Below are 66528 nucleotides of genomic sequence, written 5' to 3' on the forward strand. Positions count from 1 at the left end.
ATACAAAATTGAAGAACCAGGGCACAAGAGCTTTCCGATTGTCTGAAGCATTTATTCTCTCAGGGAAATTCTGGAGAACTCACACATCAAGTATGACAGCAATGGCAAGATTTGTGGTGTTTGGGAACTTTTCACAGGGAAAGTTTTAAAGTTCAGGCACTTGCAGTGAGGCAGCTGTAACAGAAGTATTGTTAAATATTAAAGTGGTAAAAGAAAAAAAAAACCAACAAAAAAAAATGGGAATCTCAGGCTAAAGCAAAGGAGCACTATTGTTATATAAAACAATTTTCAACCTGCTCATCTGTGGTGGGTTGGCATTGTCTGGCTGCCAGACAAACACCCAGCACTCCCTCACTCTCCCTCCCTCCCCTAATGGAAGGGGAAAAAATCAGATGAGAAATCTTGTGGGTGAAGCTAAAGGTGGGGATATCACTCAGAAGTTACTGTCATGGGCAAAGTGACTTTGGGGAAATTTAATGCATTGACAATTGCACAAAACTAAGATGTGACACCTCCTCTACAGCTATGCACAGTCAAATCTGCTGGCATTCCCTTGGAGCTGCTCTGACCACTTAAAAGATTTTCCTCCTTCTGCCATGAAGAAGATCAGGAAAAAAAAAAATTTCTCCTCCTGATCTTACAGATCAGCCATTGCCTAAATGCATGTTCAATAGGCATGGATTTAATTTTGGATGTGCTGGGCTGTGCTCACATAAAATGCATTTATTTCTGCTTCTGATTCTACACGAGGGCTCCCTCCTCTAAAACGTCTACATAGAAATCAGCCATGAAGGGCTGTGAGAATCCCTTTCAGTGGATATAAATTGAACAGCAAGGAGTGAACCTCGTGCTCATTTCCCACAAGCAGTGGGGAAGGCTGAAGGAGTTACACGCCGTGTTAAAGACACTGTGAGACCTGCATTTATTCATGCTCGGCAGAGAATGCCTCCCCAAAGACTACAGCAGTGAGGAAGATGAATCCCTGCCTTGTAAAATCATGTTGCTACAGAGGGCAGCCCATTCTATCCTGGCCAGAACAAAGGTGCCAGTGCATTTTTTATTCATCACCACGGTGCGGGGACAGAAAGAGTGAGATACAGGACAGCTTCTGCTTTACTTCACCTGTTGTCCATAAATTATGGAAATGGGGACAGAACTCAGAACTGTGAAAAACTACAGCAGACACTGCACTTGGCAAGTGAAACCTGCCAGTGATCAGCGGCTGGGCTTGCTGCTTGGACTCAGCCACCAGTTCAGCTGCCTTTGAGGAGCTGATTTTTAGGCAGCAGTGTTCTTTTTCCGGAGCACTGAACTCCAAAACAACCCCTACTGAAATGGAACACGGCACAAGAGGCAAAGAAAAATGAATTGTTACAGTAACTAACTCAGAAGTCTTCTCCTCACAGAGTTGAAAGAGAGAACTGTATTTAAGAGTTGTGGTTGAGCAGAAATCGTTCCCACATAATTACCTATTAATTTTATTATTTCATTATATTACATTACTGTGCTTAGATAAAGCAAAATAAATTGCTGAGAATATCTAAGTAAAGATGTCAACAGCTGCAGGAATTCAGTCTCAACTAGGTCTTCTCTTGCACCACTAACAGTCTACAACTACAAGTAAGAATTTAAAAGGCTGGGATTAGCCAAACACTGATACCTTCAGTTCTTTGTAGTATTAACTAGGAGAAGACCGAAGTTACATTTATTCTTAAAAATTAAAACTTTGAGATTCTAAAATGCATTCACCAATTGGTATACCAAGATCAGGAAAACATGTAGGAGTCTTTAAAAATCAACACCTGGAGGAAGAGTCTTTTATTTTAAATGGAAAAAATGTAAGCATATCCTATAAGCATATTTTACTCATCTTTTCCCAACTAAAAAAAATTAACTTAATCTTTGGGTAACATTATTTATATCAGGGGTGGAACAAGATTTGAGATTTGCTTTCTCTTTCCTCCTCTTCCCCCATTAAAAAAAAAAAAAAAAACATACAAAAATTATTATATTGATTTTTTTGGATTTCTGCTATCTTTTCATTTCTGGATCTAACTCAAAATATTTTATCTTATCTAGTATTACATATTCCATGGAAAAGTGGAACAGTTCAAGCCTCTGAGTATAACAGATAATCTAAACAGAAAAAAATAATCTTAACAGAAAAAAATTAATTTAGTATATGGCAGGAAAGCAACATTTTTTTAAGGTCATATGATGCCCACAGAATGCTTACACTGAGACAATGCAAAGTTCTACTGAGTAACAACGCAGAGCTGAGCTTTTCCCTAGGGACTTTTCAGATGGATTTTGCCTTAGGGAGAGGGGCACATACCAGTAAACAATAATGAGAAAATGCAGGAGAAATGGTACTAAGCTTTTGTACCAATAGAAAGACAAGGGAGACAAAGTTGGCTACTCAGGTGAGGAATCAAGACCATGCTTATAATAAATTTTTCTAATGATTATACATCCAGTAAAGAAGTAAAAGTAGAGTTGTACTTAAAAAACTCTTTTTAATGCATCACCACCATGCTGGCTCTGTGGTTTTTGGTAAAAGGGGAGAGACACCACAGGGATGAACTCCAAGCATCAGCCAGTCTTTGGAGAAATCCTTCCCCATTGACTGGAAAAACTACTCACACAAACACCTTTAAACTGCTCATATCACTCAAAATAAGACAGAAGTTGCAAAAAAGTTACCATTTTTGAAAAAGATCCATATTTAGCAGTATGCCTGTCCTTATTAAGGATATATTGTAATTAAATAGTAAGCTGCTCCTGAGGTAAAGAAATATTATTCTTGTTTTGTCAAAATTCTAGTTGTGGTCTAAGAAAAAACATCTTTGAAAGCCTGGACTAATGACTATATAAAACAATTTTTTTTTCTTAGTAAAAGATTGGGGTTTTTTTAGAAAAACAGAAGCTATAAGCTAGAAATAAACAGCATCTTGATGATGATAGAGTGGATTGGATAAACTCAGTAGGAAGAGGAAGGCAGAAACACCTGCCTTGGATGACATCCAGACACCCCCATCTGCACCTCACCTGCCTCACACACTCTCTCTGCTTCTTACTCCTGCTCCAGAAGTCTGAGCCTGAAAAGAGAGACCTCATGTCTTTAAGCCAGCCTGCAGCTCTACTTTTATGAGTGGATTATTCTCAGTAATCAATTGGCTTTGTTCTATCCCGGGAGATATCACTCTGGAAAAGTTTTTCTCCTTGGAGGCTAAGCTGGAAAATCTATTTCCCTGAGTTCTGAGCAGGACAGTAGGAGCTGGAAGAGAAAGGAGATCCAGGATAATCCTTCCATCCTGGGGTGACTGCTGCAGCCTGGCTTTTATGTGATTTGTGGCACAGAGCCTGGCCAACAGGGATTTTATTCAATTCAGTTCCTGAGTGCTGAAGCTGAGACCCACCACAAGAACCTAAAACTCAGCAGAGCTTGCTCTCCACTCCTCCTGGTGCTCATTGCTCCTACCAGTGTCTGTGGACAACTCAAACTTTAAGAAAGGGGGGAAGGTGGGAATCAGATTCCCTGGTCCCAGCAGGATCAGCTTTCCCTGCAGCCTGTTCCAAGGGAATCAGCAAAACACACATTCTGGCTGTTTAGAGGTATTTCCAGAAAGAGAATCACCAGGAAGAGAATTTAGCAGGAGGCTCTGGGATAGGAAATAAGGCCTGAGAGGAAAAATGAAGCCAAATAAGTACACAGGAAAAAGAGGAGCGTTGGAAGGCAGCACAGTGACAGATTTACAGATTAACATTCCCCAAACTCACTGATCTTTTACATGAAAGAAGCCCCTGAACTCAAGGTTTCAAGGGCAATGGTTACAGACAACTCTAAAGTATGAAAGTACATCAGAAAACTGAGACTTTACTCTGAAACAAGCAGAAACTCACGGCTCTATTTATTACAAGTAAATTTAGCTCAGGATTACTCTCCTGGATAGCTCAATTTTTCTTTCTTTCTAAAAGTAGCAGCATTTAACAAACAGGGAGTGCTCACACACACAAACATACAAATGGAGACAGGCAGCTTTATTTGGAGTCTTTTCAGGCTGGTTTGTACGAGTTCTGCCTGTTAACTTTGGCTGTTTTGATTTTACTCACACAGCAGGGATGTGGTCATTCATATTAACATCAGCACCAGGCAGGCTGGGGTTCAGGTCCCACTCGGAAAGAGTGACAAGGGGACACTGTCACTCCCTCAAAAATGGCACTAAAATCTAAGCATGAGATGAAAAATGCTATGTAAGCCAAACCACCAGCACAGAATCCAGTCTAGACAACAACAAAATACATGGGAAAAAAGTCCACAGCATGCTCCCTCTCTTCCCAGGCTCCACCCCCAAGGAAACAGCAGTTTTCAGGAGCCAGAACACCATTAACACTTCTGCTGCTGCCCTTAAAACTGCCTTGCCACCAGCTGCACCTGTGCCATTAGCACTGGGCACAAATCCCTGGTAATTGGCTTCCCTGTGCCTGTGAAGGGGAAGGAGAAAATCACTTTCTTGCAATTGTACACAACCAAAGCTTAAAATGCCTCCTCACAGCATTGCAGCCATGGCACCACCATTCACTGACTCCTGCTGGAGTGGTCCTGCCATGTCCTTGTGGGAAGAGCTACATGGAATTAATTTTATTTTCTTTGCACAGGCCACTTTTGAGCACTAGAACACTGGGAAGGGTTTAAGTAACTGATCAGGCACTTTGTTTGTGCTTGGTGAAAGAAAAAAGCTGAGATTCCTTCCCACCATCAATTTTCCTGACAGCCTGTCTTCTTTCTGTGTTATCTCTTTCAGCCTTTTATGAGGAAAGCTTCAGTGAAAGATGTTTCAGTTAAAGGTCTGCTGTCACTGCAAGACTATCTAAAAGAAAAGCATCACCTGGGACCCGTTTGGAGCCTAAAAATATTACTGGAGGCTCTTGATTTGCTTCCTTTGTGAGTGGATATGGGGGGAAAATACGTCTATCAAGACCTTTTTCCCCCCTTTAATAATTCTGCCTAGCCTGAAAAATGTTTTTTCACCCTGCATTGATATCAAATGAACATGATTCTGTGATTGCAGCAAGCAGGCTTGGCTTGCAGCAACAAGGATGGCTTTAATAGACTCCTGATGGAATTCCTATTCATTTCTTCTCCCTTATTTGTGATAAAACATTTAGCTCTCAGTCTCCATTAATCTGAAACCTGGTGCTCTGAGCCAGCTTTTACAGCATGCCCACGTTTCTGGCTCTGCAAAGCAGCGTGACCCAGCACAACAGAGAATTTGGGGCCTCTCCTAAATGCTAAAGGAATTGCTTGGATTTAAGTTGACATTTGGGCACAAAACAGACTACACTGATGTTATCAAGAACAGTTAATTGACCCAAAAAATCCTTGCTGCATGATAAGATGTTGTGATGAATGGCAAGATTTGGGGGATATTTTTTTCATACTTGCTAGTGGGAAAATTGAAGAAATAAAGGAGGGTTCTGTCTTGTTTATTCTGATAGATATGGAAAGCAACAGGGTTGGGAATTGTTTAAAATTTTTAATAGCATATATTCCTGAAGATGCTAATTTGTTCACTCCTTCTTCCGTAATACAAATTACTAAAATATTCAGATTTTTGCCCCGAGTAATGTGGGGAACCTTTGTTAAACACTTCTGCCACTCATTTCAGTAAATTACCAGCCAAAACTAAACAGAAATTACTTGAAATTATGCCTAAAAATTCTTTTTGACTCCTTGGATTCCAGTGAGACATTTTCACTGATAATTTCATTGCATTATTTCTTTTGTCACCTTCCAAACAAGACTGAGCAGGCACCACCTGTACTACCAACATCCAGTACCTTATGTTCTAAACCTTCAGTTTCTGTGTCCTTCTGTGTTTCAGCAAGGAACAAAAAGTGCAAGTCAAAATTAATATATTTAGAAAAAAAAAGAGAGAGAGAGGAAGTCACTTCTGCCCTTTTGTAGATCACTTTTGTCACGTATTATATTTAAGATAATAATGAATTGCACACAGACATTCCCCCATATTCAAGAGGGGACCCCAGAACTTCTCAATGGACCCTTCACCCTTTAAGATGCATTTCTCCATCTGAAAGAATGTTCTGCAATCTCCCTTTCCTTCACTCACAACAGACAGCTTCAATTATAAAACCTGCTGAGATAAGGTCTCTGCTTCATGAGGCTAATGAACCCTTGAAATGATGCACTGAACTAATGGGTGTTGAATACAGAATACCTATTTGTTGTGTGAATTTCATCACCTCTTATTCCTTGGATGTTATTTTCAAAATGCAGTAGCTTGTAATGGAAAACTATTGGTATAATAAAAAAATCTAACTCTCTAGAAACCAGCCTGAAGAATTCATTGAAATTAATAAAGTATTAAAGTATAAAAGTATAAATTTAAATTCATTTAAAATTTTTGATTTATGGTATTATATTTGAAGAAGTTACTTTGAAATGTGGATCTTCAATTCTGATTGTATTCATGTAAAAATCATTTGGACAAAATTTTTTTTTTCTTTTTTAGAAATTTATCATCAAAAGAAAACTCTGCAGTAGAGGGATGGTACCTCAAATTTTTTAAAAAGTGTAAAAAAACTGCACAGGAAGGAGATTCAGTTGATCAGCTGGAAAGGGGCTAAGCCAGGGATGCCAACACATCAAAACTGACCCCTTTGTGCTATTTTTTAAAGCTTTTTTTTTTAAAGTTCAGTTGGTCAGCTGGAAATGGGCTGAGCCAGGAATGCTAACACATCAAAACTGACCCCTTTGTGCTATTTTTTAAAGCTTTTTTTTTTAAGTTTTGCCCTCTCCAACAACAAATAGTCACGGAATATGAAAACAAAACCCTCAGAAACCATGAAATAAGTTTTGAAAAGATTTCATACTTTCTAAAAATAAAACCCTCTAATTTCCAACCCGTTTTCTGAAATGGCAAAGCTGGAATTCTATCTTTAAAAATCAAAATCAGCTGGAAGTTTGTTTCAATTCGGTTCAACCCTTTACAGCTGGCCAGCAACAGAGCCACCCTCAGCACCTGATGTTGTCTCTTCTGCCACTACAAATACACAAAGCAAGAGGTCTGGTAGACTCACTTGCAATTAAAATTAATGAATTTATAAATTTTAAATTTTCTTTAAAATGGATCTAAACGTCCTGCTTAATTCTCTCTGAAAGATGGAGGAAAATGCTGGGGGTGATTTTTTCTAAGTTATCTTGGGAGCTGGCAGAATTCAAGTCACCTGAGAGGAACCCTAGTTTTCATGTTTGTTTTCAGTGGTTTTTAAGTCACTGAAAATTGTAATGAATTTGAAACAAAGAACTGTTGCCAAGTACAAACTCTTGGTACAGACGGTGCAAAATTGCTTTCTGTTTGCAGAACTCTGCTACAGAGCCTGGCACAGCTGCCTGGCAAGTCTTTGCACTGGAAATGGTCCTCAAAGTGTTCCACAGGAGACACTTGAGCCCTGTGCATCCTTCCGACCAGGTGCAGGGGTGCTCAGGCATCACAAAGTCATTCAGAATCTCAAAAAAAAATCACCTCAGCAGCACAAGATGACACTGAAATGTCTTCTACAAGTAGAAGACAAATGCTGGTAGGGCTGGAAATGGCACCTGCACCCCTAAGGTTTAAAACACATTTAAAAATGGATCTGCCCATGAATTAAATAAAAAAGCAAAAGTATTTCATCATCTGCAGTTTTGGGTATTCTTTTTCCTTGCATAGACAGAAATTCTTTGATTACAGCAACATGTGATGTAAGAAATCACAGAAAGAGGGTGGAGAGAGGCTATTAAAACCTCAAGAGGAGCAGGGGATTGAGCTAACTGTGATGATCATTAGAGCTTATTTTACTCATGCCACGGCAAAAAAAAAAATCATCTGGATGCTTCCTTAGTTACCTTCTGTAGCACCCAGTTGGATTATGAGGAAATGCCTGGAATCAGGAATGCACCTGAAAGAGGTTCCAAAACCAGACTGGCTGTGAAGAAAAAGATCCTTCTTTTCTCAAGCACAGAGAAAATGTTCTTGAGTCTTCTCCAAGCACAACTAATAGTGATCTTTAATTGATGTCTCCACTGTAAGAACTTCCCAAGAGGTAAATCCACCCTCCTCCCCTGAACTGATCTGCCTGCAGAGCAGGTGGGGCACAGAGTGGCTCAAACCTGTTCCGGTGGAGCAGTTCAGAGGTGGAATCAGCCATCACTCCACCGTGATTCCTCCCAGGGCAGATCCCAGAGGGGATCCCCCACAGTTTATTGGCTGCTCGTGCACTTCAAACAGTGCCATGAGGGAGAAATGGAGTCTGACTGAATGATTTGGGGAAAAACTGACCAAAACAAAGGTGGTTCTGAGGTGTTTGTCACTGACAGGGTTGTATAACTAGAACAGGGATGGCTCACAGGTGCTCCTTAAAGCACTCTATTGCTGCACTGAATCTCACGTTGTGTCTGGGAGAGAAACATTGATCTCCTCACTACAGCATCATGTTTGTACATCAATTTAATCTGGCGTGACTGCAAACCTGGGAAACTCAGACGAATCCAGGTGATGCCCTAGGACTGCCATGCCACTTCTTATTGATGGTTTTGGGCAGGAAAGGAGACTTAAACATCTCTCTCATTGGTATCCCCAACTGCTAAGTCAGAGCCTTTTAACACATTTATTTCAATGTTTTCTGAACTCTCTTTTCAATAGTCATAATTTCTCAGTTGATATTCTTCATGGCTGTTTGAAATTTAAGTAAATCTAGCAAGCTGAGCAAATATCTGCCTGCCCTTTGTCTGGAGAAAGGATTTCTCATTCTGTGTATCACTCACAAATCATGGGGAGCTCACACAAAGTCAAAACCCAGGCTTATCACAGTGAAGGTGAAGCAGATTTGGTTTTGATTAGAAGTTAGATATAGACCCACCTTCAGTGCCCTGGGTTAACAACAGCAAAGTCACACATTCAGAAGTCAGGAGATTATGGAGCACCTTCAGCTTCTACTTGAATCCATAGTTATTCAAAGGTATAAAGCAAATTACTGTATTGGATCACAGAGGGAAAATTAGAAAAGAAGTGCACAGTACCAGGAAACATTCCCTGATTGAAATTATCTAATATCTGTGCAGGGTGCTACATGCTCAGGAATCCAAATGCCTTAGATATCAAACACAAGGAAAAAAAAGTAAACATTTCACAGCAGGAATTCCTATGATTGTACTGAATTTCTGCTAGTGGATGATTCTTCCTGGGTACACCCATACGAGCAGTGCTTTACTCAGTACTCCCAAGCTTCACCAGTACCTGCTCTCCAAGATTATTATTACAAGAGAAGAGAAAATAATTTTTCAAAAGAGTTTTGTTAAGTTTAAAGTGATTTTCATGGTGTTTCATCTATAAAACTATTCTAAATTTTCCAATCATTTTCACAGACATATCAATTTTAAATTTTGCTCTTTTGATAGTACAGATCACTAAATCTAGTTACTCAGCTTATACAACTCAGCATGATTCCACTGAGAAAAAGCTTAGAAGGACCAGAAATATATTTCTTTAAAAACCAGAAATTTTTTCTTGCAAGACAACCTAGTTTATAAGCTAAGGAAAAGCTGGTTGAGGAAATGTAAGAAAATAGTAATTTTTTTTAAAAATCAGAGCAAAACACCACAATTTCTAAAAAGTATTTCCATAGCAGCAGCTCAGTATATTGAAAAATGTGTGTTTTGGTCTGTGGCAAAGTGCCAGAAATTATGGTCATAGGGTATTCCTGATTCATAACTATAATAACAGAATGTCTTCCACCAAAATCAGAGGAATAACACAGCCACAGGCTACTGAGAAAGCAAGGGCACAAGAAATACAAAATAGCATATGAGAAATTAGATAAATTAAAAAATCTTCCAAACCGTTCTTAATTGTGTTTACATGGACACCTCCACAATCCTAATAAATTATTTCAGAGAAAAATACACCTTACTGCCCTGTATCTTAGTTACAAGCATTAGAAGTTATGAGCAGGCTGTCCTGCACATAAGGAGTGTGGTTTTCACTCACCAATAAAGGCAAAATCCAAAACTGAACTGCACTACTGCACTGCTGTATCCATCTTCTTAAGTGGAGTCTGTGAAGCCTGCATTTTCAAATCAAAGAATTAAACTGGAGTGTTTGAATTTACTTGTAATCATACCTTTACTTAATTTAGAAAAGAAAAATTTGTAAAAAAGCATAAATAAACAAAGTGGAAATAAGTATTTAATTACTGAGCTGCAAAAAAAATATATTTTCTTAAAACAGTTGAAGAAAAACTTTATTTCTTTAAATGAGCAACTCAGTAGGGTAGAGCCATATCACGGTTTGACCCTGGCACAATGCCAGGGCCCCCATGAAAGGTATATTTCCAAAATGGTTGGTCACATACTGTGAGATGTGACCCGGAAACAGAACAAAGCAGGCTCCAACTTGGAAATGGAGGGGAAAAACACAACACTTTATTAATCTACAACATAGAGACAAAAGGGAAAAAAAAGGAAAAAAACACACACAACAATCCACAATGCCACAACGGAACACCTCCAAAACACTCCTCCTCCCCCCACCCTCTAACACTCAATTCTCAGTCCAATACCATCCTTCACACAACCTCCCCCCAGTTTATCAGGAGAGAGGAGTCTCCCTCTTGCACCATGGGCCTCCCCAGGAAACACAGTGGAACCTCCTGTGCTTCCATGTCACACGTGGCAGCTGCCCGAAGAGAATCTGCCATGGTGACCATCTTCCTTCCATGTCCAGTGCTCTCACCACTGTCCATGGATCCAAACTGCTCCTTAGGTCCTTTTAAGAATGCCTTGCCCAGTTCCAAGAAGTGACCGTCCCTCGCCATTTGGGACCCCTGTCCCCCCCATATTCACCCCCTGGGGCCTGGGGGCCTCATGAACAGTTCTCAGCTGGGGAGGATCAGTGTTTCTTACAGCTTCCATTGTCTCAGCACAAAGCAGTTAAAACCTCAGCCGCGGTCTGCTGGCGCCTCAGCACCTTGCCCCCCTCGTTCTTCTCCTGGCCGTGGTGCTGGCACAAGATATCAAATTTCCAGCCAGCACAGTCTCTCTATCTCTCTCTTCCGGGGGGGCTCCCCAAACATCCCAGATCTCCTCCATCTTGCAGGGCTCCGTCCTCCCTCCCCTCAGGCCACATGGCCTTCCCTGCCCCACCCAGACACAGCTGGGCAGGGGAGAGGGCAGCTCGACTCACCACTGGAGTCAAAAGAGAGAGTCCCTCTGGGAATGCTCTGCTTTTAACCCCTGTGTGTTCTCAGAGGCGTATCCAGGTCCCCAGTGGCCACAACAGGTGCCAATTTTCAAATCTGGCCACTGATTGGTTTGACCACAACTTTCCCAGAAACTCACTTCCTGGTCAAACCACAACAAGCCATTAACACGTTGCATTTGTTTTGTGAATGCTACACGGATAAGATTCATAATTTTAAAAAAACAAACAAACAACCCCTCAATATCCAACAGGAGAGGTGGAAACTCTTGATTCATTTTGTCCCCACAATTTTATCTGTGTGACCAAGACACGGCAAGAGCCATCGCGGCCTTTCTCGAGCTCATTCCCACTCCACACTCAGAGCTTTTCCCGCCCATCCTTCCTTCTGCCACATTAAACATTTAGGTTGCAATTATGAGAAACTGCTCCCTGAGACAGGGACGGGGTGGAATTATGGATTGCAGCTCGAAGGGACAGCCTGAAGTGGGATGGCAGCAGGCATTCCCTCCCAGCTGCACCATAAAACTTTCATACGCCAGGAGGGTGGAACAGCACAAATATCCAGCCCTAGATCAGCACTAAAGAGAATAAATCTCCGCTGGATTGTGGTTTTAGATATATTGGGGCATTTAAAGACATCATGTATATTTAAAGGCCACAGAACAGGAGTTGTAGAGTCCTTAAAGGAAGGCAGTTTGGCTTGGGTGTTAATTTACCACAGGAACTCTGCCATCCTTTAAAATGGTTCGCTGTGTCTCCCCATCTGTTTTATGGACAGGTTTAATTCTGGCAGCACAAGAAGGATGGATGTCATCATGCCCACACTTCCCTTGAGATACTCCTGCAAAGGAAAAATTAGTGGATTATAAATATACTTGACAAAACATTTTTATTTGCATCACTTAGCACCTACTCTGAAATAACTGGCTTTAAGGACATTTTAATAGAACTATACTAAAAAGTTGCACATTTTGGTCCTAGAAACACTGAAAAGCTGCATAATTTTTATCCTACATGATTTAATATTATTTTACTCCTTCAAAAAAATTCAGATGGATCTCATAAAAAATTGACAGGGAACAGTTTTCAAGTATTTTCAAGTATTGCCCTTATCTTTTATTCTCTGTTCACTGTGTCCTTTGTTTAATACAAATACTTCAATTTCTTCAAGGTCCAAGGTAGTAGTAGAAATACTACTAAAAAGGAGCATTTCAAATTATTTGGCCCTGCTTTCCTATTCCATAACAATTAAATATAATATCTGTTAAAGTTCATTCACTGTTTTTCACCTTAATTGATTTCCTTTTTCATTTTTCACTCTAATTTTTCAAAACTTCCTCAACAGAGGAGTCTAAAAGCATCAATATTCCACATTTTAATCACTAACATTCCTGAACTCCTGATATCCAGAATAGATAAAATGAAAAAGAAGAAAAAATGGGAACCCCCAGATATTCAGCTCATTGTCTTTGTAAGAGAAAAAAAGTACAGATGAAAAAAGGAGAAAATGAAACATGAGTTGCTCTGAGGGAAGAAATCAAAACACGTGGATAATATAATTTTTGTTTTATGAATCACTTTAATCTAAAATTTAGCTCAAAAAATGCTTTTCCATTGATGGCATATTTTTTTATCTTATTTATTGTGAATTTTCTGTGAGATCCAAAAGAAATTTCCAGTGTTCTGGTGAGGAAATAAACACAGGGAGCTGCTGACTTGAACAGCAGGGATATTTTTATGGAGGGGAGAGCAGGGACTTTCTAGCAGATTAGAAAGAAGCAAGAAACCATTAAGTATTTTCAGTAATTTTTGCAATAATTTTGCTGTATCCCCATCTCTGAAAACCATGCATGTGTCTGGCCTCCATAAAAGTGCTAAGGGGGCAGTAATAATTTAAATTTACCAATAGAGGAATCAATATGCAGAGGCCATTGTCAGCAGGACAGATTTCATTTGGGCCTCCAACAGAGACTGAAATGTACTTGCACTTCATCATCACCTGTCCACTGCATTCTGTAAGGCAGGAATTAAGAAGGCTTCCAAAAAGCATTTTCATGTTTTGGGATATGACTAAGGCTCTGGTGATGGCACAATCCAGAGCTGAAGTGAGGAATCATTAGCACTGTCTTAGAAGTCCAAGTGAAAACACAAGTTCAGAATGTTAAGAGGCCTAATCATTAATTTCTTAAACTAAAAATAATATTTGACCCTAAAAGTATTCCTAGGGGATGAAATTAGAGTAGATTAGTTTCTAACAAATTGCTAGTGGACGAGGCATTTCAAGCCATTTGTATACATAAGTCTCCTCAAGTGAATAATCAAATTTACAAATATGCAAGCAAATCTTCATAAATATGCAAAACCAAGTCTTTGTACACCATCAAAGTCCCACTTTGATATTTATTAAATTATTACCCAAAAAGATGTTAGAAGAATACTAAAGTGGCAAATGTCAATCCTGTAAAAGCTATCAAGCCCCAGCATAAAACCTGTCTTTAGGTACTGTTATATTGTTGTGGTCGTGTTTACCCATTGCTAATTCCATTCACAGATGAATTGATCTCATTAAGCAAGAAGCCATTAAGTATTTTCAGTGTTTTTTTCTAGTAGCAAACAGCTCTGTAATCTACTTACTAAACACTGATGATAAAATTATTCATTTGCTCACGGGATTTTCTAAAATACTTTTCACAAGTCCTTATTCCACAGCTACTAGGAGGAAAGGGGATGGTGTAGCTATTTTGCAAATTGGGAGCTGACACCTGCAGAAGTTATGACCAAAAGTGCCTTTTAATTTGTGGATCCAAGTTAAAGGCCTTCCATCAGGTTTTTCAGAGAACTTTCACCATAGAAAACTACACTGAACATTTCCAGTGCTTCTGTCACTCCTAGGAATGTTTAGAAATCAGATTTAAGCTGCTAACCTAACACACCTTTACTGCATGTGTGCAAAGTGCAGTTTTTTGAAGCCTTTAAGGTTGGTCAGATTGGGGGTATTTTCAGGAAATGTCACATTCCTGATTCCCCACCAGATTGCAAATCCTCACCCAAATTATCAACATGCCAAATTTCACTTCAACTTAATGCCACTGATTTTTTTTACTAGTTCAAAAATACAGTGATTTTACCCAGAAATTCTGGGTAAATGTAATGTTCTCAAAATGTGTAATGTCAGTAATGTTCTCAAAAATCTCAAAGTGATTTTGCCCAGAAAGTCCTAAGTTATTCTAAGGAAACACCCTGGGAAAGGGGAAAAAAGTATCTGCCCAAGAAATTGCTGTCTCACAAGGCTATGAGCAGGCCACTAACTCGCCCACATGCATCACCAAGCAAGCAAATCCATAATATAAAGATGAAATATGTGGGAGAAGACTCAAATAGGGTCTTGAGCAAGAAATCCAAATGAGCCAAGGCAGCGCTGTAAGGATTGCAGTGTTATTATTACAGAGTCACTGTGGGTTGTTCATCTGTTTCCACTTTGTTCTGATGAAGCTAATTTTATAGGTTTTTGGTCCAATTTCCTCTTTTTCAGGAAGAAAATTAATTGCCCTCTAATTAGGTACGAAAGAGCTCCAGTTTTATGGCAGGGCTTGAGGAGGTTTGTTAGTTTTTACACGCCAGCAGTAAATCTGCTCTCACCGTTCTGAGGGGGAACAGAAACTCTGAGCCTGGCTCCAAACTCACTCCCCTTTACAGGAGAGGAGGCTTCAAAGAACCTCACCAAACAAATACAACCAGAGACATGTCTCAGATGTGTCTGGGGTGTGTGTTCTGTCCCCCTCTGTCAGAGCTGAGCAGTTCTCTCTGTCCATGGGGCAGTTTTCTCTTTATCTCTCCCACAGCCAATCCTCCCTCCAGGAGATCTCTGCTGTCCATGGCCAGGGAGTGTCCCTGCAGGGCTGATCAAATTCCAGCATCCCATGGGGAGATGCTGCGCCCAGGGCAGCAGCCAAGCATTCCTACCTGGATACAATCTGAGCCTGGAGCAGCACAGCAGCCTTTGCCCTCTGCATTCCCAGAGGAGCAGCTTTCTTCTGCCCTGCATTCCCAGAGGAAGAGCAGGCCCATCTCCAGCAGCCCTGGAGCTGCAGAGGAAAACTGCAGCCTTGTGCAGGATCCCTGCTCCAGCAGAAGCACAGCTGGCACTGCAGGAGGGCTGAGCCCCCATGGGATGGGACTGTGCCACCACCCTGACCCACAGGGGACAGGGACTGCTCTCACTCTGCCAGTGTTGGTTTGTATTACTGCATTTTTTAAATTTATTTTTCCCTAATAAAGAACTGTTATTCTTGCTCCCATATTTTTTTTGCATGAGAGCCCCTTAATTTCAAAATTATAATTCAGAGGGAGGGGGTTTGCAATCTCTGTTTCAAGGGAGGCTCCTGCCTTCCTGTCTTTTCATACCAAGACAGACAAAATATTAGTTGATCTGCAAGTATCAATCTCAAATAATTTATTATTGAAGTTTTAGCTCTATATTTTTTCAGTTCAGGATTTAATGCACCTCTGGAGCCAAGTGATGGAGCTGAGCCCTAAATGTCAGAGCATGCAGAACACAATGACCCCAAGACAGAGGAGAAGGTGGCAGAGCACCTTTTGGGTTTTTTTTTCCCAATATATTCACATCTACCATGGTGGATAAAAGCATTGCCTTAATCCTAATTTTATGTTCTTTAGCATAAAGCACCTCAAAAATAAAATAAAATATTTTCAAAAAATTCCTCAAAAAATTATTTCAAAAAATGACTGGCATATAAATCTAAAACTCTCTTTTTCTTAGCAGCTCATAACTGGCAAACGCTATCTCCTGATGCTGATTATGCATGCTACATTGAAGTTGAACATTTGTTTTTGTCTTTATTATCACCACTCTCACATCATATTTGATTTTAGAAGTAAACAATATGAGTGTATCATTTCACGGATCAAAAATTAAGTCAATAGGCATTTTTATTTTGAAAATTACATCAATTAAAACAGTTAACTACAGCTCAACTAAATAATAAAATTAATGGGAATTATGAAAGAGATTTCTATTTAAACATAATTTTATATTTTGTAAACAAGACCCTCTTATATAAATTTCTTTCTTCCCATCTCTTGAAAAATTAGGACACAGGGTTATTTTAGGAAACTCCAGAACATGCGACTGCTAGGTCTGCTTGCAGCACCAGTGCTCTTGCAGATCAATATAAATACAGGGTGCAGCATCCTACACAGCCAATAATCTAAAAATCATGTTTTCAAACACCATAAATATTGACTTTGAAATTTATCTTACAGTTACCTAATAACAGATCCGAATTGTTCTACACTGCCACAAGATTGCACTTTTTGAAGGCTCTCATTTCCCCACTGGGAGCTTCTGAGGGGTGTGGTGGCATTTGTAGATCACCACCTGTCACTGTCACATGGTGATGTGATGCTAATAGTAAGAATTATGCCTTCTGCACTCTTTGTTGGACTTGGTTATGTCCTATGACCTCCTGTTCTGGAACATTAAATGTAGACTTTTTAATTAAAAAAATACTAATGTTTTAGTTGGAAGATTGTTATTATATTAATTGCAATCTGATGTTCCTTCTCCTCAGCAGAGGTATTTCATTCTATTCAGGGGAAATATAGGCCCTTCACAATAAAAAGAATGGTGGAAATCACCTGTACCAAGCGAGGATAGAAGTGGAGGAAACAAAATTCTGTCTCCTCTTGCGCTCTTCTCAACTCTGGTTCAGTGTTTCTATGTAGCAATTTAAATATGGAACAGAACTGTGCCGAGCCACATGGAGCTGTAAGAGACAATCTCCCTGGGCAAAGAGAAGTATCTAGGGTAGTTGAGTTAAATACAGAATTGATCACAAGGGCTGTAAACATAACAATCCAATACGTTTAAGAATCTATACTTGCTTTAAAAAAAAAAAACAAAATTGTGTATGCAAACAATTCAGCATTAAGTTGAAGTTTAGCAGAGATGTGCAAAAGATAAAATAGCATAAGATGTCAACTCTTTCCTGCTGTCAATTCACAAGTTGATAAAAATAAAACTCTACTCTTTAAATGGTTGAAATATTCTAAATCACACTTCAGGGGGTACTTCACACTTCCCACAGGTTCCAGTTCCTTTTTACTAATAAATCTATTAAAAATAAAATAAACATAGACCTTGAAATGTTGCATTCAAGGGCAATTATATTTCTAAATTTTCTAAATTGCTTTTTTAACAGTTTAAAGACCATTCTTTCTTTTCTGGTAATTTTGAATGCAATAAGAAACTTTCACTTTTTCTTTAGCAGATGACTTTCATTCACTTAACACTTAACTGAATTCTCTGAGGATTCTCCATCAGTTCCCACTCATAATGTGGTGTTAAGAGCCTCCAGAAACTCCTCTGGCTTAGATCTGCCTGAGGTTTTCAGCCTCAGCTTACTCTGTGATGGCTTTAGAAGGGAGAGACCCAAATTCAATAGAGCTCAGAGGTCTGAATCTAAAAATTAACATGCATAACAAGGCATACAACATAGCCCCAAAAGCAGGATACCAGGTTTGGTTAGAATGAAACCCCAGAAGTAATTTGAAATCCCTGGAGAAGTAATTTTGGAGGAAGAGTTTAAAGGATGCCTGGAGGTTCAGAGCTAAACTGCAGGGAGAAAGAAGCAGCAGGGACTGACTCAGGTGTGGCAATTTTTAAGACAACACCATAATTCCTTGTCTGTCTTAGCCAATAAAATATCTCACAGCAATTTGTGCAGTGAAGGAGCTTTCCACTGCCACACCCAATCCACGCTGCTGGACTGCACAGCTCTGTGAAACCTCCACGCTCTTTTGGAAAACTGATAAATAGGAAAAAATTATTACTTCCCTTCATTTGGGGAACATTGTCATCATACTATCATATCATACATATTATCATCATATACCCATTCAAAAGACTGTGTTTCACTTTTGACCCAGTCCAAGGAAACCTTTTTCAATCCAATTTACAGCTCTGCAATTTTGACACCTGTAGTGAACAAATAGATTGGAAAGGAGAATTAACCAGGATATGGCAGTCCCAAACACAAAATAAATAATATGATATGGGAAGAAATCATATGTATGATGGAAAAGAGTGGCTGGGAAATCTTGTTTCTAGACTCGATGACAAACACATAGCTGTTCCAGGTAGCTGATCCATGATCCCACCATAAATCTAAAACAAAATGCTTAACCTGTTGCTGCAGAGGTACTGAAAAGTTCTGCCAGAGCAAGGAACACAGAGGAGAAAATTTGGGAAGATGTTAAATGCATCCTATTTCATGCCCAGAGGCAAGCATGCAAAGGTCACCATAAAAGAGATTCCTATAATCAAAAAAGACAGAAGTCTGGAACGCTTAAATTACAGCAGAGCATCCTTTGGGAAATGCAAGATATCTACAGAACTGCTGTCTTTTCAAAGGATATCTAAAATTCTATATTTATACAGATATTTCTGTATCTGTAGGAGTCTTCAGAACACTTTATATACCAATTAATATTTCATTCACAAGCATAATTAAGAATTAGTAGACCTAAGTCCTAATGACACCTGTCATTCTGAGCAAGTGCTTTGAAAGTGTCAAATGACACACATGCTAAATTTTAACTGTGGGAAATTATTTTTTTTAGAAAGAGGAGAGGAAAAAGGAAAGGAGTAGCAGAACGAAAGAAAAAGTGAGAGAGAGAAGAAGGAAGGAAGGAAAAAAGATTTCCATGTATTTGCTCAGAAGAAATGTCTTCCATCTTTAACACACATTGCTGATGAAACCCTCTGGGTTTGGAAACACTCCACATCTGCATTCCACTGTCATCCTTTGTGCTCCAGCATTTTTACAAACTGCACCTGTAGCTAACTCTATGGCTGACACATCATGGAAAATCTTTGCATTTGTGTTTTCTTCTTGCTATTTGGATGGTTACTATGAAGTTGTTCAAGGCCCTGCTCTGAGTGACTTGCTCCCTAGAAAGAAATACAATTAATTACATTCTCAAACTGCATTGCAATTTATGTTTCTATTTTATAAAACATAAATCCCAGTCACGCCAGGCTTGGATTGCAGTCCATATTAACAGAGCAGCCCTACTACAATGCCAGCACTTTCACACACACCAGAAACTGTGTCCCAATTTTAATTTTTGGGTCAGCAGATGTCCTTTCTAAGCCCACTTTACCACACACCCTTATCAAACTGTGTGGCTCAAAGCTGTGCATTGGTCAAATCAGACAGGTGCTACACCTCAATAAGTTCATTTTCTGTGTCAGTACCAGCTTTATTTACATCAATTGGCGTGCTATTGAGCATAGATATTCACAGACCAATGCTTAAATTTCATAACTGTGAGAATATTGTGGTTTAGGACCTACTAAATTAAAGAGTTTCATATTGTCTGTTTGTTTAACAGATGAGTTCTAAACAAGACTTTTCTAGTGCATAAGTCAACGTATCACTCACAGCAAAATATTACCAGAGGTACTATCAGCACTGCGTGATCCATACTTTTGACTAATTTGTGCAAAAAAAACTTGTAATGATGGAATATCAACAAGAAATTCTCCAATAGCTTATTCAGTGGTGATGGAATTCTCTGAAAGAACTTATCCACTGAATTAATAATTCATCAGATATGAAGAATATCAAACAGCTGGGTTAATGTGTGTTATCATTACTGCAGGCCAAAATTTCCAGTTCAAAAATAAAAAAAAAAGTAAAGAAGAAAGAATGGATATTGCTGGTGCCTTGCACTATGAAATTCATCTGGCCAAATGTGGATATCTAAAATGTAAAAAAAAAAAAAGTTATAGTTAAAGGAAAAAAGTCTTCATATCAGCTCTTCCTTTTAAATTCCATTAATAGGCAGCAGGGAAAAAAAGGAACACTTAAATTAACCATATCTTAAGAATGGTTTTTTTTTCTTTTCCCTATCTTTGAAGGCAGCTCGAGGCGACAGGCTCAGACCTAGATATCAGACACAGACATCAAAAGAGAGGTGAGAGAAAGCACACTTGGAGATCCCATTCCAGAATTTGTCTTGGCAAGGTGAACAGGATTCTCACATTGCACAAATCTTCAAAAAGAACAGTTAGGTATCCCTATGATCTTCCAGAACCGAAATATTTTATGGATAGGCCTGGCAACAGATAGCTTGCCACAAGCTCCTGCCACTGTGAGGTAAGTGGGCCTCCAACGTGGGCAAAACAGGCAAGATATGTCTGAACTTTATGGATTTTCCCCACTAAAATAATCAACATGCTGAAAAATGAGATGTCACCACCTGAATCTGAAACGCTCGTGTGCAGGCAGCGCAAGTGAGCAACATCCACCTCCAGAGCATCCCTTCCTTCAGGGCCTGATCTGCCTCAGGGCTCCTGCAAAGCAAGCTGCTCCTCATGGGGAGCCCCAGGGGAGTGCTGGGCTGGTTACAACTGGGGCACGCACAAAACATGAGCCCAGCAGCCACGGGGGATGCCAGACACAGCAGCAGCCCAGCTAGAGCTCTTTGTCCCCTTCCATTGGCAGGTTTAGCCACTTAGTGCCCTGCTCCACACCTCAGCCTTGGCATTCCCTGGGGAAATGTCCCTGATCTCTGCACACATCAGCCAAGGCTCAGTCTGAGCCTCACTCATGTCATTCCCTGGGAAAAATCCATGGCATTCCCTGGTAAAATGTCCCTGATCTCTGCACACCATCAGCCTTCCCTTCCAAGGCTCAGTCTGAGCCTCACCCATGGCATTCCCTGGGGAAAATCCATGGCATTTCCTGGGAAAATGTCCCTGATCTCTTCACACCATCAGCCTTCCCTTCCAAGGCTCAGTCTGAGCCTCACCCATGGCATTCCCTGGGGAAAATCCATGGCATTTCCTGGGAAAATGTCCCTGATCTCTTCACACCATCAGCCTTCCCTTCCAAGGCTCAGTCTGAGCCTCACCCATGGCATTCCCTGGGAAAAAAATCCCTGATCTCTACACACCATCAGCCAGGGCTCAGTCTGAGCCTCGCCCATGCCATTTCCTGGGAAAAAATCCCTGATCTCTGCACACAGAAGTGAAGCTCTTTCGGCCTTCCCTTCCAAGGCTCAGTCTCATCATCATCCATGGCATTCCCTGGGAAAAATGCACGGCATTCCCTGGGGAAATACCCCTGATCTCTGCACTCCATCAGCCATCCCTTCCATGGCTCAGTCTGAGCCTCACCCATGGCATTCCCTGGGGAATATCCATGGCATTCCCTGGGAAAAAAATCTCTGATCCCTACACACCATCAGCCAGGGCTCAGTCTGAGCCTCGCCCATGCCATTTCCTGGGAAAAAATCCCTGATCTCTGCACACAGAAGTAAAGCTCTGTGAGCCTTCCTTTCCAAGGCTCAGTCTCATCATCATCCATGGCATTCCCTGGGAAAAATGCACGGCATTCCCTGGGGAAATACCCCTGATCTCTGCACACAGATGTCAAGCACCATCAGCCATGCCTTCCAAGGCTCAGTCTGTGCTCACTCTATCTTTTTGGCTGGTGTTGTCCAGCAGCACCTCACACAGGGCTGTTTCTCCTAAAGAGATAATTGCTGTTTGGTCTTGTTTTCTTTTGCTCTCTGTACCTACTCCAGTGTTTGTCAGAGGAACAAAAGAGCCAGGTGAGAAAGGCAGAGTGAGAAGATGCATTTCCTTGAAGGGGCATGAGAAACAGCACCATGCTGGCCTTCTTCCAGACATCCTGAAACCACAGTGGGAAGGAGCACAGATCATCATTATTATCTTTTAAATCTGCTTTTTTCCTGCTTTCACTCTGTTAATTAATTTCCATTCCTTTGTAAGAAATAATGCAACAGTGCTTTATCTGGGCTTCATCACAAAGCTCAGTTAAACACGTTCTTGGCACTGCAGTGAAAAGGGGCAGTGTCCTTTCCATGAGTGTGTGCCTGCCTCAACATCATATTTCACATTTACACTCTGCCTGGAAGTTGTCAGATATATTGTGTCATGTCCAGTCAGTAATTTGTAAACATCATCATATTTTAGCAAGAGCAATCTCTTCCTGTGTGCCTGCATAAGGTGATACATCTCAGCAAAGAAAATTCCTGATTGAAAGATTACTTTCATATCTGCTTTGTTTTCCTTATGGTATTAGTTCTTGAAATAACAATTTTTTTACTTCATGTCTCTACACGACTTCAACCCTACTGATAGCACAGAGCAAATTTGACTTCAGCATTTTGCTCTTATCTTGAAATTAACTTCCTTGAGGCAATTTCAGCCTTTTTTTTTTTGTTTAAATACATCTAGGCAGTTTTGTTCTTTGTCTGGGTAAGTTGAAATGAGGATATTTGTATCATTGCTGATTTGAAGCCTTTAACACCAGTTGTCATAAATTCGTGTCATAAAGACAGCAGAAGTGCAGCTTCTGTTTCAAGAGGTCATTCAAAACATTTCCCCCCAGCTCTGATTTACACAGGTAGCATTAAAACACAGCATGTTTTCCCCAGCCAAGATTTAAGGCATAGAATTTCCTCTAAGATAGCTCCATACCAACTCCCTGGTATAAATTCACTTTAATGTTGAACCATATTTGTGACATGCACATTTTTAATATATTTTTTTTAAAGAACTTGGCTTAAGCTCTGGGCTAACAGAAGGATTGAAAAATTGTCACTTATATAAATTTTTTTTTTTTTTACTGGTATGCAAAAGGTTTTCAGCTTTTTATTTCTTACATAGAAATTACCAAGTGGTGTTTCCTATTTTATTTCATTTGGATCAAAGACATCCAATTTAATACAAGCCACTACTGGAGAAGCAGTTATGTTAACAATACCTAGAAATTAACTTGGCCAACAGGCTGTCCCTTGAGGTTCCTTCTTGTGCCTTTGCAAGTGACACTTGAGACTTACTCTGAATCCTCCTTTACCTGGAGAATTTCTTTAAAGAATTTCCAAAGTGCCCAACTTTCTGCACAGATCAGAAAATGAAATCTCAAGGATTTTTTAGCATCTGCATAGGATGAATATTGCATTTAACTTGCTTACAGTGCAATGAATCAATTTATTTTTTAAAGAAAAGTCTGAGATTCTATATCCTTTTTTTCCTCAAGCTTTACATTTAATAAAAACATGATCATAAAATTTACAATAAAATTTGTCAAACACAGATCTGAAATCTTGATTTCTGATTTTTAAAAGCATGTGGCTGTAAGAAATCCATTTGTAGCACCCAGTTAATTAAGGCCTTGCATTCCTTTTTATTAGGAACTACCTGAAACAGGGAACAGCTTTAGATTGAACATGAAAATTCCCAGCTATTTTGTCATGTGTTGATTTTTAAAATATTCACTGGCTTTTTATTTCTGTAAAATCCGTTGGTGAAGACAACATAATTTCATATCAGTTGTCAAAAATTCTTTCATCCAGGAAGTAAAGTAGTATGACTACTAATGGCCCACACTAAAATAACACATAATGCCCATGTTTGATGCTGATTTAATGCCAGAAGTTGCATTTAAAATTGATTCACAGCCTGACAACAGTTCTAAATTCACAGCTCAAGCTGGGAGTAGAAAAGCTACTCTGAGACCCTAATTTTGTTGGTGGGAGGTACAAACCTGGCTCTCTTATATCTGACACTGGAAAAGCTGCCTGATATGATGATATTATATCTCTCTTCTCTTTTTTGTAAGTAATACCTAATTACCTAATGATACATCCTGTTAATTTTTAAAAAATAGATTAAAATGACCAATTTCAGTTTTACCTTTCCCTGGTTTAGTGGGAAACATAGCCAGTTTCAAAGGAATAAGTTTCAGTTGCCTCAAAACTTCACTTCTCACGGCCCAATAACTTCTCAGCATGTTTCTATTTTGTTGTCAAATTTTCCTTGTGCACTGATTCCATGCTGCTAAAAATTAGCAGTCTGCAGCACGTCAGAACACGTGTATTGAACTGTCAGTTTCAATCATTAACTGATAATTAGACTAATTTCACAGGGTCAGGAGAGGTACCAGAACTGCACAGGGAGCTGGCAGGGAGCAGAAGGAAGGGAAGATGACAGAATTAATGTCTGTTTGTACAGATCTTTCTCTAAAGAAAACAAGGTTTTTTCCTTTCCTTACAGCACGCATAGACTCAAGTGAATCACTCAAATACATTAATATGTTGATTCCTCGGTGTTTTAACTAATTTATGCACAAACTGCACAACTGGTTTAACTCACCTGTGGACTCACTGAAAAAAAGAAGGAAAAAAAAAAGCCAGGGGAAATAAATGAAAGACTTAAAACCAAACATGCTCAAGTGCTTGAGATACCAGCTGCAGACACTGTAAATATTGAAGAGGGCTCCAAAAGGGATTAAATAAGTCTATGGAGAAGAGATCTCATCCCTCCATGGCTATGAAGCATGATGATTCAGATGAGCCACTAAACTGATGTGTTCTTCAGAGGGAAGCACAGCACTTGACATTTTCTGTCTTTCTTACACTCCTTATCTCCTTTTTTTGGTAACCGTGTGACACAGGACACACCAAGGGCCCTTTGGGTCAATCTCTCTCAGATTTAGACCTGTTCCAAAGGATCTGCTCCACCTACAACTGCCAACCTAAAAGTGTGTCTTCATAATGGAGCACATTGCATGGGGCTTCAGCTTCATTTTCCACACCAGCTCCATGAGTAACAGTAAGTACTGCACACCACCTGTATAACTCCTCAAAATCATTTAGGAGCTGATCTGCACAGATCTTTTGGAATTTTTTTTAGAGGGAAAAAATCATCAAAATCTGCAATATCTATGGAATTTTAGTTAATGGTTATATTTGTTCAGGAGCTGATTGAGTGGCTCTGGTGTGTAAAACCACCACACATACCCAGCTTCCTGCACAAACCGTACACTGCACATTAATAATTGTTATTTCTGCACCAGATTTTGTTTAAAAATGCCATATTTCTCATTCCCAAACATCTCTTGAGGTAAGCAAGAAAATTGAATTCCTCTTCCTATAATTCTACTTCCATTACAGCTGAATTCAGTGAGTGAGTTGAATCCTGTAGCAGTGTGTTCTTACTGGTGGTTTCTGTACAGGTATTTAGATAACAGATAATACTTAGATAACAAACAATTTCTTAGATAATACTTAGCAGGACTGTTCACATTTGCACCTGGTCAGAAACTGCCATGTCATTCATCATTTTGCAATCTGATTCACAGTGCAGGATTTCTCTGCAGATGCAAAAGCCTTTGTTTAACCAGGATATTTCTTAGCTCTTGCTACTGTGTGCAAATCAGCACCCATTATACAACCTCTGTGCTAATTGTTATTTGCAGAAGGATTAGCACTCAGTGTCAGCAGTCATTTCAGTTATGATATGAATATTTATTAGGATTTCATACATAACCCCCTCACTGTTTGCAGCTTAATCTCTTTATTTTGTGGTGTCCCTGCTTTACCCATCTGTGCAAGTAGCTGCCATTCCCACAACCACACAACTATCCATGTTTTAATCAGAAGATCTGTTCTGTTTCTAGCCCTGCAGGTGCCAGCACAAATTACAGCCCCCAGAGCTCCTCACACAAAGGGGTTTCTGGTCGTCTCAGTAACTGAGGTAACTTCACAATAATGGGGAAGAGAAGTGTTTGCAGGGAGTTTTGATGCACAGATCAAAGCCCTAAAACAGACTGGCCTGTTTGAAGCACAAAAATGTGGGGGTTTTTTGCCAAAAATGCCCCAGCAGGGATGCACCAGGCAGTGATATTGGAGATGGACAGCACCTTTTCCAGGAGTGATCAGGACCTCAGATCCTGTGGTGATTGTACAAAACACAAAAACCAGCATAAACCTGGAGCATTTCCAACATTGTCTTGTAACAGTAGAAGTGCATTTCCATGCATGTGTGTTTTACTGTCACCAGTTGTACCTGAGGAGTAATAGAGACCCAAAACCAGAATTCTTCATGATACTGGGGTCCTGTGGCACATGTATTTTTAACAGAATCCTCAAATTTCAATGCCTATCTCAATTCACTGTTAATTTTCAAATACTGTTTCATGGAACAAGTTCACCATTTATTAAATGCTTAATTTCCAAGATTCAGGCCTATGCTTTTGGGTCATTTCCTTAGCCATTCCCTTATTTTTTTTTCCTATTAATAAACTTTACTATTAACAATGGTTGCTCTTCTATTAGCTTTATGAGTTTATAGTTTCTTAGTCTTCTGGGGCTTTTCTACAGATATTCTTATAATATTTTTAGTGGTGTCCTCCTATCTCTGTTTTAAAAAGCTCTTTGAAAACCTGGGTTTTTTTATACAGATATTTATGATCATCATTTCATGCTGTTACCATTCTATTAGCATCTGCTGTCCAACATAGATGGAGAAGCCAACTCTTCAATAATTAATCTGTCCAAACCTGTCCAGGTTGAAACCACTTATCTGACTACTGTAATTGACAGGTGCACAAAGCTTCAGTTCTACTCAGCCACCAAATACTATCTCAACTGATGTGAGAATCCTGAACAGTCTTTCAGCAGTCCTGAAGAACACTAAAGTGGCAAATGTTAATTTATTCATCCATGTCATAGCAAAACATCAGAAAAACCAAAAAGCATGAGATTTAGCTAACACTTATTTAATTGTGTGTACATCCTGAATTTCCTGAAAAGAAAAAAATTCAGACCCGAAATAATAACAAAATATTTGGAAAGCAGTTATTCTGAGGAAAAAAAAACAACTGAGGATACGGCAGGGCAACAAACTGTTTCAATAAACAACAAATAACGCAATTGGGGAAAGATGAGCACATCTGATAACAGAAAAGATTGATATAGTAAAAATGTTGCTGATATAAAAATCAACAGTTTTGATGTGTGGCTTCCTGTGCCTTTTGAACTGGATCATGACTACACCAGGTCTTTTTTCCTGTAGCTTCACAAGTGGAAGGTGACAGCCCTAAGTGTGGCTCATGCTCTGGGAATTCAGTCATCTCCTAATCACAGACTGAGAGAATTTTCTGTACCATGACATGTTGTCCTTTAAAAGCTGCACAAAGTCCATCACGTAGCTGAGAAAATTGCAATGCACGACACAAGCTGCTGTAGATGGTCTTAAAAACTTTTCCCTAGAAAAACACCACAGCTTTTTACTAATGGAACAATTATATCACCCAGTTAGTACTGCAAAAAAAGCCAAACATACAAGCTGCAATTTGTGTGTAAAACACACAATAGTGTGCCAAAGAATGTTTACATTATAGGAACATTATATGCCACAATCTTGTGAATGTGCAAATCATTTCCTTTCAGTTTCATCTCTTTTTTCCCACCATTTTTCATACTTCTTTTTATCACTCAGGATAAAACATCTTATAAAAAGATAGTGTATATTCAAATGGGTTACATAAAGATGAAAACACATATTCTTCCAGCCTACTAAACTGTTTAGTTATTCGCTTAGTCTGAATGCCAGGAAAAATTTGCCATGGCAAAAGAGAGGATTCATCCCAGAGGCAAAAGAGAGGGAGGAAACTGATCCAACAAATGAAAATGTGTGAGACTTTCATGGCACAGAAAGGATAGAGCACATCAGATGTAGGACACGCTGAGCCACAAACCTGCCTAAAATCATCCTGCTGTCATCCCATCGTGGTGACCATTTTAAGTGCTTCCTATCCCCATCTGACTCAAGGAATTGTGTTGAGAAATAACAGGGAAATACCAGGAAGGAGCCTGATGAGTCTGAGTGAGGAGCAGGAATGCATCCTGGTAAATAAGTCAGGAAGTTTTGTTGGGGCAAAACAGTGTCTCCTGCTTGAGTACTTTTGCTTTCAGCACAGAAATTTGTCATGATTTGTGACTAAAGAGGGTCACACCTTACAAGGACATGGAGCCACTTGCCTACTTCTAAGCCAAGCTAGAAGAGGACCCAAATACTCCCATAATTGTGAAGTCACATGGAAGAATTTAGGTCAATCTAAATGATGTGAAACTTTCTTAAGCAGCAGTAAATTAAAAGAGAAAAAAGGTTTCAGTCATCTTTATCTTATCTGCATTTCTGGAAACTCCAGAGTCATATTTTCTACTTTCCTCAGCAGTCAATTAAGCCTGAAAGACAAATCCTTTTAAAAATGAAAGCTGAGACTCTTACATCATTAACTTCCTCTAGCAACAGAAGAAATATTGCTAGATTCACAAAAAAAATTCCTAAAGAGTCATTTTATATGAACCCACAAGGGATGTGAGTCTTCTATTAATTATATTCACAGACTCAATTGTGTTCCCATTCTTCCAAAAGGCACAGTTTTCTACAGGGGAGTTATTTGGAGAGATTAAAATGTATCAGTCTCACTGATATTTTCAAGGCAGTTTTCACAACCACATAGTCCTTATTTTACCAATCTAGTGGCACATCACAAGTCTGTTTTATTTACTGTCTCAACTGCTGGGAGAATCCTAAGCAGTATTTCAGCAGTCTGAAGAACAGCAAAGTGGCAAATGTTAATTTATTCATCCATGTTATAGCTAGACATCAGAAAAACCAAAAAGTACAAGATTCAACAAACACTTTGTCATTTAATTGCGTGCATTTCCTGAATTTCCTAAGAAGAAAAAAAATCAGGACTGAAATAATAAAGAAACATTTGGAAAGCAGTTATTCTGAGAAAAAGAAACCCAAATGGGGGCATGGCAGGGCTACAAAAATAGAGCAGGTGAACCTATGGCCAGCTAATGCTAATGCTCTGAAGCTCTCAGAAACGGCTGTTCACAAATAAGGGTGCCAGGGATGGCAGAAAAATAATTTTTTAAAGGAAAAAGAAAAACCAACCACAGAAAGCTTAAACATAAATCCTCACAGAAATGTTAAGATTAGATACTAACTAAGCAACAACTGAACTAAGGGGGAAAGTAGTTGTCCAGAAATATTTGATGAGCCAACCACTTAGGAAAAAGGGGGATTGTTTAGTGTGATAGCTAGGGCTATAACAGCAAAAAATGGGATGAAATTAAGAGGGAAGATTTAGGCCAGATATCAACAAAACATCACAGCAGAGTTATTGTACTGTGAAATAATCTCCCAAGGGGTGCAGCCGAAACCCCATGGTAAGGGAAATTGAAATTTAACTCAAATTAGAGCTAAAAACTTCAGTGCAGCAAACAATGCTGCCCCCCTGCAATGATTTAATAGCTTTTCCTCCAACTTCTGTTCCATCCTAGAATGCACAGTGTAAGGCAGTTTTAGAGGAAGAATGTTTTTAACAAAAGACACAGTTTTAGCTAAGTGTGCTGAAGTTTAAACATCTACCACAGCACCAGCCATCACTACAGCACCTGAACATGCAATATGGACAAGGTTTTCTTGTGTTTTGTTGGTTTTTTTGGGTTTTTTTTAAGTGATCCTGGCCTTCAAAATTCTGTTTGATCTCCCATTTTAACAGCTGAAGCAGATCAAGTTGAAACCCCACCCGAAGAGATGATTAGGAACGCTCAAAATGCACAGCAGCACACCAAAACCAGGACAATGTTACTGCCAGTTTCAAAAATGGAAGCAATATTTACCACGCAAAAGCTAAAATCCCTTTAATAAGATGGTGAATTGGAGCAATTCCACACTTTCCAAACTTACTTGGGCACAAACACTTTTCCTAAAACAACTTGTAATTTGCCTTTTTTTTTCTTTCCCACCACTGGAAAGATGCAATCCCTCACTTTGTATCTCTGCAGAGCTGCCAGGTGACCATGTGAGTGATAAATCTATGTGGAAAATACACTCAGGGTCACTGTGCTTCCTCATAAAATGCACAAGTCATGCTGTGATTTTTGGATGTAGTTTTTCCTCACCCAGCTAAGGCATTTGACTAAGCACCAAGTGAGAAGCACCAAGACTGGCTCACACAGAGTTTTTCCTACATATTCATGTCTCTGATAATAAAATTTTTTGCTGCTGTCCACATTTGCCCTTTCTTCAATATTTTCTGCAGCACTGCCTGTGGTCAAACTGATGCAATTGCAACACGATGAGAGGCAAATTTCAGAAATTAGTAATTTACACTATGCATGAGCAACTGAAAAGAGAAGACAACATGGAAACTTCATCAAAATTATAATCAATACTTCACTTCCTTTTGCTTGTGTATCAAAGGCCCCTTTGCAGGATCTAACAGCTGCTTTTGAGTCCTAGTAGTAGCTGCAATACAAAGGAATTAAATTACATCTCCCTAAGAACAGAAGACACTCTGGTCATATTCAATAACTGGTGGGTTATAAGCAATATCCCAGAAAAGCTGAGGTGGACTGAAGTTTTTCTTAATAGACACCTGAATTAATCTAGAGAAACCTCCTCTCTTCTGACAGTACATAGGCACATAGTGTGTGCCTATTTGAAACTAAAATTCAGTATTAAAAAAAACCCACCTGTAATATTTTCCTTTAATTTTAATTGGTTTTGCTGTCCAGAATTCAAAACCTTTCGAGAGATGAGCTAAGTTGACAATTTTACACACAAAGATATGTTTTAATACTTCCCTAATGACATCCAGGGTGTGACAAGGCAGGAGATGTTGCAGTGCCAGGGATGAAACTCTGGGTGCATTTTCCATGTGTGGCAGCCTGGAGCAGCACTAAACCCAGAGAATATTTAACAATACCAAGACCTCCACTCACACCAACCACTTGGAAAGGCTCTATGGACTCACATCCCCGGGTTCCTAGGAAAATTTTCTCTGCCTGTTGCAAGGTGTCCTGAAAATATCCAGCTGCAGAAAGCATTTTTCAGCTGAAAATGACCAGTGCTGCCAGTCTCCACAGAGTCTTCGCCATGCCTAGAAATATTAGGGATTTCATGGGGCACATTCAGGACACTCACCCCAAGCAGTTCCTGCCTTCTACCAAATGAATTTCAAATATCTGTTGCTAATATGTGGTGCAAGGGCTGGTAGAAAGTTCCTATCCATTTCTTACAACCACTCACTCAAGAAAGTCTTGCAGGTCTCTTGCAGTAAAGGTGAATTTTCACTGTCTTCAGTGGCTATAGTTGGATGATCCAGAGCAGCCCTGGGATACAGGAAGATGATTACTTTCTCTTTGGCTTCCAGAAAGTGAATCCCATCATCTTCCCAGGAAGTGAGAAAAGTTTAATGCATGGAAACTGCTGACACTTGCAAGGATTTGCAGAGCAGCTGTTTTCTGTTTTAAATAGAAAAACCCACAGGAAGTCTGCTTCCAGCAGGTAAAGAACCAATTTTCAGAGCAATGATGCTTTTGCATATGTATAGCAGCTTTCACCCACAACAGAGCTCAAATTAACAGCATGGTTGCTTAGATTTAACACAGACACAATTTTGGGTGTCTTTCAGCAGAAATCTAGGACTAGACTTCTAGATGAATGAGAAAATTTCTGAGAAATTTTTGATGGACACAAGCAGGAAAAATTTTGGTTTTGTGGAATTTCCAAAGCACAGGAATTGCTCCACTACAGTGCTCCACCACCACATGGAAAAGGGTGAGTGGATCATTCTCAACTATTATTTTCAGACAATTGTCATTATGGCCTATCCCTCTCCTCAATAGGATTTGCAAAGAAAGAGGCCTAATTAATTTTAAAGGATGTAATTTAGTAGGATTCGAAGAAGCGTTAACACAGACCAATTTTGATATTGATGCATAAATAAAAAACATGCAGCTTTATGTTGCTCACACTGTATATTTATCACATTTAGTCCCACTAAAACCTTTAGGTTCCTATAGTAACCTTAGCACTCCTGAAGATAATGAGCTACCTTGCCAGGAGCAAACCTCACACAATTTTCTCTGTCATTAAAGAGCGTGGCACCTTCAGCACAGGGTGTACAATCTTTTATTCACAGCATCCCAGGATGGCTGAGGTTGGAAGTGACCTCTGGAGGTCACCTTGGCCAACCCCTGCTCAAGCAGGGCCACCTACATCCAGTTTCCCAGGACCACATCAATTGGCTTTCAAATATCTTCAAGGAGAAAGACTCCACACCCTCTCTAGACAACCTGGACCAGTGTCTGGACACCCTCACAGGAAAATATGACTATTTTTAAATCTTATTTCTAAACACAACTCCCTGCATTTTGTTCTCATTGCTTCTCCACCTGTCACCAGTCACTGCTGAGTATAGTCAGAAAAGAAACCCTAAAACACATTTACAGGGAATGACAGTGCTAGTCAAAAAAAAAAAAAAAATAGAGGTATTTATGAAGTTTTCATTCTCCTACAACTCAGTGATTCCTATTTGCTTTGCCTCTGCTTCTCTAAGAAACAGCTCTGAAAGCTCAGCCTGAACTGTGTTTTTCCTTGAGTTACCCTCTTCAAGGCCAATGCAGGGAGTCAAAATAAAGCTACAGAGGTGTGGAGCACACAGGGAGCATGAGAAAAATCTGTTTTCTCATTCAGAGTAAGCTGTCTCTACTGCCAGTTTCATTAGTCTTAAAATCAAGGATTTTGGCAAATTAATCACCGAGCTCCACTAAAGCAGCTGTGAATAAGAAAGACTGTCTCCAAAAAAAAAAAAAAAAAAAAAACCAAACACAAAAACCACCAAAGCAAAATGAACAATAATCTTTAATCCTTGTATCCCTTTCTTTAAAATGGAGACCCCACCACTCACCCCTACCTGACAAGCACATTATGAGAAAGAATGATGTGCTCAAACTTTAACATAGTACAGACCTCAAGAAGACAATGTGGGTTGGACTAATTGACGCAAACTGAACACGATTTTCACTGCTTCCTTAGAGAAACTGCTCAAAATGAGGCAGTAATGGGCAGCAAATCTTTAGGCACTCCTCTGCACACAGGAATTCCAGTCCACTGGAATGCCAAGGGTGCCAGCACATCTGCCTTTACCATGGAGGCACCTGACGTATCTGGTATCAGAGATATTTGATATTAAAAAAGCAGGAAACCTGTCACAGGGGAGCCTGGCAAGGTGATGGAGGAAAAGTGTTATCCCCATGCTCTCTACAAGCACATTTCCATCCCAATTAAACCTCCCTAAATAGGCAGGGGGATTTCAAAGCAGCAGATTCACCGCCAAGCTCATGCTGCCCTTCCTGGAAGTTAAGATGATAAATCCCTTCCCACTGCTCCGAAAGTTGCCCAGCATGTTGGAGACATGTGTCAAAGGCAGGAGAGCTCTCCTAATGAGACCTGCTCCCTTTGATGTTTCCTCTGGATAGCAGAGCTGGCACAGAATGAATATTTTAGATGTCTTATGCAAAAAAGTCAAACAGTTTTCACCTCTGATAACCATACATCTTACTTTAAAGGCCTTAACTTCTAAATATTGGGGATGAAAGGTGATTCCTTTATGTCTTTTTTTTGCCGTTGAGAAGTAATTCTTCTTTTTTTTTATTAAAAATGAATAAGGTTTCACATTTTGTACCCTTGGTACACTCAGCCAACCAATGACATGCAGGTTAGAAATCAATACACACAGTTAAGCAGTGTTAATGTAGTGGGCAGCTCATTTCTCAATTAAAAGTGTTTTAAACGCCACCACATTCATTTTCATGTAGCCATTTGGAAAAGCCTATGGAGAAAATACCTGGAACCTTCAGGACATTAACCAGAGATTCTGCTGAGCCAGACTACTGGGTGCAAAGTTCAATTGAAATGTCTGATTTTAGTGAGCCTAGGCACAGTGTTTGCAGGTCACAGCAAACAGTAAAATGGAAAGAGAGAACATTAGGCACTGATTTTCAATAATGCTAATCAACTTCCTCAGGATGAACTTGCAAAGGAAAATATTCTGCCTCTTTTGTGCAATTAGTAAGACATCAGAAATTCATAACAAAGAAAAAAGGTTGAAGGAAATAAAGTTAATATCCCCAAAGAGTAGGAAAATAATTTCTCCTATTGCTGATGCTGCCTCATATTTGCAAGCCTTCTCTTAGCTTTAGGAAAGAATGAGAGCCCCTGAGGTTCTGAGATGATCTCTTTGCTGATCTAACAGGGTCTATGCCTTTGCTCATTCAAAAAATTTCAGAACTTGAAGAATTCATCTGGTCAGAGTGCACTTCAGAAAAGTCCTAAGCAGGTTCTGGGTATGCATCAATGGAAAGCAAATTCCCAAAATTCGGAAGACACACAACAGAACTCATCTGGGGAAGATTTTCAGAGAGGTTTTCAAAGTACAAAAAATTATTTAGGACTCTGATCCTCCAGTTCCAAGGGCAAATCTCCTTGCCCAGGCACAGAGCCAGAGCCTCTGGAGACACAGCCGTGCTGACATGGAATGGCTCAACAGGGAAACAGCATCAGGAGCTCCTGACTTCTGCCCAGCTGTGCCTACAGCACCAAATCACGCCCTGCTCCTGGCTCTGTCCCAGGAACACAACCACTGGCCTGCAGGAGATTTGATAAATGGCACATGCTGGATGTGACCTGGTGCTTTACACTGGGATCTCCTGGACACTGTGCCAAAATCCCTGTGCTGCCTGAGGAAATGGAATCTCTTGATGATGATGATGACTTTGCACCTTTTGTTCTGCTCCTCTGTAGGCTAGAAGTCTCACAGGAGGTTTTCTTTACTCACTTTTCCTGTGCAGGTGGCAAGGACAGTCTCTACAACACATCCAGGACAGTTTTTCCAGTCTCATACCCCATGAGAAGATTTCCACAGCTACAGCCAGACACCAGAAAAACTGAAAATAAGAGGTGGCCTCATGGTTTGTCACAGGTTTTCAACCAGTCTCATCCCACCAGGTCAGTGGTATAGACTAAAATTCCTAAAAGCTCAGTCAGGGACATGATTCTGCCCCTCCTGCCCAGTCACATCTTTGTTTGAAGCTACTGAGGCTCATTCATTCTTGCTGATTTTATCTCATATTTCAGACACTACATTCACAGAGTTACACCACACACAGGAACTCACTGACACTCTTCAGAGAGTCTGGAAAGTACAGTCAAATGTATAGAAGATTATTATTTTGATTTTCAATGATGAGGTGAATTCTTGAATGTCTAACTGTCCAGCACTGAGAGGATGAGTATGAAGAGTAGGCTTCAATGTGTGGTGAAGTCTCTGAGAATGTTTTGGGTCATATGTGACAGACCAGCAAAGAGAAAATTGTTCTCCTTCATCATTCTGATGAATATTGTAAGATAAAGCTTCCAGTGTTCTGGGTACCACCTCATTAAGTGTCACTAATTATATAAGAAACCTTGTTCCATTCTCCATCCTGAGCTCCTGCCTCAGTGTCCCACTGCTCCTGCCTACCTAATGAGGTGGAGCAAATGATCCAGAATGCATTTTAATGCCTTCCTGCCCTGCAGAACCAATACACCTTCCAAAAAGCTGCATTTACATTTGACAGATTTCCAGCAATACACAGCACTGCCAAAAAAAAAAAAAAATTAAAAGCACTGTGCTCAACAGAAACTACAATAGATGTTTAATATATAGAGGAACTGGGGGTTGATAAGAACACAGGAGTTCCAAATTACGCAGAATTAAAAAAAAAATAATAATTTGTGTTCTCTGGCATCTGGAGCAAGAAACTTAAGCATTGCAGCACCAGTGCAGTGCAATCACAACACTGAGGCACTGAGTAATAACAGATTTTAGAACATTTGAGCAGCAGAAAGTAAACATAAGAATGGAAGACATTCCCTGAGTTGTGTCACAACTCTTGCCTTGGATTCTAACCCATTCCATGTCATTAGAAATAGAAATTAAATTTAAAAAAAAACACCTTTCACTCAGCCCCACATAGAGCCAAATTTTGGCACAATTCCTTGATGGCACAGTTAGAAGAAATTAGCTTGAAATGAGAGTAATTGGGATTTCTTTGAATCACAATATATTTAGTGGGAAAACCCCTCAGCCTGTTTGACCTTTCAGTGCTGTACCAGGAGCCCTGGCCCTCCTCAGTGTGCTTTAGGCAAAAACACACCAAGATGTAAAACAAAGCTGCCACAGTCAACTCAAGACCTGCACAGTGAAAACACTGTGATTTTGAGTATACTTTAGAAGGAAAAAAAAATATTACATGATTGTCAGCATACATTTTATCTGCCACTTGCTCCCTGCTTTCAGCCATCCATTGTGATGCACACTATAAATACACAATCTGTTATTTTCCCCCCAAAGATTGTCATTCATTCAGTACACAAACACCTGCTGAAGAAAAATTCAGCCCTAGCAATTAACGTTTGGCAACAATTTACTCAACTGACAATGGCATTAAGCTCAAAATAAAGCATTTAGCTCAACCTGAAATCCATTAATATTATTGCGTTGTGATGAGCATCAAATAACAGTAGATTTTGGAAAAGCAGCCTGAGACAAAGCTGCACACACAACAGATAACATGCATGAAGTAGAACTGCTTGTCAGAAGAGAGACTTCTTCTGCTGAAACCAGAAACATTCATTTAAGTTTATATTGTCATGGAAAACAGGTGCAAGGCTAAAAAATCAAGGGACTGCAGTCAATAAAAGTTAAACTCTTCTAATCTGTAGCCTCTAATCACGCCAGCCTGTACAGGAGAGTGAAGAACACTCACTTAAATTTGAAATATCTCTCCCCAGTTTTCAAGAGTTGCTTTTGTCAACCTTTGCCTTGTTTGGTTGATAGGACCTAAAACATTTCCTGAATCTGTTGTGGCAGATTAACCCCAGGCAGCAGCCAAGCCCCAGGCAGCTCCAGTGGCATCAGCAGAGAGAAGGTGAAGGGAAGAGCTACAAAACTTGTGGGTTGAGATAAGGACAGATTAATAGGGAAAGCAAAAGCCACACACACAGAAGGGGAAAAAAGAGACTAAATGGGTGATGAGAAATTTAGAATAAGGAAGCTCTGACATAAGAAAAGCTCTAGTTATTCAAGCACACCTCTGCATTACAAAATTTCCAACACTTCTAAGATCCAAAATCTCTTATCATTATTACACCATTTGGTGTAAATTTTTTTAGCAAGAAGTTGAAAACACCACCCATACCTAAATTTTCAGTTTTAACTGGCAGCCACATTTTATCATAAATCAATTTCAAAAATATTTATTTTAGTTTTGTCTAAAACTTGTTTTAATTGTTAGTGAGTGCACTTAACTCGTGATAAATCACATTTAAACCCAACTAAGTTTTCCACTAACTAAACTAATTTAAAATTCTACTGTTCACAAAAGTGGAACAATTCTGAATTTCTGTGACACAATCTGGGTGCCTAAATCTGATAAAACCTAATGGAAAGCAACTCCTAAGTGACTTTGAACCTTTGGCAACTTTCTCTGAGATCCCAGCTGCCCTTCCAATATGTGCACTCTGGACCAAGACTGGGAAATGGGCAGGATAGTGCTTGCATGGGCACCTTTGTAGCCTGCTGAAAACCTGTTAAATGCAGGATTTAATCCGAGTTGTACCTTGGAAACTCTTGGCCTGTAGGTAAGAATAGCTTTCAGAAAATTGCCCAGAGCAGTTTTTATCAAGCCCCTTGCTCAAAGAAGTTGTTCTCTCAGTTTGCCTGGCTGCAGATAAGGACAAGGTCACACTCTTTACTCCTCAAATGCTTTTTTCAGCCTCTTGGCTGTGACACAGCACTTGTCAGGTTAGTTTTGGGTTGCAGCCTAGTTATTTTCTCCTGCATCAGAGCATCAGGCTCCTCTTCCTTCTCACTGCATCCCTTACAGCAAATCCTCACCACAGCAGACACAAAGTGCCTGCCACACAGCATAGCCAGCTTCAGCAAACACAAAATAATTCCTCTAATAGCAGCCAAACAAAAGGATTTTGTCTTTATGTCTCTTAATGAAGCCAGCTATCAGTATTTTCACACAAGATCACCAGCGCCAGTTTAAATAGAGAATATAAGTTATACATTCATATAAATATCAGTGTGTGATTAAGATTTACCTGAAGGGGATATGTGAGTGCCTCTCAGTTTCTGCCAGTTTATTTTTGTCATGGTTGCAGCCCCTTTGGAAGCTCTCAAGGTCACACAATTATCTGCCTCCACTGGCTCCCATTCCCTCAGCATCCTCCCAATATTTTGGGTTAGCAGACACTCCTGAGGCACCCCAAATATCCTCAGCCTAAACATTCCTGTCTGCTGCTGCAGCTGCTCATCACCTGCACCTGTCTGAACCAAGCACAAAGCAGCAGCCAGCAGGGCTAATGGTGCTGGGGGATGAGCACAAAAGAGCACAGCCTCACTGCAGCTGGGGCAGCACTCAGACACCTCACAAGTGGCCCCCAGGTAACACAAAAGTGGCAATTAATTGTTATTTCAATAGCAAGGCTGCTTTCTTGGTCGTGGAAAGTGTGGGCTTGCACAGAGTGCAACAATTTTCCAGTCTAAATCTGATTTTTCAAAGTACTTTACAGCTCCTGCAGAGATCGAGCATTGAGCTACAGGGCCTTTAACAGGTTGTGTAATGATCAAAGCTTAAAAAAAAAAAAAGCAACAACAAAAAAACCCAAACTTCTTTGCCATTTTGAGAAACCTCTTGAAAATACAGGAACCTTCCTCTTATCACTCAGATGAAATTGAGACTTCCTCAAATTATCCTGCAGCAAAAAAAAAACCAGCAGAAACAAAACCAAACCCCAAGGAGAGGAAAAAAGTATATTATTCCTTTACAAAAGGAATAATTTACATGTCAGTGGCCTGGTTCCTGTCCTTGCCATGCCATTTTCCTAGCTCACATGCCTTAGGTGTCAGATTGCATGGGGAGGGTCTTCTTTTTCTCTTCCACCCACAAAATCTGCTCCAAATATACCTTTTTTGATAACTTCTTCACCCCCACCCCCCATAAGTGGAATATCCCCATGAAAATATCTGGTTTCAATTTTTCAATATTTCTGAAAAGAATAAATGTCATGGAAAAGAGTAATTCCTGAGCAGTTCTGGCAATGTGGAATATAAAAAGAAATAAATAGACTGAGAACTTTATTACAGAGTCTGTGTGAAACACAGAGAGAATTTCTGCCATGCTAGATTGGAGTTTACAGGCACACAATAGCTAAAGATGTGTTTAAATCATATGGAAAAGGACAAAAAAAATAAACTGATGCCTTAAAAAAATTATTCTATTTCAACTTGTTTCTAAAAAGGAAGAAAACCATGCAGAAGCATGAGGCCTTTTAGGTCACAATGTAGGTGGATTATTTGATTCAGATTAATCTGTGGTGTAAAGAGTGCATCAACCTGGCTCATGATTTGAACATCAGCAAAAGTAATGTAAAACCACAGCTTTCATCACCTCTTCTTTTTAATAATCCCTCGAGTCCTTTTTGGACTCTAAGATTTTCTCCAGGACCTGGTTGTGTGTGAGAGAATTACCTGACCAGCCCTGATCACAAGAAGATGCTTCTTCCAGAAAAACACTTGGCAATGTACAGTTCTCACAACAGCCACACTTGCTCTTTGGTTACATCTGTACCAATAAATAAAAATTAAAATTAATAAAAATATAATGAAAAATTAAAATAAAAATACACATAAAATACACATATATAAAAATACATATTATATTGTATTCTATATATAATGAATATAAATATATTAAATATATTTTTATATATAAAATATTTAAAAATAAAAACAAATAAAATAAAAAAATTAAAAATACTCTGAGCAGTTCTCTGTCCCTGGGGCCAAATCCTATGGAATTTTCCACACAGAAATCAGTAAATCTCCAGCACTGAGCTGGCCTCATCTGCCTGCAGGAGATGCTCCACAAAACTCTCAAACTAGAGCCAGGAATTCTCCAGGAGGACAGGTTAGGGATCAAGAGAACATTTAACAGCTATGTTTGTGTGCCTGCAAACTGCCACTGTTAAATTTACTGAATTAAAGCCATACAGGCAGCTTTTGCTTATTTTTTGAATAATTTGAAGTGCCAGGTGAACGTGTTAGTGCCACAGCTGGCTGGGTCACACCCCTGTAGGAATGGTGCATTTTCCACTGGATGGATTTCTGTGGCTCAGCCTTACTGCTGGGTAAAACTTAAACCAATGCACTTTTTCAAAACCACAGATTTACATCAATAAGACAAAGCTGCAATAATAGCAACACAGATAAAAATTACTTATATCAGAGAGTGACTCAGCTTCTCAAATGGCTCCTAGGGTAGGACAAACCTCTTCCACAACATAGCCCTGACTGTGGTGGGGGTTAATCCTGCTTGGTGCTGACAGACCCCTGGTGACGCCTTCAGCATCCTTATCCCATCATATCCCACAGTCAATCCACAGTTCATAAATTCTCCCCAAAATTCCCCCAAAAAAGCATTTCCTTTGCAATAAAGAAGGCACAAATGAGAGTTAACAGGAAGAAACTCTTGTTTACACCCAAAATATTTGGCCATGCTGGTGGTGCAGTGCTGGGGAACTCCCCCCTTCTGCTGTCCCTGATGTTCTGCTTACACTGACAAGAGAGGAGTTGCTCTAACTTCCCCTGAAACTTCTTTCCATCCTTTTCCATTTGTTGCCTTGAATTATTTTGAAATGTGCTCTGAGCTACAGGAAACATAAATTCCTTTTCCCGGGAGAACGCTGAGAGGTTGCAGAGCTGTCACTTATTTCCCACGATTCAATAATTGTTTGTTTAGTCTAGGGGGAAGAAGATTTTTATAACACTTTGGTTTAAAGAAGGGTGATTCCTTATTACAGCAGTGGCTAGATCACAGCTTATTGTACTTCTTATCACCTCCTTTGATAAAAGAAAAGAGCTTATTTTAGAATAAACTGTCAGTGGCATTGAGCAGAATCGGGATCGCTGCTCCAGGGTTTGCAGAGACTCTGGAGATCAGCAGGAATATTTGTCATTGTCACAAGCTGCTATTAATGCAGTGCTTCATTTGAGAATTTCAACTCCCAAAGGACAAAAGACACTTGTCAGCTCCCCGAGGAGGGGAAGGCTGCAGGCTGGTGTCTGTCCTGCATTTAGCACTTCACAGCTTCTCTGGGGATGCTCAGAACAGGAGCCAGCAAAACGAGCAACAACCATCAAAAAACAAAACACAAACAAAACAAAATCAAAACCTTCAAGTTGCACTTTGTGGTGCGAAGAGAACAAACTTTGCTGCAGCACTGGAGGCACACCAGCTCAAAATATTAGCTGAGATTTGGGCCTGAGCTTCACTCACAAACCCACCCTGCAGGATGGGAGAGCCTCGGTGGTGTCTCCTTGTGCATGGAGATCTGTTCCTACAGGAGCAAGAACTGAGCCCATGTACAAAACCCAGCCCCAGTGGCAGGAAAAAAATGTAGGAAAAGTTCTCTGCAGGGGAGGAATTTAACAGCTGCGAGGATTGCTGCACTCTTGCTGCTTTAATCACTGCCAGAGCTGCTCTGCCCAGCCCACAAAAGAGAAATCCTCATTACCTATTCAAGAGTCATTTTCTTCTATCAACAGATTTCTTGGGGTGCATATTGATAGTTTTATTTGCCCCTGGTGGAGAAGACAGGATGTTTGAATGTCCAGAAAAGGTATTCTATCCACTTGCCTTCTTGCAATAGTTAACAAAATGGAAATTTGAATAATTACCAGTGCAGGCATCTCCACTCTTCTTTACCAACAGGATTTTCAGACCTGGGAAAAGGTTTATGACCTGTAAGGCAAGAGATGGATGAATCTAACCACTGGCTGAATTTAAAAAGGTAATCACTTGCAAAATCTTCACAGATTAAAAAAATAGTTCTTATGCTTTTATTTTTTTAATTGATAATACATTTATTTATTCACTTGATGCATCATTAACACACTGCTTCATCACCTGAACATTCAAGTGCACAAGAAGCAGCAGTGCCTCATAACCATTGCAAACAAAAGCCAATGTTACTCTGAAAAATAAACGGGCTTTGACTTTTATTGAATTATAAAATCTCTTTCTTCTGGTTTGTTTTTTTTTGTTTGTTTGTTTGTTTTCCTCTTTTGAAATCATACCAGAAACACATTTATCTAACTTTGGAAGCCAATAGACTTAGTTTGCACGAGGGAAAAATCTGTGTAAGGGTTGTTATTCTTCCTCAGAAGAAAATGGAAACAAATAATATGGTTTCAGACCAATTTACAGTTGATAGGAGTATTGGAATTCCTTGTATCTCCTCCCGTGAGTTACACAGCCTTGGAGCAAATTACATCGTGTTCAGCACAGTCTCAGACTGGGAATTACAAACAATACAACAGTCTCCAGCCATCAGGCGCATAATGCTAAATATAATTTGCACTAGATTACTTGTTTCTAAAATTATATCACTGTTACCTAAAGAGTGATGCATGGAATTATTTTTTTTTCATTTCCTTACTTTTATAGAGCCTTACAAAAGACAAATAAATGTTTCACTGAGGAAAACACGTATCTGTAAAATGGTGAAGAGTAATTGTCTTCATCAGTATCTTTTCCTATTTTTGGTATTTCTAGCTATAAACAAAATATCTAAATATTTAAGCATGATATGTCAGCTGCATTGCCTGACCAGGTGTTTTCTGGGCAGCTCCCTGAAAGAAAAATTTTTCTTTTTCTTTTCTATGGGCTACCAGTTTGGAATAGCATTCACATGTTTTGAGAGACACAAAATAAAATCAATGTTTGCAGGAAGTAGATAGAGCCCAACTTGCAAGTGACTGACAAGTCTTGTTCTGTATTTGGTCTTCAACTTAGAGGCTAAAAACATAAGGAATAACTTTTTACAGAGAGTTATTTACTTTTTACTAATGGTTAAGAACTTGTTAATGTATTTACTTCCACAATCAGGAATAAATTAACAAAATTTATTAACATAAATAAACATAATAAATTAACAAAAAAATAAAAAGGGACTAGATAGTGATAGAATTTTCAGTATCCGGAGGAAGTTATTTTCAGCCAGCAAATATTTCCCACCAGGTTCCCTGCATCTGTTGCAAGTAATGAGGACCTAGAAAACACGTCAGGAATTGCAGCCCAGAACTGGCACTGTGCTTGCACCTGCTATGATGCTGGGAACAGACAGAAAACATCTTCAAGATATCTTTTTTTTTTCAGATGTGACTGACAAGTTTAATTTATTTGATATACTTCTTAGTTATGGGAGCAGCAATAATGCAACAGAAGGATGGTGCAGAGTTGCTGTGGCAACAAAGAACTCAAAGTCAGGGCATGAGGCATGAAGGGCCTGGGTACAGAGAGAGAATTCTCCCTTGGCATGGGAGAAGGAGAAGTTTTACAGCAAAAGGCAAATTGTAGAAATATAACACAGCACTCGCCCCTGACACTGGTAATATCCAGAATATATTAGTCTGAACAAGTCCTTTACAAGTCCCAGTTTGTGCACACTGATAGCAGCCAGCAACTCATGGCAAACACAGGAGTTAAATCTGTAAATCTATATGATAAATCTAAATCTATGTGATAAACCAGGACATCAGTATCCACCCCCGTGTTCTGCTGTTTGAAACAATGAAACCTAGAGGAAAACAGATCTCCCCTTTTCCCTGTTGTCCCTCTGGCCACCACATTGCACAGGTGAAGGTGTGAGTGCACCCTATATTCTCCCTAAGGCTGTCACACACAGTTCTCAATGCTCCCATTTCCAAAGCAAGTGATTTTCAGGACAGATGGATGCAACAGCTTCCATTTTCATTAGCTTCATAATCACTGGAAAGTGCCAGAAAAACATACTGTATTTTGAGCAAGAAAATTTTCATGGGCAATATTTTTTGGCCCCGCTGGAAGTATTTCCTTGTAGCAGGCGCTGCCTTTGCTCCCTTCACTGGGAAATCAAACGTTAACCAGAAATGCTAAGCTGTGCATACTAATGCCTGAGAAATAATTGAAATACAGAACAGTTACAACAGTATAAACTGCAAGGGACCCAGCCATCTGGAAATATTGAAATCCCTCCATGTTCCATGGGTTTGAGTATTTCTGTGGTGCTGCGTGGCTGCGCAGGAGGGAGCCAGACATCCCCAGGGTGCACATCCCACCTGGGCTTCCCGAGGCAGCCCAGACAGCAGCACCTCACAGGGGAAAAATGTCTCAGAGAAAGAAAAGGACTACCTTTTCCAGCCACCAGAGAGAGGCCAATCACTGGAAAAGGATGAGAGGAAATGTTACATCAGGTGGCAGCCAGCTGATGGGGCCCTTTGTAGGCCAGATGGGAAGGGAAAAAGTTTTAATTCAACACTTCTTCTTGAGTCCCATTGTGTCTGGTTGCACCTGCAGCTTGCAACTGAAAGAAGCTCCTTTTTTTTTTTTACAGTTTATGTCTTCTTTGGAGCTTTGTAATCATTTAGGCACAGCATAAAGGAAACTATCCCAACTGTGACTTACAATGTAATTATTTGTGCTGCAGAATTTGCTTCCATTATAAAACATCTGCCTTGCTTTTTTCAGCATGAATGTACCTTTGCTTTATACAGGTTATGCAACACTAAAGTTTAAGAGATCTTCTGCTCACTTTGCACATGGCTTTATGATGAGCAGTAATAATAAAATAATTATATTTCCTCCACAGATCTTTTTGCCAGGACTGAAATTGGATCAATACTGTAAACTTCAGCCTGCTGCATCTCTCAATTTAACCACCTCAACAAGGTGCATTAATCACTCCATGGCCATATTGATAGCATCAGGCATCCTTGAAATGTCTCTTGGTATTTAGCCACTCCAGTTCTGGAGGGCTGTGGAGCTCATTCTATAGCAACCATGGCTGTCACATTCATATTTTCTCTGGAAAAATCCCTTCACCCAGGATTTTTCTCCTGGGAAGCTGAGAAGCCTCAGAGAAAAAGGAAAACAATTTTCTCACGTGCTTCTCCTGTGTTTTGCTCATGTGGAATGAGGTTGGAGATTGTTTACCCACAGGTGATTGTTTCATTGGGTTCTGCTGTGAGTTGTTTTGACTCTTTGGCCAATCAGTGCCAAGCTGTGTCAGGACTCTGGAGAGTCAGGAGTTTCATTATTATCTTTTTAGCCTTCTGTAAGTATCCTTTCTGTATTCTTTAGTACAGTATAGTTTAGTATTCTTTAATATAATATAGTATCCTAAAATAATATATTAGCCTTCTAAGAACATGGAGTCAGATTCATCATTCCTCCCTTCATCAGGCACCCCACAAATATAATACCATGGCAAAAGCGGCTCTGCCAGGAGTCCCCCAAGCACAACTCACTAAAATCCAATAACTCTATAGGCTGTACACTATTTATTTCTTATACTCGTGTCCATTCCAGAGCTCTGTAGCAGTTTTACACCATTGAGCTGACTCTATTTGTTCCTCTTTTTTTAATGAAAAGCACAGAGAAAAAAAAATAGAATGATAAACATTTGCAGTCTAACTTTATTTAGAAGAGAACTTGTTAAAAATTAAACTTAACTTTATGGCAACTGTTGGAAAGGCCCAATTGTGTTAAGACTGAAACACTTGTTAACAAAGCAATTTATAAAAGAATAAAGATGCTTTCTAATTACAGGTAAAACTACAAGACAAATATCTGGATTTATGTCAACACAACCACTCTACACTTTTCAGTGTTCCATAATACCTTGGTGTCTTTATGTACTGGATTTATTCTCTACAATGAAACAAATGTTAAGACACCTCTTTTGTTTAAGTTGGTAGTAACTAATGGCTCTTCTTGGTAAATCCTTTGGAGCTTCACTCAGATTTTAAGATAATTACACACCTCAAAAAAAACCCAAAAAAACCTATCTGTCAAAGCACCTATTATTTTTTTCAGAATTTGAGTGAGAACTTACCTGTAAAACAGCTTTACAGAAACATTTCATCTATTAGCTTTAGTGAAGCTCCTTTGATCATCTAGTTTAAGTGAAAAATAGATGTCATTTTTTAAAAAAAAATCTCCTACTTAATTAAATCAAGTTCAATATTAAACTACATTTAAGTTAAATTTCCATTTGCATGCATACAATTGGACAAATTCCATGTAAATAAAATTAAGGGAAAAAAAGTTACCCGACGAACACACAAAAATGAAGGCTCTGAATAAATGCACACAAAGCTGCAGAGCTCAGAATTCTCCCAAAGAACAGCACAACTCTGAGCTGGAAAGAGACTTAAAAATTCTGTGCATTGTGGACAACCTTTACTCAGGGGGAAAGAAAGGATGAAGCACAAAGTTTAACCAAGAGTTCCAATAAACTTTTTAGAGCTTTTTGGCACCCACACTCCGTGTTTGGGCTTGCAGAGCAAGACCTGAAGCCTCTGACCCAGAGTGTCCCTGCACAAAAAATTAAATGTGCAGAAAGCTCCTTTTTTCTTACTGCAGTGCAGGAAGCCTGGGAAGGTATAATTTTCTCCTTTCATTTGGCTCTGACTATGACTTAAAATTTAAGTTTTGTTTCTTTACATTATCAGTAAGAAAGAAAAGGTTGTAGGGGAGAAGCATCCTAAAAGTTTTATTCTGATTCTTATTACTCTTTCTTTTAGTTACTATTAATAAACCTTTCTTTATATCTTTTTAAAATTTTAAACCTGCTTTGCTTTCTCCTAATCCTACCTCAAAACAAAAATAAGTGAGTACATCCTGGTAACTGCACTGGTGATTAACCAACACTAAACCCATCACACTAATTGGTACATTAGCCAAAACCACTACACAAAATTAGTGTTTCCACCCCGTTTCAAACTCAAACCTCCACAGGCTGAAATGCTTTCTGGAGCCCAGGACACTCCTGGCTGTGCTGCATTTTCTCCTCACTGCAAAGCTTTGGCTGCAGACAAACAGGCAGGAGGTGGTTCCTTTGAAAAGATGTGGTATTTTCCTGAAAATAAAATAAAATAAAAGAGGGGTGTAGGGGAGACACATCCTGCGAGGCTGTGGAAAACCTGCCTTTATAGAATGCTTAAAATACAGCCAAGCTGGGACTGAAAACATTGCTTTTCCACCTCCTGCTCCTGGGGAAGCACCACAGCTCCCAGGAAAGCGAGCTGAACTTGAAAGATAAACAAATTCCATCCTGCCAAGAGAAACCTGCAGCATCCTGTCCAGCCTTGGCAGCTCCTCCAGCTGCCCAGAGAAGAGGTGAGCACAGAGTCCAGCTGCTGCTAGGGGAGGGATCTGGTCACGATTGCACCACCTCGCTCCACGCTCCTGAGAGCCAAAATTGGCTCTAGAGCTGAAGCACCTGCAATATCCTTTCCTCTGCACCACTTGCTTAGCCTGGAAATTAAAAAGAAGCCATTGATGGCAATTTATGTGCACCAGGGTGGCTGTGAGAGGAGCTTGAGCACACTAAATTGCAAGTAACAGTTCTGTGACAGCTTAACAGAATGTAATCACCAAATTTGAAAAGTAAGATTGGGTAAAACAACAAAAGGACAAAGTCCCCACCCTTCTCACAAAGTTTTTTTTATAAGCTTTCCAACAAAATCTCTGACTGGGGATGGGAACTTCAAAGTGCCTGAGACACTGTGGCCATTTCTGCACAAGGACACGTGCATCAAAACCAAATCTCTGTGCTTGAGTTTGATTCAAAATCTGTACAAAAGCCTAACGTGCATCTCATTTCCATACCAAATCAAATGCCACTTTCATGAGAATTACATGCACTCAAATGGACAAAAGACTAGATTTTATAGATGAGATTTCTCTTTGTGTTAAAAGATTCCTCTGTACCAGTAAACACAGAATCCATTTTTCATACAGGCTCTTTCTGCAGAATGTCCATATCATCATATTTTCAGCTTGTACATACTTCCCAGTTGCTAGTGCTCCAAAACCCCCATTATCTTAGGAAGGGGGTTTCCCCTTCTTACCTTCAATTGCAATTTGAAAATATGTCTTGTCCGTTTTCTTATCTTTTCAGCTTTAAATCAATTTTAGCAGCTTGAGAGAAATGTGGATACTCAGTGCAAAGATGAAGGCATTAGTAAAAGGCTGAACAAAACATGCTGGAGCCAACCAAATACCTGGAGAGAGGGAGGAAAAGGAAGGAGGCCAAAATCAGAAAGGAAAAGGGACAGATGTGCACCTATATTGCACACACAGCTCAGGTAAAGGTAAAAAACATGCTATATATAATATATATATTATAAAACATATATAATGGCTATTTTATCCTAAACAGAAATATGGTAGGTGGCATTCAATGGACAAATCCCTTTTCCAGGAGCAGTGCTAATCCCTAAAATCTCAGGCATCTGAGACACTCCACATGTCCCTATTAAGCTACAACAGCAGAACAAACTGAGTCTTTTTAATGTTGTATGAATAAACTAATTTATATTGCTGATTCTCTCCTCCACCAACTCATGTTCCCGCACATTACTTGTTGTTCTTCAACCTTATGATTCTCAGATGGCAAATTAAGGGTGAGAAGATTCCTCACATTTGACTACAATTCATCTCACTTTCCTGCTCAGTTCATAAAAGCGAGAGGGAAAGAGACATTTCACCTACCACCTCTTATTCCTTTTAAAATGACAAATGAATCAGACTGAAATGCATTTTGGAATACCATACAGAAGAGCTTGCTTTTGCCAGCAGTACCTGAGTGAGATGGAAATTATCCACAGCAAATCCATTCTTATCTGAGCTTTGGTATTACCCACTTGACACTACTAGTCAGTAGTCGATTTGAGCGAAATAAACCTTATTTTTCCACAATCTTTAGGTAAAAAGAAAAATATCTGAAGGTAAAAATCTTCTCTGTGGGGGTTCTTTCTACTCCTACAGCAAGCAGGCAGTATGCATTTCATTTGGTTTAAAAGAGGCTTCACCCACCTGCTCCCCTCTGCCTTTATTTCCAACTTTCCTCCCTTACCTGCCGTGATTGCAATTGGTGCCATAAACCAGCTCAGCAAAGAACTTACACAGGGGAATTTATTGCCAGAGGCAACAACAATAGGCACTTCCCAGCCCCACAAGTGAAACTAATCACATTAACCCCAATAATTACAGCTGACAAGGAGCACAGCTGTGAGCCAAATTGATCTCGCAGGGGTGCCCACGATGGCATTGTCCCAGCCGGCACCTCACAGAGCTGGGCAGGCAGGGGGGACCATAAGTGGGAAGTCACTTTGCATCCAAGTTGGCATGGCAAGGATAAAATACTGTCTCCTGAGGAATGTTTGCATAAATTGAAGGGGAAGCAAACCCCCAGCAAAAACCCCCAGTCCGTCAGGGAAGGGCCTGCCCAGCAATAAACAGCATTAAGCTCTTTTTCCATATCTCTGGTGAGAATCTTGTTCAAAAGTGTTGTGTCTGACACAGAGGCCTCCATTTCATCACTTTCCACAGAGGCTGGAAGATGTGCTGCCTGCAGATGTGCTGTCTGCAGCCTGGACACAGCTGAGCAGAGCACATTTCCACAGCACTCCAGATACTGATTTGGGAAACACCTTCGTGTCCTGCAGAACTGATTTCCCACAGGCTAAAGCCCCTCAGGAAGATTAGCATGGCACAACCTGGAATGAGAGGGTGGATCTGCACTAATATTTAACTCGGTAAGGAACAGGCACTTGAAACAAACCTGCTGATGGTCTCTACTCCCAGTGCTCCCATTTGCTTTGGAGAGCACAGGGTCTGAACCCCTGGGTATGAACAGAGTAATAACACATTTTCCAAGCCTCCCATACTAAGGGCTGTGGTTTGTTGTTTGTTGCTATTACTCTTTGAACTTTTCACTTAAGTGAACTCAGAAATACTAAAAATCACCTGTGAAGGAACTATGTAACATATTCAATTGAACAAAAGGTCCTGTTCGGGTCAGTATTGCAATGAATTCTATTTTATTTTGTTTTAGACCTTCTTTACAAGGCACCAAAAGTGCAGTGGTGGGTAGAAAACCAAACAATGAAGGAACAGAGTCTGCAGAAGTAATTCATTTATAATCTTGGAACAGCAGGTCATAACAACATTTTCAGCAGATTACAACGTATATCCTTGTTATACATTTAAAATGCTCCTTTATCAAGGCAAGCAGCTACTTCAGCTGAAATTTTGCAGCACACTTATCAATAAATCATAATACAGAGTTCCTAAACAGACCATTCCAAGGATGACCATTTTCAGCGTTTAAATAATCCCTACAGGAGATGGCTGGGTTTAAAGGACACAGATTTTTTTGTCTTCAGGAAGAGAAGGGAGACCAAAAAATGCAGTCAGGACAGAGGCAGATTGTCAGTAGGAAGCTCTGGAGGCAGAGGGGACAACTCAGGAACTGACAGAAAGATGAGATAAAGCATTAGACATTTTGAGCAAGGACAGAAGGATGCAAACATGCTTTTGCAGGGCAAGAAAGGTCTATTTTTACCCTGCTTTTTCCACGCTGGAAGATTCCATGATGGAAAAGAAAATAACGCCGTAACAGAAAACGATCATGACCCCCACAACGAGCCTGACCTCTGCTAGAGAATGTGCCAGTGTGATGAGGGAAATGAGGAATCTTAATGAGTTAAGGGGAAAGCCAGTCATCCTCATGCACTGGGCTCCCCCCAGGAGATCAGCCTGAAAGCAGCATTCACTGCATTTTGCAACTTTATTTGTATTCATCCTGGTTTGTGTTTGAAACAGAAAGCAGGACTGTTCAGACAGAGACACAGTCTAGCTGTGAATTTCTTTTTTCCCCTCACATTTTCCCCTGAATAAATCAAAATGTACCTGCAAATCCTGGCACCTGTAGGACAATTTTGGGGCAGAAGGGTCTGAGGATCCTGGGCAGAAGGCTGGGGATGGGGAGGTGGCCACCAGCTGTGGCTTGCAGGAGGAAGACAAGGGACAGGCAGCTCAGAACAGCAGCTTGTCATCCGAGACACAGCTGTGACCCTCAGACCCATATCTGTGCTGCAGAAAACTCCTGGTAATCTGGTGCCTCCATTTCCTGATAACCTGGGGAATGAGGTCAGACTATGCTAGAACAGGATCTTCCTTTCTCACTTAAATCACACCACACAGAGCCAAATGTAAAAATTATGTCTGTGGCACTACATTAAACAGTCCTTTTGCCTTTCCCTGGCTTAACCTGGTTCTTATCCATCCTGCTGTGGGCAGCTGTTGATGCCTTGTGAAATGATGTTTAGTTTTTCTATTTTTCAGATTTTGTGCTGCTTTAGTGTGTGGGTCTGGGCTTCACGTGAGGGCATGGTGAGCTCTGTGCACAGAGCAGGGAGACAAAACAATTCCTGCTCCAGCTGGGCACCAAGGACAAATGATCCCAATCTCAGCCCAGGAGCACAAACCCCGTGGGCTGCAGAGAGAAAAACAAGCAGGATGGGACTGCAGGGGCTGCAGCTGGAACTGGACACTGAACTGCAATGTGCACATGGAGCAGAGCTGAGCCCAGGGAGAGACCCCGGCAGCGCTCGTGCATTTTGGGGCCATTTGGGTTCATCTTGGGTGCAGCCCTGGCTGGGCTCTGGTGCTGCCCAAGGTGCATCCATGGAGGAGATCCTTGGAATGAATCCCTGCTTTATTCTTTAGCTCTGTCCACTCTCTGTTCTATGTCAGCCTTCACCAGGCATCGCTGTCCCTCAGCATTCACAATTCCCAAAATTTCTCCTTTTAGTGGGAGTTGCAGGGTCCCATCCCTGCCATGCAGCACACAGCATTTAAATGTTACAGCTGATCACTCCTCAAACCTATCCTCTAGCCCTCTTTAATATATTATTATAAACAGGGCACTGGAAGCCACATGGCACAGACATAAACCCCTCACCCTCAGAAAAATAACCAAAACAATGGGCAGATTATCCCACACATGGCCTGAAGGTGAATACAGACATGTTGTTGTCAATATTACCATTCTTTTCACTTTTATCTATTGTTTCCTCTGTCTATATCTCTTTCACAGGCAGGGAAGCAAATTTTAAAATTAAAGCCCTTTTTTGCTTGGAAAAAAGTTCTTCACTGGTAGCCCTTTTTAATCTTCTTTTTTTCCCAGTCAGCTGTTTTTCTAACACAATCTGGATTTGATAAAAGAGCTGAAAATGGAGGATAAAACTTTGTTTTTCTGAAAAAGCATCTTTCATAGAAAAGCTACAGAAATTATTAGATATCAGATTCTCTATCCATTTGAAATCTGGAGATGATTGTCCTGAACAATGGCTGCTTTTTAGGCTCTGGAATTTGCTGGAGTAAGGGGGTTTGGATAGTTGTTTTTTTTCAATAGAATGGGAATTTCCATGTAATTTCCAATTTGATCAGGTGAAGAATGCAAGTCCATCACTTTGCCTTCCCACACCCCACTTCCTACTTTACACATAATTTTTAGGCCTCTGTGTGATCATTTTCACAGAGGAGTCTTTTTATAGAATCACAGAATAATTTAGGTTGGCAAAGACATTTAAGATGATCAAGTCCAACCACTTTTGTCTCTCATTTGTCCATGCCAGAAACACATAATTTAAAAATGCCCAAATCACATTGTGTTCACTGCAGTGCAGGGGTGGCAAACCAGCAGAGGACATCTCTGCTCACAGCATCATTCCACCCCCAGCTCTGTCCCAGCTCTGAGGCTCAGCCAGTCCAGGGAGCTCCACCCATGCACTGCTGATTCTCCCACACCATAACATTCTGTAGGACAGGAGTGAGAAGCAGAGTTCTGCAGCATTTCTTTCTCATTTTCTCCTCTTTTTTTTTTTTTTTTCACACAGAATCGTCTCTGAAGTGCAGAAAATAGCACATGAACTTTAACTTCATCTTTGTAATAGTGCAAAGATATATGAATGGCACACACAGAAGACTGGAGTGATCTTGATTCCCTTCCAAATTTCACAGAGGTCAAAACAAGTCCAACACCTCAGCAGGAGAGAAACACTTGATCCTGCTTAGCCACCTCTTCATCAGTGGCACAAGGAACCATTCAACCTCTTCATTTCCCATCTGAACTTCTTTCTGAGCCTTCAGACACATGCAGTGGTGCTCTCTGGTGATAGCTATTTTCACCTCGAGGCATGGCAGTTGATGGAGCCAAATGCCCTTTCACAAAACATGGTGCTAATTTGGAAAGTCACAGTGCTATTTGTTACTCAAACAGCACTTCCACCTCATTCAGAGCCTTGTGTCCTGACAACCCAGGCAGGTGAGGAGTTTAGACAGCGTGATTCAAGGAAAGGCTCTAGTGGTGGTCAGCACTAGCAAGTCACTCTCTGAAAATGTTCTTTTTTGGGCAATTTAGCCTCCACCTGTGCTTGGAACCTTGTGGGGGTGCTGAACCCTTCCCTGTTGCTGGAACCAGGGTGGACCCAGCAGCAGTAACTGAGACACAGCTCAAAAAGGGCAGCAGGTCCCACCTTTTTGAGCCAATCAAGCAGATAAAATTCACACTGGGATCCAACGTGGCCTTAATGGATGAGCCACTTGGAGCATCAACTCCAGATTCTGGTTTTTTATGACTATTGGACATGAAAGTGTGGTGAGATGTCTCTCACATGCACTCTTCATGGTGATTTTGGTTTTCAAGGTTTTTACAGCATCCTGTTTACCCAGCAGGGCCAGCCTACTCTACTTTTGAAAGCCACTGACTTTGCCTCTTCTTTATGTGCCAAAACCTGCTTATGTACATGTTCATGAAGAATACCAAATATTAAAAGTCCAGTTGTCATAACGTACCACCAAATCCATTTTGTCTAACTTCAGGTGCCAAATACCTTCAGCCAGATGCTTTTTATCCTTGTTGAAAAGTTAACAGGCATAGACAGTGGCTTTTAAGGCTTCAGTGGGATGAACACAGAGCTTTCTGACATACTTAAAATGTCTCAAAGTTGTAAAGGGAGAAGAAGTGTCCTAAAGGTTTAATTCTAATTCTTATTACTCTTCCTTTTAGTTACTGTTAATAAATTTTTCTTTATACCCTTTTAAAGTTTTAAGCCTACTTTGCCTTTCTCCTAATCCTATTTCACAACAAGAAATAAGTAAGCACGTTCTAATAAGTACACAAACAAGTAGTCACCACTGAACCCACCACAGATGGGCCAAACAAAAGGAAAAATAACTTCTGTACCCCCTGGATTTTCACAGTTTGATGCCAACATGACCCCCAGGATAAATAATAGGTAGTTGCCACTCAAAATAAACCAGTCCCATGGTACAAAGACACAATAGATTGTGTCTTACAATAGATTTAGATTCTTAGCTTCTTTAGATTACATTCTTACAATAGAATAATATTCTGCCCTACAATAGATTGGCAGAAACAGGCCACAACCTCCTTGGGAATCAGAGATTCAGAAGTTCTGAACAGATACATCAATTCCTCAGGAGCTCAGGGCCAGGCAGACCTCTCACCAACAGAAAGAAGGAAATTCTGCTCTCTGCAGGCTACTCCTCTCTCACAGTCCTAGCCTGGTCTGACCACTGCTCTCTAATGAAAACCATTTCTCACTAATTTTGCTGTTCTCAGTGCTGTAAAGTCACAAACAGCTCTGGGAAACAGCAGAGGAGCTCTCCACTGAATAAACAGAATTGTCAACCAAGTTCCAACCGCAGAAGCAGAACCCCCCCCACTTATCTGTACTGCCATCACATTAAATCTGATTAAAATTGAGTTCAACAGATGTGCAAGTCAGGGTAGAATCTGACCTCACAGATCTCTGTTATTAGGGATGCTAAAAAACTCAGCTTGGCTTGCAGACTCTGGCTGCAACCTGTATTTCTGCCCATTAAAGAAACCTTCTCCTTTCTCCTTTAAGGCTGTCCAAATTTTGAATTGGAATTAATAGGGGGGAAAAGCATAGTTCCTAAATTCTCGTTTTATGACACCAAGTACAACTACACATACAGCAAATCTGGGAAGAGGGGAGAAATATCAGCTAAGCCTGGGCATACAGTGTGAACAAACACTGTTAAGGAGAAGATTTTCAGCAGAAGCCATTATTCAAAGATGTCATTAGCACACATAAAAAGCAGGAATGGATATCTTGCACATCCTGTTTTTATTCACAATTAATGATGTTTCCTTATCTGGACAGAAAATGTTTAAATCACATTTTCACTGCTAGGGGAAAAAAAGCACTACCCTTCTCAGAAACAGCAATTTAAACAATTCCTGGCCTTTCAGAAACGCTGCTTTATCCCAGGATGGATGTGCTTTCAAATTGCCTGTTCTGCTCGACCCTTGTGAATCAGTTTGTGATAACCAGGCAGGGAGGACCTGGGGGCACTCCTGCTCTGGCTGTTCCAGGCTCCAGCAGCATGCTGGGTGTGTGTTCCCCATCCAGCATGGGATGCATGCTCAGGGAGCCACAGCCACCCCTCATTGCATTTTTCCCCACTCAGCAGCCAAAACATGCATGGTTCCCATTTATAGAGAAGACAAGGCACTTGTCTCCGAGGAGAGAGCATTTTCAACACTCTCTCCACAGCCAAAATATATTCCCAGTGTTGAAAAATGGCATTTTGTCCCCACTGCTCCTCAGTGTCGTTCATCCACAACACCCTCCTAGCTGTGCTCCAAAGCCAAATTTGCTCCAGCAAATCCCATCCCTCAGGAATCCCTGACAGTGCTCCAGCTGCATGGAACAATTCCAGCCAGCCCACACGAGTCTGGAGCAATTGCCATTAATGTCAGTCACAGCTACATCAGCTATCTGCATAATTGAAACTCCACCAGGGACTGGAGTCCCAAAGGAGCTGGGATCTGTGTCTCCCACCCAGACACTGAAAATTACCCCATCCTGGTTTGATTCCTTGTATCGACATCCCCCACGGGATTCAGAGCTACCAATTTAAAGAGCAATAAAGTGGTTGGCAAAAAACTGCAGACCACAACATTTGAAAAACACCTGAGAAAGGGAAATTTGCAAATATTAAATCCAACTCACTTGTTGAGATTCCCTAAGTTCAGTTTTTTAACAATAGACAGGAAAATCAAAACCATTAACTGCGGAGGAAAGGTCTGCAGTACAGAAGCCTTTAATCTGCTTGAATGGCTGATTTTTATCTGAGAAGCTCACACATAAAATATTTCTCTATGATTAATAAGTAATTACAGTGCATTGTTACCAATAAGAATGTCTTATGATGCAGGGTATAGATGTGTTAAGCTCACAGACAATGGACTGAATCATTAAGTGCTTTAAAATGACTTTACATTAATTATTGTTCCAAGTTCCCTTCAAAGAAGTCGGCCATTCCTAAAATTTTGTTTCACTTTCTTCCCTTAGATATCTTAATTGGAGAAAATAGACAGAACAAAAATCAAATTCAGATGAATTCATCATGTTGTTTTGTTCTAACACTGTGCAACCACATTGCCAGGGACATGTGAGTTGGAATGGAGCTAATAAATTATCTACTATGCTGCCCAATTCCTTCACTGTTAAGTTGTAACAGTTGTATTGAAATATACTTCCCTTATCTGTTGGTTTGGGGTCTTTTAACAATGCTTCTTCTCCTACAGCACTTTTTGTGAGATAAACGTCTTCTTGCAAATCTTCCAACATGGGTTTTATAGTGCTGAAGAGGAACTCAAGAGTTGTGGTTGACATTTCACCTCCTGCAGCCCAGAAAACTTATTCTGCTGGAAAAGTGCTTACTCCTATTTTTTCACTTTTAAAAAACAACTATTTAAATGATTAATGGTATTTTTCTCTGTTATTTAAATTTAACAATTTTTTATTCTCCAGTGCTTGAATACAACCACTTTTATTCTTGAGACTGGTGGAATTCTAAGTGTGTGGATTCACTCAGTAAAGATCTTGCCTTTTAGTTCCCCAAAGCTTCAATAATTCCAGCCCTGAATAACAAATCACTGTTTTAACAGACATGCTGAGTAGTTTATCCCAGACACAGTCATTACTGCAGCCACGGTGATGACGTAGGACCACAAAAATCAGTTCCTAGTTATCTGCAAGGGAATTAAAAATGCTTTCCCTGAGCAGTGATAGTCATGAATTTGCTTATCTTCCTGAGTTTTAGTGGCTCGAATTTCCTTGTGCTTTGTTTTCTTTCAATAATTTATGTATTCCTTAGTGCAGGGAAAATATCAGGGGCTGTGATCAAGTCAAATCATGTCACACTCAATAAAATATGGCTCAGAATTCTCACCAATTCCTGGAATATCTTTAATCTTTAATTTGCAATGTAAGATTGATATCTGAAAGAGAAGCTATTGAAAAGGAATGCCACTAAGAAAATACCAGCCCTCTGAAGACAGAGATTTATTAATGTTACCTATAAATGTTACAGCAAACCTTCAAAATTAGATATGTAAGTAATACACAGAAATTTTGGTTTCTGAAAAAAGGAGAAAAGAAAAAAAAAGCAAAGCAGAGATAAAGAGGTTTTGATGTAATGCAGACATCTGCCTGTGCAACAGCAGTATGTTACTTTTAAATAATACATATACACTGTAAATGCACTTCAGTTATTAGCATTTTAGAGGAGACTATGGCTGAAATCAGTTCTCATTATATGTTAAAACAGTATTTTACAGAATTCCTTTAATGGGTATTTAACTGGGCATGCAGGGGGTTTTGTGGTACACAAATACATAAAACCAACTCCAGAAAAATACTGTTGCTTTTATTAAGTTGCAAGCAATAAATTTAAGGCAAGAATAACAGTGTGTTCTTTCTTAACTTCTCTCAAAACCTGCTGTGACCATTTCTACCTCAGTTATATAAATACAATTACCTTCCCCTTTGAATGCGCAGACACATGAAAAAAAACTATCAAACTTTAAAATCCAAGAACAAATCATAGCACACTTACACAGTATGGTGGGTTACTATTTTGTTTATTTCCCTGGAAGAAATTAACTACTTGGCACCAGAGTTAAGCTTTTTATTCATTTTGAAAACGCTCCCAAATATCCAAAGTCCTGGTTCACTGTAGGTAGTGCCCTGTTGAGTCGGTGCACCACTAATAATTAGAAATTTTTAAAAAAATTAATTTCTACTTTAAAAAAGCAAGGATGAAATCATACAGAGCCATCCTCTCTGAACTTCTCCATCCTATCCAGCTGGGATAGAAATCACACCAACTACAGATTCTTTCATGAGAAATTTGCTCCTTTCTGCTTGCCAGAGGCACTGCTTTTAGAAGACCTTTTTATCCAATATTTCAATAGTTCTTTTAAAACATGCATGTAAGTGTTGAGCTGAGGGAGTTAAAAAAGCAACTCAGATCATGAAAAAAGCATCACTTGGTTTATTCCAGGTCACATAGGCTGGGCTGTGGCATTTCCATGTTAATATACACATAATGTTTTATTTTATGTGTATATTTACATTTATATTTCTATTATGTGTCTATTTATATTTTATATTTAACATACACATAATATTTCCATGTGAATGTACACACACCTCTGTGCTTTGCTCCAGGCTGGGGGGAACAGTCAAACACATCACCCACCCATTTTTTTGGAGGTCTTAACTGGGCTCACCAGTGGGTAGATGGTTCAAAAATGAAGTGGGAGGTAGGGGGAAAAAGTGATGTGTAAACAATTAATGCATCTGTGGCAAAGTCTCAAGTAACTGGGCTGATCTGCCTTCTGCCACTTAATTAGAACGCTCTGTTCAGTACAGAGTGTGTCCCCGGAAAGCAAAGCCTCCCAAGCAAACTGAGAGGAGAGCAATAAATCTTTGGGTTTTTTTCCTTCAGTCATACAGATCTCCCTCTACACCCAATAGATACATGTGTAGGGAGAGAGAGAAGACAAAAAAATAAAGTTGCAGGAGCCATCATGCTTGGTTTTTGTCTCTTTGAGAAATTAGCTTTGCAGGGCCATAGGGCTGATGACAGCCTGCACAGACTTGGGAGAGTAACTCAGACACAGTAATTTTTAGATATATCTCACAATTTTGGCATTGTGCAGATCAGTTAACTGTACTTCCATGTCTGAGAAAAAAACAGCAAAATGCAAACCAGTTCGTGTAAAAGTTTGAATGAGCATCCTTGAAAAAACATGTGTGGTGATATATATCTATTTTCTCATGTCAGTAATTTTATAACAATTATAATGCATTTCAACACTAAAGATAAATCTTCCACTGCCTTTTTTTCCTGCATTTAACTCAAGTGGGAGCCAGCTGTAACAACAGAGTGTTTTTTCTTACAAGTCATAAATGCATTAACAAGAGGTTTGGGCTTCTCAGCATTAGTATCCTTGTGCTTTTCAAAATGGCCACACTGTAAAAGATGGTGCTCATCCAGCAAGGGAGAAAAAATGTTGCTGTATTAAGGCAGAATAGTTTACAAAATCAGTGAGAGACCTGAAGTGATACACAGCTTGTGTTTATAAAAATTCATAAGCATTTCAAGTGCACTCCTAAAGGAATCGTGTAGATGCTGCAACAAATTATTATATAATATAATTAAACACAAAAACCTGGACTCACAAAATAGCATTAAGGGACAAATTTTCATTGCTGTAGCAGTGGCAGACTGCAAGCAAAGATCCCATTAGAGGTAATGGGAGCTGAAGTTATAATCCACTGCGCAGTGTCAAAAATAATATCCCTGTGGCTTTGGCTTAAACTGGCAGAGTTAAGGCAGCAACCTGATTTCTAAATCTCCCCATTGTGTGCAGACAGCAGCCTTCACAATGTCCCTCTTTCCCATTTCCCCTCCAACACTTTTTTTTTTTTAAATCACATTTGAGCACAAAGGAGGTGGGAGAATCAGACTTTATATATGATTGTGCATTTCCTTTGCTTTTGTTGGTATAATCAAGTTTTGCTTCATTTTAGCATGGCTAACGCTTAGAGCAAAGTGCTACCACTGAGAGTTCTGGTGCTTCTCACTCTGCAGCCCTGGGTAAATCACCTTTGGACTGTGTAGACAGGCTGTTAGCAAGGTGAAGGAGCTGCCCCCCTCTCTAAAATCACCCTTCCCCTCTTGCAGACACAAATTGCACCAGCCTGTGGCCATGCACACCACGGGCATCCCCCAGGGCTCTGGCTGGTACCTGCATTTCTCACATTAAATTTGTCCTGTGGGGCCACTTTGTACCCCTCAAGATCCTGTTACCTGCTGTCACAGGTTGTGCTGTCACAGGCTGTGCTGTCACCTGAGACTGGATGCCCAAACACAAATGCTGCAGCCCAGCTCCAGTCCAAACCTGCAGGCTTGGGCTGTCTCCCATCCTTCAATTAGACCAGCCAGCCCCAAAATGCTGGAATAAAACCAATGCCCATGTGGAATCTGGAGAAATGTGCAGAGGGTTTTTATCAGTTTTCCTGATTTCTGAGGGTTTGGAGAAGTGTTTGTGTAGCTGCTGGGAAGGAGTTTTACCCACACTGGAGAGGAGCTGGGCTTGCACACTCACAGGTCACCAGCAGGATGGAAAACCAGCAGGTGACACCAAGGAAAGGGGAGCTGGAAGGCAAGGCAAACATTCAGGGGAAATTCCACAAGCTGGTGGTGAAACAATCAAAAACATCATGAAGTCAAAAAAGGATGCAAAGCCCAGGACGTGGGCTGGAGCAGTCCTGGGAATCCCTGCAGGGAGGGGACTGAGTGACAGCTCTGCAGAAAAAAACCCCAGGGTCCTGATAGATGAGTATTGAATTCACTTGAACCCCCAGCCTGAATTTCTGCCTCCTCCGGATGAGTATTGACCCCTCACTTGAACCCCCAGCCTGAATTTCTGCCTCCTCCCTTCCTACAAGCTCACAGCAAAGCTCTCTTACACACAGAATGCATTATTGCTGTATTTGCAGGGTCCCCCATGGAAGGCAGGGATGATGAATCTGACTCCATGTTCTCAGAAGGCTAATTTGTTATTTTAGTATACTATATTATATTAAAGAATACTAAACTATACTAAAGAATACAGAAAGGATACTTACAGAAGGCTAAAAAGATAATAATGAAACTGGTGACTCTCTCCAGAGTCCTGACACAGCTTGGCCCCAGCTGGCCATTGAGTGAAAACAACTCACAGCAGAACCCAATGGAACAATCACCTGTGGGTGAACAATCTCCAAACACATTCCAAAGCAGCAAAACACAGGAGAAACAGGAGATAATTATTGTTTTCCTTTTTCTCTGAGGCTTCTCAGCTTCCCAGGAGAAAAATCCTGGGCGAAGGGATTTTTCCAGAGAATGTGAATGCTACAGATTATATATGCATATGTATAATAGATGCATTATATATTTTATATATATAATGCTCTTCCCCTCCACCCAAACATGGCAGGGAATTATTCCCGTTTTATTTCAAGGAAAACACACACACACAGACATCTGCAGCAGCTCTGATGGCACCAACCCCACAGTGAATCAGTGGCAGAAGCAGAACTAGAAAACAAGAATTACTGGCTTCCAATCCTACCTATTATCCATTCAGCCATGAAGATTTTCCATGAAAATCTGGTCCTGCCTGGGACTGCTGTCATGGTGTGTTTTAACAGCACTGAGCACAACAGCTTTCTGGCCTACAACTGATAATTCTTGGCATTGCTGTGATGCAGATTATGCTAATTATTAATAATGTGCTGGAGTAGGAATAAATTATGTGTAATACACAAAATTATTCTGGTGCAGAGCAGTGAGCTCCAACACAACAGATCAAATAACTTCTGGCAGAGTACATGTAGTAAAGTAATAATTGTCACACAAGTGATAATCACTAGGACAAAGGGGTTTTGGGGGAAAGAACCGGCTTTTTCATGAATGTTTCTACAGGATTTAGCACTATCCATAATCCAGCCTGCTACAGATGATTATGGTCCAAATAAATTTTAGAAAAAAAGAAAATAAAGAGGACATAGATGCAAAATCTGGGATGTAGAAATATCTTTTCTTCAATACAGAGAGACAAAAAGGTGAGCAGTATTCATACAGCAGGGGAAAAGATTTCCTACACCTACACCTCTTCTTCTTTTCTGACCACCTTGACTGAAAAAATTAATAACAGAGTAATCAGAAGAAAATATTTCTGAGTCAATATTTAATAAAAATTAATTAACTCTGTTTTCCTTGCAATGCATTTTTGGATTTGGCATTCTGTTCCAGGCACTTTTATGCTCCCCTATAAAATCTAATTGCAAGCATCAATGCGAATGTGACTAGGACAATAAAAAAGGGTTTTGAAGGTATTGTCCTGGCCTCAGCCATTCTGTCATTTCTAAAATTTCATGGAACTTCTTGTCCAGCAGATTCAAAAGCTCTCTCTCAAAAAAAAAAAAATCTCTGTGTGACCCAGGCTTATCTCCCAGGGAGAATACCAGGAATCCACCAAGCCTGGTACAAGTCTCTGTAGTGAAAAGGTCAAGTAAAAAGTCATGTTTCACTTGAACTTTATTCTTTGCTGGAAAAAGAAAAGGTTTCAGATGAACTAAAAAAAGGAAGAAAAACCCCAGAGTAACCTGTGTCCTAAGTCAAGAGGCAAAGTCTATAAATATCAGCCTGAAAGGATGAGAGGATTCTGTGATCTTTTTAAAGATTCCTGGGGTGACTATTTCACTTTCTGCATTGCTCCTGCCACCAACTGTCTGTTAATTGTTTGATTGTCCTTTGCTTTGGAAATATCTCAATATCTCTTAATACTTTCTATGCTTAATGTTATCAGTATGAATTGCAAATGAAGGAGTACAAACAGGAGTTGATGGCAGAAGCTGAACCAAAGCAGTGCTAACATAAATAATATCATATTCTATCATATAATAATTACAATTATAATATAAATATAACAATAGTATTTAATATTATAATTGTAGATAAATATATTAAATATATTTAAATTTTATATACAATAAAATAATAATATATTATATTTTATATTATTTATATAATTTGAATTAGAAGTAATATATAAATATATGTGATATATTATTATACTATATTTATTATTCTAATTGTAATCATAATTAAATAATTGTATTATAGTGCAATATTAAATAATTGATATAATAATATAATACCCTTAAAATGTTCAAATCCTGCCTCCAGCAAAGCAAATGGCAGAACAAGGCATTTCATCCCACTTTTTGGTACAGCTCCATCAGTGTGCTTGAGAAATAAGCAAGAAAACCGAGGTAATAAAAGGGTATCAACCCCATTACCCTTGGGTTTTCTGGGTGGCACCTGCTAGAACAGGAGCAATAACTACTGATGACTGGGGCCTCAGTGTCTGTGATCTCATGGCAGCAAGGGTGACCCACATTTCATAGAGACAACTGGAAAAAAAAATAATTTTTAGCTCTCAACTCTATTTTTAAGCATTTCTACAGCATCATTCACCGTAGTAACAGTAAAGAGGCTGGATTTAAAATGGGAAGTCTTCACAGACAGCCCTTATTCCCCTGGGTTATTTATACACAGGGCAACATTTGTCACAGATCCTTTAGAGTATGCAAAAATATTCAAATGTAGCTCTAAATATGCATGAGCACAGCACCCACCCAGGAAAATCATTACTCTCTTGAGACTTTAACATGAAGAGCACTTTTCTAGCAATGACTTGGAGCTGCTAAAGTCACGGAAACATGCTCAGGACTGGTTTAAGTAACTAATTTTGTCATCAAACAAAATTGTTGTCTCATGTTTTAATTCAGCAGAGACGTCTGAAAAATTATTAATTTATTTTCTCCACTGAACAGAAAGAATCCACATAAATGGTACATTTTGATAAAGTCCTAACAATTGTACATCTAGTGCTACATTGCAAAGGTTCTTTCTTTACTCAATTTATGATTCAACAAATATCCTTTTGGGTTTTTTTTCCAGAATTCTCTTATTTTTAGATAAATCTAGAGTGGATGATGGTAACTGTGTTCCCTGGAATTTTTAATAACACATAACATGAAGTGCCTTGAAATGTTTGCAGATTGGACAGGAAACAAAACAGGATCTTTAAAGAGGAGTTGAAAATTGATTTGTTTCTTACACATGCTACATTCTTGAACATGGTATTGTAGTTATCAATAATAAATACTGAGATGTCAAAGTCAAGGCGTGCCAGACACTGCACAAACACAGAGACTGCAAGAACTGCCAATGTGAACAGGCAAATCAGCACATGGAGAAGGAAATGTGTAGGGTGATTCCTCCCCTATATCATGATCACTATTATTATTATTATTGTTGTTGTCATTACCATTATTATTATTATTATTATTATCAAAACTACCTGTACCTTCCTTGATCTGGTGGAATACAATGCCATTTGTGTTTAAGCTACTGAACAGAAATTACTGAAAATAAACCTGACAGTAACCAGCAACACACCTCTAACACAGCCCAGTGCCCAACCTTCCATATTTAGTTGATTATTTAGTTATTTTTAAAGCACCAGGAAGCAGAGGAAAAGACACAAATATCAGTAAACCCCACTGCTCTTGGCATCACTAAAGCAAAGGCAGACAGGCAGCCAGACAATAAATATTAAATTAAACAGCAGAGATTCATTCTCTACACACAAAGAGTTCCTTCTAAAAATGAAACTGTCAGGTTTGACTATAAATGTTTGTTTATTATTGATCTTTTGGGACCTGCAGTTGTTATGGAGTGCTAGAGATTGCAAACTCCCTGTGTTTTGGAAATCAGGCATTGAGCATTCTGATAGCAGAGGACAGGGGAAATAATTCTTCTCTCTAAAAATTATACTTATTTTACAGCTCTCCTTTTATCAAAGCTGCATTTAAAGTTTTCAGTCTCTCTTGTAGCAAAAAAAGAGTTCTGACTCTGCAGGAAACACTCTCAGTGGGAGGTAGCTCATAAATTAATACACAAACTTGGGGAAACCTCTCACAGCACAGGAGTGTAATCTAGAAATAATTCAAGGAAACACAAATTTAAAAAAAAAGACCAGGGAAAAAACGTTCTTAAAACCAAAGAAAATTAAACATTAGAACAAGCAATTCCACCACTTGGGGTGCATCTACACAGAAAACTGGGCCATGACTGGGACATTGGACTGGGATGTAAAGCCCAGTTCCCAGCTGGGAACCAGTTTGTGTGCTGGGCTGCCTGTTCCCAAAGACACAGGACACTGCTGGGGTACATCATGCATAGAAAATTGGAACAGAAAGTCAGGAAGGTGCATAACTCCACGTGTTCCAGCACTGCCCAGAAACCTCACTGCCCTGAGCCCCAGCCAGCTGCAGAGCAGGCTGGAAATGCAAAAGTGGCTTCCCATCACAGCAGCCCTCCTGAAAATGTAATGAAAGGAAATAAAGGTGTGTATCCTCCTTCAATCCAAGGTGATCCTCACACAGAGTGGCCTCAGGGCCCAGGGAGTCTCCAAACACTGCTTGGGAAGGGAAGGCTGTGGCTGATCCCCAGCATCTCAGCCCCCAGGGCTGCAGGCAGAGCCACCACCAGGCACGAAGGGACCCTGTGACCCCTGGGGGTCACAGCCCAGGAGCTCTCACAAAAGGCATCTGTGGCCCACAAGGCACAAAGGAGAAAATGCTGCTCAGGATGTCAGTCAGACCTCCGTTCTCCTCAGGAAGAAGGGAGCAGTGCTGGCAGGAAAGGAGGATGACAAAGGCTGCATTCTGTATTTTCACGTGCGTTATTCCCATTCAGCTGGAACTACAGCAAAGGCTGTGTGTGCAGAGGCTGCAGCAGAGTGAAATATGAAGCTCAGGGCAGGAATTTTGTCCCTTTCCTATTTCTCATCTTTTTCTGCAGTTTTGTTTTTCAGATAGGAACTGGTAGCTGATGCCATCCCACCCTTTGCTTTTGATTCTTGTAAATTCCTTCTGGGTTCAATTCTGATTTAGTAACTTGGCGTGCTGTGAAATGACTACAGATTCCAGCTCTAGCCAGGCAAGGAGCCAAGGTAGCTGCATGGTGAGAGGGATGGGCCCTGGCTCTGCTCTTGAGAAATTTAACACATTTTAACAATTGATTTTCAAATGAAACATGCCTATGTCACACCAAAACAGAGCAGTATTAGGTTCTCGGTGCTGCTGAATTCAGTTGCCTCATTTGATCCTAATTGCAGTAAAAAAAAAATAAAAATAAATAAAAACAAAAAGACAATTCTCACTTTTAAAATACTGAGAAAAAATAAAGGGTAACTGATTAAAATGCATCTAGCAACAACCTGGGAGTCAGCACAGGCACTACACAGTAGCTGCAGTGTGTATGAAGCAATAAAAAGCCCAGAAACTTGTACTGCTCACACCTGCAGGTTCAAAGCCACCCCTCAGTGTCGTATTCCCAAGCACAACAGGAGTGAAAGTTTGCCAGGACAAAGGGGAACTGCAGCAGAACTGCTCCAAGAAGCCTCAAACAGCCCAAAAATGGCACAGGAGAAAACAGAGCCCTGCACATCTCTGGATATTCAGGAGCATCTTAGAATAAAGCTCAGCAACATGGCCCAGATCTGAATCAAAATTCCCGTATTCCAAGGCTATTCCTGATGCCTTAAGGAGCTGGAACTGAGGCTAGAAGGAATTAGGAGGAATAAAGTGGA

At 40.0% G+C, this 66528-nt stretch overlaps 1 long non-coding RNA gene across 2 annotated transcripts; it reads right to left on the minus strand.

Moving 5' to 3' along the window:
* Window positions 1-27125: 27125 nt before the first annotated feature.
* On the minus strand, window positions 27126-49072 carry LOC120509895. 2 transcript variants are annotated; one of them, XR_005629359.1, is made up of 7 exons: window positions 48979-49072; window positions 47972-48124; window positions 46849-46977; window positions 45952-46012; window positions 41756-41819; window positions 39548-39641; window positions 27126-27367 (listed from the first exon to the last, which is right to left on the minus strand). It is a non-coding gene; the product is annotated as an uncharacterized LOC120509895 (long non-coding RNA). The 2 variants fall into 2 exon arrangements; XR_005629360.1 differs by lacking the exon at window positions 48979-49072 and adding an exon at window positions 48705-48802.
* Window positions 49073-66528: the final 17456 nt, after the last annotated feature.

This window comes from Passer montanus, unplaced genomic scaffold (assembly GCF_014805655.1).
Source record: "Passer montanus isolate IOZ18808 unplaced genomic scaffold, ASM1480565v1 scaffold54, whole genome shotgun sequence".
Lineage (NCBI taxonomy): Eukaryota > Metazoa > Chordata > Aves > Passeriformes > Passeridae > Passer > Passer montanus.